Genomic DNA, 70,182 nt, shown 5'->3' on the forward strand with positions numbered 1-70,182 from the left:
AAAAAGTTAAAATGATACAATAAATACATACATATGTACATAAATAAAGATGCATAAAATATTATTTTGAGGTAATGCATACCAAAGGGGTGATGGTGATTATTTCCAGATGTTGGGGTAAGAGTGAGCTTTTTTTTTGTTAATCCTCATCCAAGGATACTTTCCCATTTATCTTTCAGACAGAGTGGAAGAGGGGAGGAGAGAGAGAAACGTTGATGTGAGAGAAACACATCCACTGGTTGCCTCCTGCACATGTCCCAACCAGGGCGCGGGCCAGGGAGGAGTTTGCAACCAAGGTACACGCTCCTGACCGGAATCGAACCCGGGACCCTTTGGTCCGCAGGCTCTATCCACTGAGCCAAACTGGCTGGGGCGGGGTAAGAGTGATTTAACTTCTTCATATATGCATTTTTTTATTCTCTGAATTTTTAACATGAGAGTGCAACACATGTATAAGATAACTTATTGGCATATGGGAGAATACAAAACAATCTTGCCCTAAAAAGAATTTAAAACCCAACTGGTAGAGAAGAAAATGATGAAATGATGTGAACAATGAAAGAAAAAGTGTAGCCGTACAGGACTGTATGCCATCTCCTAGTTCAATCCTCATCTCAGAGGTGAGGAACCCAAAGTCCAGGGCAGTCAAGACCCCAGGTCACATAATGTGTTAGTGACAGAGGCAAGACAATAATTGAAGTTTCCTTTTAATCCAGTGCTTAGTCTATTCTCCCTCTGGTCATAAACGTCCCGTCAGTGAGATTGCCACACAGGCCCATGCAGTACTGCCGTGTGGGCAGCAGGCAAGGTTGGGGAGAATGCCATATGGGATGCACTCACACACAGGATGAAGATGATTCTGGCCAAGAGACCAACTTGGCTCTGTTGGAATGAAAGGGCAAAACCTTGGGAAAAAAGCAGCCCACATATGCAATGGGAGGCTCTAGCCACAGCCTCAGATCAACCACCAAACTGCGCGGGTCCAAAACAGAGCATCACGGTGCAGAAGAGCCTGGTGATGCACGGCAGGGTCTGCGCTGTGCTCGGAAGATCACCAGAGCAACGGCTGGACGGTAACAAGTGTGAACTTAAAGGCCATACCCACTTGGGTTTGAATCCAGGTTATTGACTTCTCTGAGCCCCCGTTGCCTCACATGTAAAATGAGGAAAATATGCCCAGCCTGTGTTGCTCAGTGGTTGAGCACTGGCCCATGAATCAGGAGGTCACGGTGTGATACCTGATCAGGGCACATGCCTGAGTTGTGGGCTCAATCCCTAGTAGGGGGATGTGTAGGAGGCAGCCAATCAATGATTCTCTCTCATCACTGATGTTTCTCTCTCTCTCTCCCCCTCTCCCTTCCTCTCTGAAATCAATATAAACATTTTTTTAAAACATAATAATAAAATAGGGATAATAAGTGCTACACTGTTATGAGAGTGAAAACAAAGGTAAAGCCTTCAGGACACTCCCAGCAACATTGCCTGTTATTAGATGAAGGTGAATAAAGAAAGGACAAGTACTTATGGGTCCTATGAACATTATGTAACACTAGAGGCCAGTGCACAAATCCATGCACCAGGCCGCTAGTACGGATACCAGATCTTTGGTTAACCTCTTCCTGCCCTCCCTCCTCCCCCCTTCCCTCTGAGAGTCATCAGTCTGTTCCATGTTTCCATGCCCGTGGTTTCCTCTCCTGCATTGAGCATCTGCCCCCTGGTGGTCAATGCATGTCATAGCTACCGGACGGTCGGACGGTCGGCCAGTAGCTTAAGCTTTTATATATATACTAGAGGCCCAGTGCACAAAAATTTGTGCACTCAGGTGGGTCCCTCAGCCCGGTCTGTGCCCTCTCACAATCTGGGACCTCTTGGAGGATGTCCACCTGCTGGCTTAGGCCCGCTCCCCGGGGGGAATCGGGCCTAAGCTGGCAGTCAGACATCCCTCTGGCAGCCCAGGAGCCCTCGGGGGATGTCCACTTGCCAGCGGGGAGCAAGCTTAAGTTGCAGTCAGACATCCTTAGTGCAGCTGAGGAGGCGGGAGAGGCTTCCGCCACCACCGCTGTGCTGGCAGCCGGCAGCCTGGCTTGTGGCTGAGCAGAGCTCCCCCTGTGGGAGCACACTGACCACCAGGGGGCAGCTCCTGCATTGAGCGTCTGCCCCCTGATGGTCAGTGTGTGTCATCATGACCAGTCATTCCCAGTTGTTCTGCTGTTAGGGTCAATTTGCAAATCACCCTTTTATTATATAGAATAGAGGCCTGGTGCATGGGTGGGGGCCGGCTGGTTTGCCCTGAAGGGTGTCCCAGATCAGGGTGGGGGTCCCGCTGGGGTACCTGACCAGCCAGGGTGAGGGGCTGAGGGCCATTTTCAGGCTGCCCACACCCCCTTCAGGGTGGGGGTCCCCACTGGGGTGCCTGGCCAGCCTGGGTGAGGGGCTGATGGCCCCCCGGCAACCCAAGCTCCCAGCCTCTCCCTTCTTTCTTTTTTCTTTTTCTGAGATTTATTTATCTTCTATAATTGAAACTTTGTAGCCTTGAGCGGAGCCCAGGGCTGGCCAGTGGAGGAGGGAAGCTTGGCTTCCTCCATTGCCGGGGGCAACCCAAGCCTCCTGCTCGCTCCAGCTCCATGGCTGCCACCATCTTAGTTGGGTTAATTTGCATACTCGCTCCTGATTGGCTGGTGGGCATGGCTTGTGGGTGTAGTGGAGTGGTGGAGTGACAGACTGATGGTTAATTTGCATCTTTATTATTAGTGTAGACTAGAGGCCCGGTGCACAAAAATTTGTGCACTGGCGGGGGGTGGGGGGGGGCGTATCCCTCAGCCCCACTTGTGCCCTCTCACAGTCTGGGACCCCTCGGGAGATAACGACCTGCTTGGCTTAGGCCCGCTCCTGAGTGGCAAAGGGCAGGCCCCCATCCCTAGGTGCCTGCCCCGCAGCCCCTGGTCAGGCTCAGAGCAGGGCCAATTGGGGGTTTGGGGCGCCGCCCCCTGGCACACTCAAGGCAGGGTCGATGGGGAGGTTGCGGCGCCACCCTGTCAGGCACAGAGCAGGGCAGATCAGGGGGTTGGGGAGATCTCCCCTGCCATGCACAGAGCAGGGCAGATCAGGAAGTTGCGATGCCACCCTAAGTCACGCTCAGGGTTGGGCCAATTGGGGGGGTTGGGGCGCCACCCCGTCACACTCAAGGCAGGGCCGATGGGGAGGTTGCGGCTCCACCCTGTCACACACAGAGCAGGGCCCATGTGGGGTGTTGGGGCGCCACATCCTGTCACACACAGAACAGGGTCGATCAGGGGGTTAGGGAGCTCCCCCCATCAGGCACAGAGCAGGGCCGATCAGGGGATTGGGGAGCCTTCCCCTGTCATGAACAGAGCAGGGCCAACCGGAAAGGACTTGGGCTCCACATCCTGGGGAGACTGCATGGGGTGGAGAACTCCAGTTCCAGGGAAAACAGAAAACAAAACAACACAAACAAACAAACATCTGTCCCTGAGGCCTGAGATACCGTGACCGCACCTGAGAGCCTGCACCGCTCGGCTCCGCAGCCATGTCCCCGCTGGGTTCTTCGCCCCGCGGACGGCAGAGTCTCCAGACGGCAGATCTGCGAGAACAGGGGCGCCAGGAGGGAGAAGCCCCTTCCATTTCCACCCTCAGACTTACCAGCTCTCGGACCCCTGCACCTGAGAACGGCTCCGTGAGCCCTCGGGGAGGGGAGTCGGGAGGAGCGAGTGGCAGACCCGGAACCGAGAGCCCGGCCACCTGGTCAGGCCCCTCCGCCCCGGCTCAGCAGCAGCGAACCCCGGCGTCTGCACCCCCATTTCACAGGTCGGGACACGGAGACAGAGCAGGAGCGCTCGCCCCAATTCACACCGCCGGCGAGGGCGCCCCAGGATCCCCACCACGGCGGGCCCCGGGGACCCCCTCCAACCTCACGGCGCGCCCCGGGCGCCCCGTCCAACCTCACGGGCGCGCGCGCGACAACTTTCTCCGCCGCCAGCTTCCCCACCTGACGCCCCTCCCGTGAAGTTATCCAGGTCCAGGTGTGGCGAGCAAACGGCCTCGGGGAGGTCAACATCCCTTCGCTCCGGCGCGCGCGGGGCTGCTGTCCAGGGAGGGGGCGCCGACACCAACGCTCGGGTCGAGGCCGGACTCTGCCACCGGGCGAGGGGCCACTCCCTCCGCGCGGAAAGCTGACCGCCCGCCTGCCTCCGGGGCCGAGGACGCGAGCGGAGGAAACCTGTCCTCACGGGCCGGCGGCCGGGACCGAGGGTCGGCAGGTGGCGGGGCCCGGGGCCCGCGGGACGAAGGGCCCGACCAGCCGCGTTCCGGCGCCCGAATGCGGGGCGGCTCCCGGGGGCGGCGAGCAGAGGCGGTGCCCGGCCCGCGCCCACAAAGGCCCCGCGCGCCCCTCGGCCTGTGCGGCGCATCCTGCCGGGGCCGCCGTCCCCCCGCGCACCCCGCGGGGCCCCGGCCGCTCACCTCGCCGCGCTCCCAGGAGGGAGGCTCGGGGACCGCCCGGCCGCACCGCCGCCTCCGGCCCCGACTCCCCCAGGGCTCCGGCCGGGAAGGCGCTCACTCCCGCGGCAAAGGTCCAGCGCCCCGCGCAGGTCCGGCCGGGGCGGGCCGTCTCTCTGGGAAATGGAGCCCACGCGAGAGCCGAGGATTCTGGGAAGTGTAGTCCTCAGAGCCTGTCTGCGCTCCCGGTCAGGAAAGGGCGGTTCGGGGCGGGGTCCTCTCTGCATCTGCATACAGATGTCAGGCGGACAGACCACAGGCAGGACCCGCTAACGTCCCCTGTCATTCACGGAAAGTGCACGTGTGCCCGGCCTGTCTAGGCAGCTGGAAGTGTGTCCGTGAGAAAAACAAAGATCATTGGTTGCTCCCTGCTCTCCAGAACTCTTTGAGGAGGTGAAGCACATACATAAGCCATGAACATCCTATATAATAAAAGCCCACTATGGCAAGTGTCCGGTAGGCCAGTTGTCCATTCAACCAATCAAAGTGTAATATGCTAATGATATGCTAAGGCCACTCAACTGCTCGCTATGACATGCACTGACCACCAGAGGGCAGATGCTCTGACCAGTAGGTTAGCTTGCTGCTCGGGTCCAGCCTCTCAGGACTGAGTGAGAAGGGCCAGACACACCCTGGAGCCCTCCGAAGTCCCTCCATGGCTGGCCAACCTCCCGCCCCAGTTGTGCACTGGTGGGGTCCCTCGGCCTGGCCTGTGCCCTCTCACAATCCGGGGCCCCTCAGGGGATGTCAGAGAGCCAGTTTTGGCCCCACAGTGGAAGGACCAGTTACTGTGACATGCACTAACCACCAGGGGGCAGACGCTCGACACAGGAGCTGCCTCCTGGTGGTCAATGGACTCCCACAGGGGGAGGGCCGCTCAGCCAGAAGCGGGGCTCACACCTGGCAGCAGCAGTGACAGGAGCCTCTCCCACCTCCGTGGCAGCACTAAGGCTGTCCAACTGATGGCTTACCTAAGCCATCAGTCGGACATCCCCCAAGGGTTTCCGTACTGCAAGAGGGCACAGGCTGGACTGAGGGACACCCCACCCCAAGTAAATGAATTTCATGCACTGGGCCTCTAGTAATTATATAACTTGTGTAGACAAAAAGGGACACCTGATTAGCTCAGGGGAGGCCTGCTTGGCAGCCTTGCAAATGCAGAGACCTAAAGTAACCACAAAAGATGGTCTAAAACTAAACTAAAACTTTTAAGACTAAAGAGCAGTTTATGGTGTGTAGCCATGTCCAAGGCCGGTATCTTCCAGACAAAGGTCAGTCTTTACCTTAACTGAGCCTGACTGTTGTCTTTTTGCATCTATTGTAACATATTGTTGGAAGGTCAAAGTCATTTTCCATTTTCCAGACCCCTCAGAGCACAGGTACTGCTCTGCAGATATCCCCTCACTGTTACTGAGTTAATTGTTGACTGTTAACTGTCCTGCACCCACCTATGTAAGAAAGCACATATCTATCATTTCACTTTTCATCCAATCAATCCAAGCTTTCCCCACTTTGATTTCTCCCTAATCGATTACCAATGGATTTCATATAACCCACTTATGTCTCCTCCTTAGATTGCAATGTATCAAACAAGGTGCATTCTCTCCAGAGCATTATCTCAATCCGTTGAAATTCTGCTTCCTGGCATTTGTCGATGATTTGGCTCAAATAAACTCACAAAAATTCTTCACAGGTTTGAATGTCTCTTATGTTAGGGTTGCCGAAGGAGGAATGCACGAGGCCAAAAGGGGTAAAGAATTATGAATTTATTAGGTCATCTGGATACCAGATGGGCTGAGCCCCCAAATGGCGCCAGCACCCAAAGACGGGGAGTCAGAGGTTTTTAAAGGACTCTAGGTGGGCTTTTTCTGGGCGGAGAATGCTCTGTGCAGGTCTGGATTCTAGGAAAGTCTGGAGGAGAGAGATAATGGTCTCAGCAAGTGGAATGTCCGTTGTGAAGTGGCTTACAGGTCAGTTCCCAGGGGAGGGAGTATTGATTCAATTATTTGATCAGTTCAATAGCCATGTTTTTTGCCAGGTTTTAGCTTCTAAAAACCCTGATAACATCTTATGTTGACACTTTTTAGATTAGAATATAAGTGTTATGGGGAAAAGCGAAAGCGCAGAATCAAGAGGGTGGCCCCTGCAGTCCACAGCGTGAGAATGGAGGGAAGAGACCCGAGCAGCATGGGAGGGGAGGGGCAGTCCAGGCACTGAGAAACCAACTATAATTTTTAAAATTTTACTAATGGAACACGTGTCCCATTTGAAAGGTTGATAATTTTTTTCTTAAGTAAAAGAAAAATGCACTTGATGCCAACCACGCAGAAATAAGCAGTTAACATTTTGGTGAGCATCTTTTAACAGACCTCTGAACTACACATATTCATTATCAGTCTATCACTGCAGCTATCATTTTAACAAAACGGGATATTGCAAATTGCAATTGTAATTATGTTGGTTCTTTCTCCTCTTAAAAATATGTCTTAAACATTTATTTGAATTTGCCAATAAGTATTGCTCCTCAGTCGTGTTTTTTAATGGCTTCAGTTCATGCCATTTCACCTAATTAATTCTGTTGGTTAAATATATTTAACTAAACCGAGTTCATTTATCCTATATAATAAGAGAGAAATGTGCGAATTAGGCCAGGGCATCATGACCAGCTCAGGAGGCTGTGTCATGACCAGCTCAGAGCATGCCCCTAACCCCAGCCGACACACACAACACACCAGGGCTGGGGGCAGGCTCCAAGCGGCTGCAGCACAGCTTGGAGCCCGCCCCCAGCCCCGGTGCCACCCAGCTCCAAGGCCACTCCCGCTGGGGGTTTGTGGGCAGGCACACTGCGCAGCCTGCCCTGGGAGCCTTCCTGCCCTGGGAGCAAGGCCCCCAGTGGGAGTGCTGCACCACCCAGCTCCGAGGCCACTCCTACCAGGGGTTCGCAGGCAGGCATGCCACGCCACCTTCCCTGGGACCAAGGCCCCCAGCAAACCCGCTCAGGGGGACATGCTCCGAGCCACCGTGGCCAGACTGTGGCTTAGGCCCACTCCCCATGGGCTGTCCCTAAGCTGTCAGTAGGACATCCCCTGAGGGCTCCCAGGCTGGGCTGAGAGACACCACCCAGTGCAAAATTTTGTGCACCAAGCCTCTAGTTCAAATATATTTAACAAAACCCCTATTGTTAGTTATATTATTTCCAATTTTTTGTTCCATTAATATCCTTGTAGCTATATCTTTGGAGATTATTCTCTTACTTCAAATTTCTTGAAATTGTATTGCTAAATCAAGGACTATTAGAATTTTAAGCACATTGCCTAGTTGTTACCAGCCAAAGTTTGTGTGCCCAACACTTCCAAAGGCCAAAACTCAAAACATCAGAATTTGGAATAAGGAAAGGTTTATTGATCAAGGAGGCGCCAACTGAGAAGATGGGCATCCTAATCTCCAAATCCATTTTAAGAAAGTAACAGAATTAAGGCTTCTTTTATGTTAAGGGAAGAGAAAATGGAAAGAGGAGGGCAGTTGGAGGCCATCAGGCTGTCAGGGGAGGGCAGTTGGGGCGATAGGGCCGGAAGGGGGGGGGTAGTTAGGGGCTATTGGGCCAGCAGGGGAGGTCAGTTGGGGGCCATCAGGCCAGCAGGGGAGGGCAGTTGGGGCCATAGGGCCTGCAGGGGAGGTCAGTTGGGGGCCATCAGGCCAGCAGGGGAGGGCAGTTGGGGGCCATAGGGCCTGCAGGGGAGAGCAGTTGGGGGCTATTGGGCCAGCAGGGGAGGGCAGTTGGGGGCCATCGGGCCAGCAGAGGAGGGCAGTTGGGGGTATGCGGAGGGCAGCCTATCAATGATTCTCTCTCATTATTGATGTTTCTATCTCTCTCTCCCTCTCCCTTCCTCTCTGAAATAAATAATAAAAAAACAACAACAAACAAATAAAAAATTAAAGTGCTATACTCAAAGCACTATAATGAATCAAGATGAAATTCTAAAAAATTTTCAAGTAACCCATGGAAAGGCAAGAGAAGAAAAACAGAAGAATGAGAAGAAAATAAAACTAAATTCTAATAATAGCTTAAAAAGTATGCTAATGTTCCCTGGCCGGTTTGGCTCAGTGGTTAGAGTGTCGGCCTAAGGATCGAAGAGTCTCAGGTCTGGTCAGGGGCACATACCTCGGTTGCAGGATCCCCAGCCCTGGTAGGGGCCTGTGCGGGAGGCAGCCAATTGATGTGTCTCTCTCTCAGGTCTAAGAATCTCTCTCTCTCTCTCTCTCTCTCTCTCTCTCTCTCTCTCTCTCTCTCTCCCCCCCCTTCTTCCTCCCTTCCATTCTCTCTAGAAATCAATGGAAAAAATATCCTCAGGTAAGGATTTGAAAAAAAGTATGTGGCTCTAATAAGCCAGTCACAAAAAGACAAATACTCTATAATTTTGCTTATATGAGGTACTTAAAGGAGGCAAATTGTAGAGACAGAAGTGGTTGTCAGGAGCTGGGGCAGGGGGTGGGGGAATGGGGTATTATTATTTAATGGGTACACAGTTTCACTTTTACAAGATGAGTTTTGGCAGTGGATGGTGATGGTGGTTGTACATTGTGAGTGCACTTAATACTGAACTGTACCCTTAAAATGATTAAGATGGTAAATTTCACATTACGTATATTTTACCACAATAAAGAAAGGGAAGAATGCTGCTGTAAACATTCTATACAGGCTAGTACACCACTTCATGAGCTGTTCTAGGGTTTGCAGATGCCTGTGGATATATGAGGGCTTCCCTAGGGGTACATAGTTTTAAGGCCACAGTTTCCATTTGTACTCTCCTACATAAGGAAGGTTCTCTTCTCTCTTCTTCATCACTTTTTTTTTTAAGATATGTTTTTATTGATTTTTAGAGAGAGAGGAAGTAAGAGAGATAGACAGAAACATGAATGAGAGAGAACCATCATTGATCTGCTGCTTCCTGCATGGCCCCCACTGGGGATCAAGCCCACAACCTGGGCATGTACCTTGACTAGGAATTGAACATGACAATTTGGTTCCTAGGTCGAAGCTCAATCACTGAGCAACAGCAGCCGGGTTCCCTTTATTTTCTTTAATCCTTACCCGAGGATATGTTTATTGATGAGAGAGAGAGAGAGAGAGAGAGAGAGAGAGAGAGAGAGAGAGAGAGAGAGAGAGAGAAATAGCAATCGGTTGCTTGCCATATGCTCCCTGACTGGGAATTGAACCTGCAATTTAGGTAAGTGCCCTGATGGGGAACTGAACCCACAACTTTTTTGTATATGCGATGATGTTCCAACCAGCTGAGCCACCTCTTAAAGAGCCCTCTTCCCACTCACCAGAGAACTCTTAAAATAATGCAGTGCCCTTGGTTGTAAAACTCTGGCATACCACACCCAGGGACTACTGAAAACAGTCTTCTAGGAAGACTTCTTTCCTAGGTTAATGAAATGCCCCAAACATGGGGTCATATTTCTGTTAGCAGGGAAGTATTGCATTAGAAATGGGGTATACAGGCATTTAAGAGGCTCTGAAACCAGATATTTCAATAATTTTGGAGTTGTAACTTTTTTTTTAATTAAATCTTTATTGTTCGGATTATTACATTTGTTCCTCTTTTTTCCCCCCCATAACTCCCCTCCTCCCAGTTCCCGCCCCACCCTCCGCCCTCACTCCCCACCCACTGTCCTCATCCATAGGTGCACGACTTTTGTCCAGTCTCTTCCCGCATCTCCCACACCCCTTTCCCCCCCAAGAATAGTCAGTCCATTCCCTTTCTATGTCCCTGATTCTATTATAATCACCAGTTCATTCTGTTCATCAGATTATTTATTCACTTGATTCTTAGATTCACTTGTTGATAGATGCATATTTGTTGTTCATAATTTGTATCTTTACCTTTTTCTTCCTCTTCCTCTTCTTAAAGGATATCTTTCAGCATTTCATATAATACTGATTTGGTGGTGATGAACTCCTTTAGCTTTTCCTTGTCTGTGAAGCTCTTTATCTGACCTTCAATTCTGAATGATAGCTTTGCTGGATAAAGTAATCTTGGTTGTAGGTTCTTGGTACTCATCACTTTGAATATTTCTTGCCACTCCCTTCTGGCCTGCAAAGTTTCTGTTGAGAAATCAGCTGACAGTCGTATGGGTATTCCCTTGTAGGTAACTGAGTTTCTTTCTCTTGCTGTTTTTAAGATTCTCTCTTTATCTTTTGCTCTTGGCATTTTAATTATGATGTGTCTTGGTGTGGTCCTCTTTGGATTCCTTTTGTTTGGGGTTCTCCGCGCTTCTTGGACCTGTAAGTCCATTTCTTTCACCAGGTGGGGGAAGTTTTCTGTCATGATTTCTTCAAATAGGTTTTCAATATCTTGCTCTCTCTGTTCTTCTGGCACCCCTATAATTTGGATGTTGGTAGGCTTGAAGCTGTCCCAGAGGCTCCTTACACTATCCTCGCATTTTTGGATTCTTTTTTCATTTTGCTTTTCCGGTTGGGTGTTTTTTGCTTCCTTGCATTTCAAATCATTGACTTGATTCTTGCGCTCCTCTGGTCTGCTGTCGGGAGTCTGTATAATATTCGTTATTTCAGTCCGTGTATGCTTAATTTCGAGTTGGTTCCCCAATATAACATCGAGGGTCTCATTAGTTTTCTTGTAGATCTCATTAAGTTTATCGGCGGCTTCTAAACAGTTCTTGAGAGACCTTAAAAGTGTGGTTTTGAACTCTAGATCTTCCATTGACAATTTTGTCCTGTTTCTTTGCCTCCGCATTTTGTTATGCTTCCTTGGTGCACCCCCTAGTGGTCTTTGTGCGCAGTCTTATAGTTAAACCTTGATTGTTGTAGCTAATTCCAGGGAGGGTTTGACCTCCAGGCCAAGTGGCTATGAGAATCAGCTGTGTCAGCAGTGAGAGAACTTCTGTCCTCTAGGGAGGTGCTAATCTAGCCTTTGCCTGAGGCTATCCGGCAAATGCCTCTGTGCAGGGCTTGGGCAGGGCGGGTCGCACAGGATCAACAGGGTGGGCCAGAGAGAGCAGTTATGGCGGCTCTCAGTCCTGTCCCCAGGGGCTCTGCCTCTCTGAGTCCCAGCAACGGCTGCAAAGCTCGGAGAGAAAGCTGCACTCGCTCTGACCGAAGCCAGACAGTCCCGCTTCTCCCGTTTGAGTCTGGGTCCCTAAAGACTCGCCTGGATCTGGAGCTCAGAGTCTGCGACTCCCTCCCGATTGAAAACGCCAACCGCGCCCTCCGCCGCCAGCCCGCTCCGCGCACTCCGCACCTCAGAATTTGACTTCAGCACTGTGCCTCCTCTGAGTGTCCGTATGCGTTTCTCTTTCCTCCTAGTTGTAGGACTTCCACTCAGCCAGCGTTCCTGTGGTTCTGGGTGATGTCCGTTCCGTTTTTTAGTTTCACTTTTGAAGTATTTGTTCAAGGCAGCAAACTCCGGCGTTAACCTATGCCGCCATCTTGGTTCTCCTGGAGTTGTAACTTTTTTTAACAATCCCTTCTCATCCATTGAACAAGCATTGCCAAATTATGGACTGTTTTTGAGGGTATGTGTTGTGAACAAAGCAATGAGGGCTCTGCTAAGGAAAATATTGAGACTTCCAGTCAAGAGAGCAGTGGAAGTAAACATGGTACTCACCTCCTCCAACAACCACATCAAAATTACAACTAAACTATAGAACAACCATTATTTAGAATCGCCTGAAATAGAGCAGAATGGAAGTCCTACAACTTTGAAATTAAAGAAGAAGCCACACACACACAAAAAAGAAGCCACCTTGAGACTGGTAGGAGGGGTGGAAACTTGGAAGGGCTGATCCCACACCCAAGTGTGGCAGATAAAAATCAGAAGACATCTCAGCTGTGGAGGTGCCACCTGAGGAGTGAGGGGTCCCAGTCACATACCAGGCCCCCAGCTCAGGGTTACAGTGACAGGAAGAGAAGTCCCCATAACTTCTGGCTGTAAAAACCAGTGGAGTCTGTGGCTGAGGGAGATGGAGGCTCCTGGAGTCCCAGGCAGTTCCTCTTAAAGGGCCTGTGCACATACTTACTTGGACTCATTCCCTCTGAGATTCAGTGCTGAGGCAGCAGCTTGAAAGGCATGAGGACCTATGAGGAGGAACTGAATTCTCTGCATCCAGGTGTGAGCTGGAACGGCAGCTTTCTCTCCCAGACGGAAGTGCAGCAGAGGCCATTGTTCCTTTAATGCACTCTTCCCCCCACAGAGCCAGCAGATTGCACCATATCTGAAACTCCATCAATCTGGCTCACATTGTTTGCCCCACCCTTGTGATTCCCTGAGGCCCTGCCCGACCCAACTTTCCAGCCCACCCAAACTGTTTCCAGTGGCTTTACCATAGGAATAGCCTATGTTGGCTCATGCTTCTGATTTCCCTAAAATTTCTCAAATAAGCAACCTCTGGCCTCAGCGAGCCCCATACCTCTCACTAAGTGGCCACAGGCTCAACACTAGCAGCAGCCAGGGTTGGTTCACAACATGGCCTTGCCTGGCACCTCCAAGCCCAGCACAGGAAGCAGCCATCATCAGATTGCTTTGTAGATTATGCCTGATGGCCCCAAGCAGAACACAGGCGCTGGCTGACCTTGGCCTGCACCTCCCAGGAAGCCCCAGAGTCAACACAGCCAGTGGACACCTTCTGACCACATCGAAGTGCCACCACTCAGCCACCTCCACAAGTGACACAGTCAAGGTATGGGCTTGTTGGGTACCAGAGCCCTGCTGAAGTAAGTCTTGCTCTGTGGGGAAGGTCCCTGCTCACTGATCCTCCGCTGTGCTTGGTGGTCAGTGAACACAGCCAGTCCTTGCAGCTGATAAGCCAGAGCAAATCCCTCCTGTTGATGTGCCAACAGCATTCAAGACTCAATCACAACAGAAGGGTTTACAGCCCACATGGCGGGGCACTACTTGAGTACCCAGCTGGGGTGATCAGGAAGGCTGTACCACTGGACCGTACAGGACACCTACTACATTAAGCCACACTACCAAGCCTAGGAGACGTAAGAGCTCTACCTATACATAGAAAGAAAAAATGCAGGGAGACTAACAAAAGGAGGAGACAAGGAAACATGGCCCAAATGAAGGAACAACAAAACCCCAGAAAACAAAATAAAATGGAGACAAGCAATCTACTAGATGCTGAGTTCAAAACACTGATTAAAAGGATGCTCAAGGAACTTAGTGAGGACCCCAACAGCATAAAAAAGAACCAGGCAGAAATAAAGACTACACTCACTGAAATAAAGAATAATTTACAGGGAATCAATAGTAGAGTTGGTGAAGCCAAGAACCAAATCAGCAATTTGGAATATACGGAAGGAAAAAACACCCAATCAGAACAGCAAAAAGAAAAAGTAATTCCCAAAAATTAGGATAGAGTAAGGAGTCTCTGGGACAACTTCAAGTGTACCAACATTCACATAATGGGGGTGCTAGAAGGAGAAGAGAGAGAGCAAGAAATGAAAAACCTATTTGAAAAAATGACAGAAAACTTCCCTAATTTGGTGAAAGATATACAAGTCCAGGAAGCACAGAGAGTCCCAAACAAGATGAATCCAAAGAGGTCCACACCAAGACACATCATAATTAAAATGTGCACAGTTAAAGACAAACAGAGAATCTTAAAAGCAGCAAGAGAAAAGCACTTAGTTACCTACAAGGCGGCTCCCATAAGACCATCATCTGTTTTCTCAAAAGAAACATTGTAGCCAGGAGGGAGTGGCAAAAAATATTAAAAGTAATGAAAAGCAAGATTACTCTACCCTTCAAAGCTATCATTTAGAATCAATGAACATATAAAGAGCTTCCCAGACTAGAAAAAGTTAAAGGCATTCATCACCAAACCAGTATTATATGAAATGTTAAAGGATCTTCTTGAAGAAGTAGAAAATAAAAAACTATGAATAATAAAATGGCAACAAATGCATATCTACCAACAATAAATACATATCTATCTACAATTGAATCTACAAACAAAATGAACAAGCAGAACAGAAACAGACTCATAGAAAAAGAGAACTTTTTGTTGATTGGCAGATGGGAGGGGCATTGGGGGAATGGGTGAAAAAGCTGAAGGGATTAAGAAGTACACATTGGTTGTTACAGAATAGTCATGGGGATGTAAAGTACAGCATAGGGAATGCAGTCAATAATCCTATATAATATAAGCCTAATATGCTCAGTGTCCAGTCATCTGTTCAACCAATCAAAGCATAATATGCTAATGATATGCTAAGGCTGCTCAACCGCTTGCTATGAGGTGCATTGACCACCAGAGGGCAGATGCTCCAACTGGTAGATTAGCTTACTGCTGGGGTCCAGCCTATCAGGACTGAGTGACACAGGCTGGACATGCCCTGAAGCCCTCCCACACACCCTCCCCGGCTGGCCAACCTCCCACGTCCCTCCCTGGCCCTGATCGTGCACTGGTGGGGTCCCTCTGCCTGGCCTGCGCCCTCTCACAATCCAGGACCCCTCAGGGGATGTTGGAAAGCCAGTTTTGGCCCGATCCCGCAGGCCAGGCCGAGGGACCCCACTGGTGCATGAATTCGTACATTGGGCCTCTAGTATTCTAATAACTAGGCGTGGTGTTGGATGGGTGCAGGATTTATTGGGATGATCACTTATTAAGTTACTAGAGGCCTGGTGCACAAAATTCGTGCATGGGGGGGCTGTCCTTCAGCCTGACTTGCACCCTCTCCAATCCAGGAGCCCTCAGGGGATGTCCTACTGATGGCTTAGGCCCGCTCCCTGTGGTTCTCTGCTCTCTGTGGGTCCTGCCTGCTCCACACCAATGTGCAAGCAGGCCCTGCTGGGTGCTGCCTGTGGGCTGCGCTTGCCTGCTCCTGGGTCGCTGGGTGTTGCCTGGAAGCCGCTCTTGCCTGCTGGGCTCGTGTTGCCAGGGCGACACCACCAGGGTCCCACCCCAGCTGCTATGGTGCCGCCATCTTTGTTGTAGAGTGATGGTTAATTTGCATATTACTCTTTTTTAGATAGAATGTAATGTCTTGTCACTGGGGTGAATACCTGAAACTAACATAATAATGTATGTCAACTGCAATTGAAAATAAAAAATGATTTTTTTAAAAAAGAAAATATTGAATGCTTCAAATGGCAGAGAGTTTTTGAAAATAAGCAATAGATGACATGAAAAAATATTTCAAAATGGATGTCAGTCAGGACCTTAGTGGGCTTACTTGCTAATGTCAATTCTGTCTGCAGCTCTGTAGCTCAACATTCATCCACAGAAGGGCTCATTAACTGTCCAACTTGTATTTTTCCAACACCACCAAGCAGTTAACTCAATTGTGACACTATTTGCCTGGTTAAAAACAATCCCAGCTGAAAGCTTTCCTGAAAGAAAAGATTTATTGAGCCATATGCTAGCCAGGACCTGGGGCATACAGTCTAAAGTACCAGCAGCCAAGAAGGCATGGAGAAGGCAAACACATTTACCATCCTTGAGCTGATGGGGCTTTTATACAAGGTGTTTCGGGAAGAAAGATGCAAGTTGTTTTTGTGGATAAATAAAGGGAAGTAACTTTTCAATGGAAAGTAACTTCACAGAGTTATCTGATCATACATTCCTACCTGGGCAGGTCATGGTGGGGATATAACTTCTCTGGTAAAAGGCTCATCTTTGTCTTAGGCAAGTCCATTGTTTCGGTACATCTAGGTTAACGCACCTTTGAAATGCCTCTTTCAGGCCCTTCCTTCTAAAGCGTGACTGCCCTTTCAGACACCCTCTACAGGAGAGGACCCTCCAGGGAACACATAACTTTGCTAACCTGTGACCTGATCCCTGCCTCTCTCCCACCTTCATGTAATCTTCCTGAGGGTCTCTTCTTAATTCCAAGTTAATAACAGAAACTAGAAATTGTTATTTTCTGGAGCATTTGTCTCAGGCTGGGAGACTTGGAGAGTCTTGGGAAGACAGGGGTATTAGAGAGAAAGAATGTCATTGGAGGCAGAGTGCTCTGAGCCTCGGGATTTTTATCATGTCAGAACATTCTTGAAGTGTCCTTATAACATCACTAACTTTGAGGTTAGAGTATCCTGGGAGGTGAAACTGTTTTCAAAGAATCAGGACGTCTTGGAGGTTGGGGTGACTGGGTGATTCAGAGTCCTGGAAATTCTGGGAGTACAGAGCTGGCAGGGATTTAAGGTAGATCAGCATACCCTGTTGATATCTGAATGTGTGAAATCAGGCATTCTAAGTAGGTCAACGTTTTCTGGAGAGCTGGTGTCCCTTGAGAGTTTGAATCGATTTGAATAGACCTGTCATGGAGTAGAGTGTCAAGGTGTTCTTGTCGGGAATCAGAGCTCTTGGAGGAGCAGAGGATGCTAGGCAGGAGTGACGACAGTATCCAGGGAATCAAGATACTTGGGCAGTTCAGGGAATGTTATGGAGTAAGTCTCTTTATTTTTTTTTTCTTTAAATATATTTTATTGATTTTTTACAGAGAGGAAGGGAGAAAGATAGAGAGTTAGAAACATCGATGAGAGAGAAACATCGATCAGCTGCCTCCTGCGCACTCCCTACTGGGGATGTGCCCACAACCAAGGTACATGCCCTTGACTGGAATCGAACCTGGGACCCTTGAGTCCGCAGGCCGACGCTCTATACACTGAGCCAAACCGGTTAGGGCTGGAGTAAGTCTCTTATGGGGAATGGTTTCCTTGAGAGGCCAGAATTTTTTTGAGGGTTAGAAAAATCATATTTTTTATTCAGAAGGTGCTGGTGAGTCAAAGCTGTTCTGGGCTGTCTGTGTGCTGGGAGTAGGAGGAAGTGTCAGTGATTATGGTACCTGTTGAGAAGCCTAGGGCTGAGAGAGTCAGAGGGCTCTAAAAGGTTAAAGTGTCCTGGCCTCAGATGTCCTGATGTGCCAGGGAGCATCAGATAGGGTGCCCTGGGAGATCAGGCTATGTCTTTACCTGGCCAACAGGGTCAGGCCTGTATGATCAAAGTATCTCCTGAGTTGGATCGGGGGTTGAGTGGTTTTTTAGTGTCAGCATGCCCTTGCAAGATTAGAACCAACCAAGGATTCTGAATGGACTTAAGGGCAGGATGCCTTTGAGTGTCTAGATCAGCCGTGGGCAAACTATGGCCCGCGGGCTGGATCCGGCCCGTTTGAAATGAATAAAACTAAAAACTAAAAGACCGTACCCTTTTATGTAATGACGTTTACTTTGAATTTATATTAGTTCACACAAACACTCCATCCATGCTTTTGTTCCAGCCCTCCGGTCCAGTTTAAGAACCCATTGTGGCCCTTGAGTCAAAAAGTTTGCCCACCCCTGGTCTAGATCCTTTAGGTCAGGAAATTCCTTATAGGGTCAGAATTTCCAAAATCTCTATAGGTTTGGATGTCCTAGAGTGTCGGGGAGTCCTTGTGAGTTTAGCCCACCATGCTGATTGTAAGGTACTCAGGTCAAAACTTGCTGGAGGGCCCATTAGTCCTAGAGAGTGAACGCATTCTTTGTGCCCTAGGAATCAGGAATCTGATAGGGTCAGAATGAGTCTCTTAGAAACTCTAGTAACTATAACAATGACTGCACGAGGGGCGGGGGGGGGGGGGGGGGACGAAGGGTCCCTCAGCCCGGCCTGCACCCTCTCCAATCCAGGACCCCTCGGGCCTAACCCAACAGTCAGAAATTCCTCTTGCAATTCAAGACCGCTGGCTTCTAACCACTCACCTGCCTGCCAGCCTGATCACCCCTAACCACCTCTGCCTCGCCCCCCGCCACCGTGGCTTTGTCCGGAAGGATGTCTGGAAAGCTTCCAGTCTATTAGCATATTACCCTTTTGTTAGTATAGATTAGTATGGATAACAAGGTAGAATTTTCATCCATTCTTACTATTTCAGGCATAGTCCTAAATCCTCCTCTCTTCTGAATTCTCAATCACTACTTCAGCGAGTAGGCACAGGTGGTCCTCATTATTTGTGGATTCTGTATTTGCAAATTCACCTACTCATTAAAATGTATTTGTAACCCCCAAGTCAATACTCTTTTGCTAGTGCTCTTTGGCATGTCTGTGGTTATTTGTACCATGCGCTGCATGGAGGGGTGAAAAATTTGAGTCTCACATTCCTAGGTGAGGTCAAACAAGGCAACTGCTCTACCTTTTTGTCTCAGCTCTCATACTGTATACAAGTGTCTTTTGCAGTCTATTTAGTGCCGTTATTTTTCACATTCTTGTGCTTTGGGGGGTAATGTTGCTGCTTAAAATGCATCAAAGCTGAAGTGCCATCTGGTGTTCCTAAGTGCAGGAAGGCTGTGACATGCCTTGAGGAGAAAATACATGAGCTTAGATGAGCTTTGTTCAGCACGAGTTATAGGACTGTTGGCCAAGAGTTCAATGTTAATGAATTAACAAAATGTGTTAAGTAAGGGGTATCTTGAAACAGGAACACACATGCAACAAGGTTATGTATTGACCAGTGGACAAAAATATTGTGTCCAGAGGCTAACAGGAACCTATTTCCCATAGGAGCAGTGGTTCAGTATTCACTAATTCAGTGTTTGTAGTGACTTTATGCAACATCTCAAATAAAGAAACTGTGTTAATTACCCCAGGAGATAATGTTATGGCATGGAAATATGAAATAATGAGCTCAGAATCACATAGCTAGTACAAGGTATAGGCAGGATTTGAACCCATGGCAGACTGGCTTCAGAACCTATGCTCTCTTCCTATCACATCACTCTGTTTCTTATAAGACAAGAGGTTCCTGATCAGGATTCCTTGAAGGTCAAGGTTGGGGGGATCAGGGTGTCCTAGAAAACCAAATGCCTCCAATTACGTGTAGACAGGGTTGGATTTCGGGTCAGGTTTATGCTTAATATTGAATTGCCAGTTCTGCCTTCGGGCATCCCTTGCAAAGGGGCGAAGTCCTAAAGTAAAGTTGAGTCTTACGAGTTCACCCCAGGGACAGAGTGTTTCCTTTATTATTATTAAAATTTATTTTGACTGAGTCAAAATAAATGACTCAGACCTCCATGGTGGGTGAGTGAATCTCTGGGGTGCTCCTGCTGAAGTGGCAGGTGTGGGGGCTCCATGCCTGGGCTCCGTAGGGCAAACTCGCCCTTTCTTTGGCTTACCCAGCCTCCTGAGGGATTATGATATTCTGGGATGTCAAGTCAAAGTTATGTCTCAGTATTGTAATGGGGTGACTCGCGGAGACAACCACCAGGGACTCAGATCAAAATTTAGGAGCCTTTATTAAGCTGGCCAGCGACTACAGTTACAGCACCCAGCCGAAGCAGAGGCTGAACTTCAGCGCCGACTACAGGAGTTACATTTTATTATTAAATTCTGTGGAGGCCCAGAGAAAAATGTGTCTTTCAAATTCTGGGCCCCCAATATGGAGGAAACTCTCTTTATTTATACTTTTTCCAGTCCTTTGTCTCCCAAATTTGGAATGAGACTTCCGGGCCTTCTGAGCAAGAAGGCTTGCGTGCTGGGAAGGGGCTATGAGACCATATCTCAAGGCCTGGCCTGATGTCAGTACCTTCCTATCTATGTGTTTTAGGAACAGACAGCACAGCATGACCCGTCTAGTCAAAGCTCCAGATATGCAGCCCAACACAGTATCCTCTGAAAACAGGACTAGTGGATCAAAGTTTCTTTGTAATATCAAAATGTCCTGGGAAATTAGGCTGTCCTGGGAGGCTGGGCAGAGTTCCTGTGTAGTGTTAGGGGATCTTGAGGCGTCAGGGTACATTGGATTTCAATGCTTGCTTGTGGGTGCAAGTTGACTACATGTTACTGGGTCTCTGGAGGTCATGGCTGTCATGGAGCTCAGGTTATTCTAGGAGGTCACAGTATATCTTGGGGTAGAGGGAGAGGGGCTGGTATCTCGGGTCAGTGTTTCTCGACTTTAATGTTATTACGATCGAATGTGCCTCCTTCCAGTTCATACATTGAAGCCCTAACCCCAGTGTGAGGGTATTTGGAGATGGGGCCTTTGGGAGGTGGTGGGGGTTAGAGGACATGGTGAGGGTGGGGCTCCCACGATGGCATTAGTGCCTTTGTAAGAAGAGGAAGAGACTCCAGAGCTGGCTCGCTCCTGCACTGTGGAGACGCTGGCTGTCCGCAACCCGCAACCGAGCTCTCGCCAGGATCTGGATCAGTGGGCACCTTGATTGTGAACTTCCCTGGCCTCCAGGACTGTGAGAAACAAACGTCTAAAGTTTAAGCCACCCAACCTTTGGTTTTGTTTGTTAGTTTGTGGGTTGGGGGGGAGGTGTTTTTGTGTTTTGTGTGTGGTGGGGGGCGGGGGTTGTTTGTTGGTTTGGCAGCCTGAGTTGATGAAGACAAATGTACATTCAGTTCTCCTGGGGATCCTGTTGCAATTCAGATTCTGGTTCAGTAGGACTGTGGTGGGGCCACGATCCTGCATTTTTAACAAGCTTTAAGATGTTTCTGATGCTTTTGATTCATGGACCATATTGTAAGTCTCAAGATCCTAGAGGATTATGATGATTTTCTGTCTTAACTTGTCAGGGTGCTTTTAAAGGATGTGTGTGAAGGATTAGCATGACCTTGAATCAGACAGTTGTATGGGTGCAGTGTGTTCTAAGGGGGTTAGGATGTCCGCTTTGGGGCAGTGTGTCCTGAGAGCTCAGAGCTTCATAGTGGGGACAGGGGATCTCCTAGTGGAGGTGGAATGTTCTGGGTTTCAGTGTGTCTTAGAGTCCCCTAGATTCCTGGGATATCAGGTTGTCTTTAAAGAGTCAGGATGTCCTAGGACAGTGATGGCGAACCTATGACACACGTGTCAGAGGTGACACGTGAACTCATTTTTTTGGTTGATTTTTCTTTGTTAAATGGCATTTAAATATATAAAATAAATATCAAAAATATAAATCTTTGTTTTACTATGGTTGCAAATATCAAAAAACTTCTATACGTGACACGGCACCAGATTTAAGTTAGGGTTTTTCAAAATGCTGACACGCCGAGCTCAAAAGGTTCGCCATCACTGTCCTAGGATGTCAGAATGTACTTCCTGGGTCTGTGTAGCCTCAAGACCAGAGTATTGTGGGTGTCAGGGTGTCCTGGCTACTCTGGGATTTTGGGTGAATCCAGGTTTCCTTGAGCAATCCAAATGTTGGAATGTCATGGGAATCCCAGTCTCCTGCGAGTCCTGAGGCCCAGGGGGTTCAAGGTGCACCTGGAATTCAGATGCTGTTCAGGGTCAGAGTTTTCTGAAAGTCTAGGCAACCTTGGAAGATTGCGGGGCCCTGGATGAATGAGGCAGTGACAAGTGGAGGAGGAAGCAGAGGGCACTGAGAACTGTGGTGTCCTGGAGACTCAGCCGGCGGCTCAGGTTGTCCTCGGGGGTGTCTGGTGTATTCTGAGAATCAGGGTACCCTGGAGGGGCCAGAATGCACTTGTATCTCTTAGTTTCTTAGTTGTCTGGACACAGGCCTGTGGGTAGCACCCACGGGCTGAGATGCCAGGCAGGCCCTGCTCCTGGCCCCCGTTGCACCCTCCCCCCAGGTGGGGTTCTGAGGAAGGGTCTTAGGAGGAATGCATTTTCTCCTCCTTCCCCTCCACTCCCAGCAGGGGATTTAACAGGACAAAAGAATGTTGTCCTCTGGGAACAGGAGCTCTTGGCCCCAGTCCCTGGACCCTCCAGCAGAGCACCTTCCCTCATCCGGCTTGTGATCCTCCCCTGATGAAGGGCTCTGGTGACCAGGCCGTGATTGGATGGGCCCACAGGGCGAGGAGGAGGTCATTCCTTCAAGACTCGGGAGACAGAGGTGGTGTGGGGTTGCAAGCTGGGCAAAGAGGCAGCTGAGAGCAAAGGGAGAACGGTGTGCGGGAGCGAAGGGGCAGGGAGAGGATAACAGAGGCAGAAACAAACAGGGGGAGGGCAAGACAGAGAAAGAGGTGAAGCTCAAGCAAAGAACTGGGGGATTTAAAAAAAAGAGATATCTATCTATATCTACAGAGAGAGAGAGAGAGAGAGACGAGAGAGAGGTATAAACAGAGGGCAGAGCGAGGTAACAGGCATAGAGGGAAAACAGGAAGAGAGACTGCCCCGATTAGAGACTCTTAGAGACTCGGACACAGGCCGGGACTGTCCAGGGTGCTGCTGTTCGGCATGGAAGTGGAAGGGAGGCGTGAGCAGGGTAAGCCAAGGAAGGGGCGAGTTTGCAGCAGCCTCTGGCTGGAGAGCTGCCCAGCCGCCAGGACTCTGACCTCCACGGTGGGTGAGTGAATCTCTGGGGCGCTCCTGCTGAGGCGGCAGGTGCGGGGGCTCCATGCCTGGGCTCCGTGGGGCAATGGTTTCACACAAGGAAGGTGAAGAGAAGAAATAGAACAGAGCCCTACAATGTTAGAGCCATGGGGACCCGGGAAAGCCTGGGCCACTCCTTCCCTGGCGTTGCTGAGCTGCTGAGCGGCTCACCTCACTGGTGTGGGCACAGGGAAAGCTGGGCCTGTCTCCTGGCTCTGACCTCAGTTTACCCACTGCACCGCCTTCTCTGAAGGAGGGAGCTGGAGGGGCCAGGGTTTGGGATCTGAGGAGAGCAGGGGACCAGTGGCTCAAGGCATCCGTGTCCCCAAGGCCGAAGGTGGGCACTGGGTGGGGCCAGGCCCCTGGGTCCCACAGGCCCCTGGGATGGGGTGCCATAGCTCCAGACACCTCCTCTTCTCAGAGAGTGCCTTCCAGGTGTTTCTTTTCTCTCCCTGTTCTCTCTTCCCTGCAGGCTCTCAGACTAATTAGTGTGGGGGCTTAGGGAGCCTGTGGGAAGGACAGACAAGCCTTTCCCACGAGCTCAGGTTCCTGCAGCCGAGTGGCCCAGCCAGGGCCGGAATAAGGGAGAAGATGAAATGAAGAGGGGAGGGTGTGTCTGAGCGGAAGAGGGGGAGCGGTTTGTCTTCCCCGGGAGCGGTGCAGAGGATAGGAGCAGTGTAACGAAGGTTTCGGTGAACGTGAGCCCCAAGATAGGGACAAGTAATGGGTCTTAGAGACCTGGACAGTTGGTTGGGTGTCAGAGCAAATAGGGCAGCCACAGGGTGAGACACAGGAGGCGGCGCGGTGCAGGGGGTGGACCTGGAGAGTGGGATGGGGTGGGCATGCCCTGCAGAGGCCAGGCTGCCAGAGCTGAGTGCCCAGGAGGAGTGAGTCTGAAAAGTGGATCCCACGCGGAGAGTCAGCCTGGCTTAGGAGACTTGAGGTGAAGCAGGGCCAAGGCTGAGCTGGGTCCAGCTGGTTATGAAAGCTGCAGGGTTTCTGTCGGGGCAGAGTGTATATGGATAGCATGGAGGCTCTGAGCAGAGCGGGGACAGCACCAGTGTCGGGAATGAACGGTGGGTCCACTGGGCAGCATCTCTCCCTCCCTCCCTCCCTCCTCAGACCTGAGCGCCCAGCCCTGCAGGAGCCTCTCTGGTGTGGGAGTGGGGACACCACGGCTTTCCCCGCAAGGACAGAGAGGCCACCTGCACTCCCGGCGCCGCCACCGCACCACCTTCAGCCCCGCACAGCTGGAGCAGCTGGAGTCAGCCTTTGGGAGGAACCAGTACCCTGACATTTGGGCCCGAGAGGACCTGGCCCGGGACACCGGTCTCAGCGAGGCCAGAATCCAGGTGATGGATTCTGGGAAGAAGTGCGGTTTGGGGGCTGAGGAACTACTGGGACACACATGCTCACAGGCATCATGACCCCAACTTAAAATTCACCAAAATATAGCCCATCCAACAGTCAACAGAACCTCCTCTGCTCGGGAGTGTCCCTGAGTTAACCCTAGTGCTAACCTAATCGAACTTGCATTTCAGCACCTACCCCCACCCTTAACAGTGATGTGAATTCCAACAGAAATTCAATCTTAACTCTTCACCTACATACAGACACATAACCTTGTCCCTAACCATGGCCTCAAAACTCAACCAGCCTGAGGCTCCCTCAATTCTAATTGTGGAGTTCATCAATCTTAAGCATAAACCCGACCCTAAATCCAACCCTGTCTGCAACAATTCAACTTGTCCATTGTCTGAATGTCTAATAACCCCAGGGGAACTGTCTTATTCTCTGGGGAGGGAGAAATGCCATGGTGTCATATTTATCTCCTTCTTGTTGCAAGTTAACATTTCTTACCCAAAGTTACAGTAGGGCAAATGTAGATACAAGTTGGGGATAACAGTGTGCGTCTCACTTTGTCAGTAGGTCTGGCGCAGACATGGCTCCTGGAGAGCGTTACTTCCTGTGGTGATGTGGGAGACATTTATGCCCTGTGCCTATTCCTTCTGCCACTGGGGAGGGCGTCGCATGTAACAGTGCCACCTAATGGAGAGGAGGGCTCTGACATGGCTATTCTCCCCCCTCAGGTCTGGTTCCAGAACCGCAGAGCTAAGCAGAGGAAGCAAGAGCGGTCACTGCTCCAGCCACTGGCCCATCTGTCTCCTGCCACCTTCTCTGGTTTCTTGCCCGAGTCCCCTGCTTGTCCCTACTCCTACTCCACACCATCTCCACCGGGGACCTGCTTTCCTCACCCCTACAATTATGCTCTTCCCTCTCAGCCCTCCACAGGTGGTTCCTTTGCTAGACCCCACCAGTCCGAAGACTGGTACCCCCCCTTGCACCCAAACCCCGCTGGTCATCTTCCCTGTCCCCCACCACCACCCATGCTTCCTCTCAGCCTTGAGCCACCAAAGTCCTGGAACTGAGGTCAAACAAGGGCTAATAAGGTAATTAATTTCCCAGGAAACGGAGAAAACTAGGTGGTTCCTTTCCTTCTGAGTAAAGTAGAAGTATGGTGAGGGGCAGCTCAGAAAGTAGAATTTAAAAAATGGGAGGTCATGATCAAGGCTCACTGAGGTGATTGAGAGAATTTAGGGAGGTGAACCTACTGGAAGATGCACACAAGCCTCAATGGAGGCGACTGGGGGAAGGGTAGTTTTGATGGAAGCAATTGTTGCTGCTGACAATAGAAAGGTTTGAGGGAGATAGAGCTTGTGGGGCTTCATTCATTGAGGTCATGATTCAAGATCTCCATCCGAGCCATTGCTAGCTGATTTCAAGGTTTTTGATTGAAAGGCTACCCATACATTCCTTCCCAATCACCCACCCTACACCCCAAATTAGTCACTCACTTTTGTTCATTCTGTCCTAGAAATATCTCTTGAATTTATTCTTCTCTTCTCCATTCCAGCAGGCACTGCTTTTGCTAGCTCAATATTTTCTAATTCTCAGTGGTTCCCTTAGCTTCAGTCTTTCTGATTCCAACAGACCTTGCAAATTCAGTCATCAAAGAATGGCTCCCAAATGTCTTATAAAAAAATAAATAAGATCTGATTCACTTGGCCTGTAAGAGACTTAACATTCTTTCAACCTAACTTTTAAGTTGAATGCATATTTTATTTTCTTGTGGGGTTTTTTTTTAAAATTGGAACAAAGGAAGAAGATGTGTGTGTGTGTTTAGATACCATAAAGACTGTGCAGAAATCTATATGGTGTAAGCCAGGCAGTTCCATTTATAGAACTGTTTTTTATGTAGTTACATGATGTGATGGTAGTGTTTTAAATTAGGAAACCCCTGAGAGATTGTACCTCCTATCAGTGGTCGGCAAACTCATTAGTCAACAGAGCCAAATATCAACAGTACAGTGATTGAAATTTCTTTTGAGAGCCAAATTTTTTAAACTTAAACTATATAGGTAGGTACATTGTTATTAACTTAATTAGGGTACTCCTAAGGCTTAGGAAGAGCCACACTCCAGGAGCCAACGAGCTGCATGTGGCTCAAGAGCCACAGTTTGTCGACCATGGTCCTAGTTGAAATAAACTATAATAAATCATGCTCCAGAAAAAGGAGGGGACTTCCAGGCAAGATGGAGGTGTAAGTAAATGTGTTACTCACTTCTTCCCACAACCATCAAAATTACAACTAAACCACAGAACAACCATCGTTCAGAACCACCTGAAATCTGGCTGAATGGAAGTCAGATTTCATTCAACTAGGGAATTAAAGACACGGTCACATCCAGACTGGTAGGAGGGGCAGAGACAGGAACAAGCTGGTCCCACACCCATGTGTGGCAAATAAAAATAGGTCCCTGGCCAATGTGATTTAATGGTTACAGCATCAGCCGTGCACCAAAGAGTCTCGGGTTCAATTCTGGGTCAAGGGCACATACTGGGTGGCAGCTTCAACACCTGGCCCCGGTCAGGGGACATGCAGGAAGCAACCAATCAATGTGTCTCCCAGCGATGTTTCTCTCTCTCCACTTCGCTCCCCCCATCTCTTCCACTCCCTCCCTTCTACTCTCTCTAAAAATCAATGGAAAAAAATATCCCTGGCTGAGGATTACTACTAAATAAATAAATAAATAAATAAATAAATAAATAAATTGGGCCCAGCTGGTGGAGCTGGTGTAGTGGTTGAGCTTCGACCTATGAGCCAAGAGATCATGGTTCAATTCTGGGTGAGGCACATGCCCAGGTTGCTGGCTCCATTCCCAGTGGGGGGCGTGCAGGAGGCAGCCAATCAATGATTCTCTCGCATCACTGATGGTTCTATCTCTCTCTCCCTCTCCCTTCCTCTCTGAAATCAATAAAAATATGTATTTTTTTAAATGGGAGGGATATCTCAGCCATGGAGGTGCCACCCGAGGAGCGAGGGGGTCTCAGCCCCAAACCAGGCTCCTCAGCCCAGGGTTCTAGTGCCAGAAAGAGAAGTCCCATAACTTCTGGCTATAAAATCCAGCAGGGATTATGGCTCAGTGAGACAGAGGGCTGCTGGAGTCCTTAGCAGTTCCTCAGACTCACTTCCTCTGAGCTCCAACACTGGGGCAGCAGCTTGAAAGGCACCAGAGACACATGGGGAGGAATGGAATTATCAGGCATCAAGGCAAGACCGGGGGGGGGGGGGGGGGGGCGGGGTACCTTTCTTACAGACAGAAGTGCTGGCAGAGGCCATTGCTCCTTTGCTGAGCCTTGCGTCCACAGAGCCAGCAGGCAGGAGCATTTCTGAAACTCCATCAACTAAGCTCACACTGTTTGCCCACCCTGGTGATGCCCTGAGGCCCTGCTCCACCCAACATTTAGGCCCACACTAGCTGTTTCCAGTGACTTTACTATAGGAATAGCCTGTCTTGGCTCATGCTTCTGATTTTCCCAAAATCTCTCAACTAAGCAGCATCTGGCCTCAGCAAGCCCTGTACCTCTCCCTAAGTGGCCCCAGGCCTGGCACTAACAGCAGCCAGCCTTGGTTCACAGCGTGACCTTTCCTGGCTCCCAAATGTCTTATAAAAAAATAAATAAGATCTGATTCACTTGGCCTGTAAGAGACTTAACATTCTTTCAACCTAACTTTTAAGTTGAATGCATATTTTATTTTCTTGTGGGGTTTTTTTTTTAAATTGGAACAAAGGAAGAAGATGTGTGTGTGTGTTTAGATACCATAAAGACTGTGCAGAAATCTATATGGTGTAAGCCAGGCAGTTCCATTTATAGAACTGTTTTTTATGTAGTTACATGATGTGATGGTAGTGTTTTAAATTAGGAAACCCCTGAGAGATTGTACCTCCTATCAGTGGTCGGCAAACTCATTAGTCAACAGAGCCAAATATCAACAGTACAGTGATTGAAATTTCTTTTGAGAGCCAAATTTTTTAAACTTAAACTATATAGGTAGGTACATTGTTATTAACTTAATTAGGGTACTCCTAAGGCTTAGGAAGAGCCACACTCCAGGGGCCAACGAGCTGCATGTGGCTCGAGAGCCACAGTTTGCCGACCATGGTCCTAGTTGAAATAAACTATAATAAATCATGCTTCAGAAAAAGGAGGGGACTTCCAGGCAAGATGGAGGTGTAAGTAAATGTGTTACTCACTTCTTCCCACAACCATCAAAATTACAACTAAACCACAGAACAACCATCATTCAGAACCACCTGAAATCTGGCTGAATGGAAGTCAGATTTCATTCAACTAGGGAATTAAAGACACGGTCACATCCAGACTGGTAGGAGGGGCAGAGACAGGAACAAGCTGGTCCCACACCCATGTGTGGCAAATAAAAATAGGTCCCTGGCCAATGTGATTTAATGGTTACAGCATCAGCCGTGCACCAAAGAGTCTCGGGTTCAATTCTGGGTCAAGGGCACATACTGGGTGGCAGCTTCAACACCTGGCCCCGGTCAGGGGACATGCAGGAAGCAACCAATCAATGTGTCTCCCAGCGATGTTTCTCTCTCTCCACTTCCCTCCCCCCATCTCTTCCACTCCCTCCCTTCTACTCTCTCTAAAAATCAATGGAAAAAAATATCCCTGGCTGAGGATTACTACTAAATAAATAAATAAATAAATAAATAAATAAATAAATAAATTGGGCCCAGCTGGTGGAGCTGGTGTAGTGGTTGAGCTTCGACCTATGAGCCAAGAGATCATGGTTCAATTCTGGGTGAGGCACATGCCCAGGTTGCTGGCTCCATTCCCAGTGGGGGGCGTGCAGGAGGCAGCCAATCAATGATTCTCTCGCATCACTGATGGTTCTATCTCTCTCTCCCTCTCCCTTCCTCTCTGAAATCAATAAAAATATGTATTTTTTTAAATGGGAGGGATATCTCAGCCATGGAGGTGCCACCCGAGGAGCGAGGGGGTCTCAGCCCCAAACCAGGCTCCTCAGCCCAGGGTTCTAGTGCCAGAAAGAGAAGTCCCATAACTTCTGGCTATAAAATCCAGCAGGGATTATGGCTCAGTGAGACAGAGGGCTGCTGGAGTCCTTAGCAGTTCCTCAGACTCACTTCCTCTGAGCTCCAACACTGGGGCAGCAGCTTGAAAGGCACCAGAGACACATGGGGAGGAATGGAATTATCAGGCATCAAGGCAAGACCGGGGGGGGGTGGGGGGGGGCGGGGTACCTTTCTTACAGACAGAAGTGCTGGCAGAGGCCATTGCTCCTTTGCTGAGCCTTGCGTCCACAGAGCCAGCAGGCAGGAGCATTTCTGAAACTCCATCAACTAAGCTCACACTGTTTGCCCACCCTGGTGATGCCCTGAGGCCCTGCTCCACCCAACATTTAGGCCCACACTAGCTGTTTCCAGTGACTTTACTATAGGAATAGCCTGTCTTGGCTCATGCTTCTGATTTTCCCAAAATCTCTCAACTAAGCAGCATCTGGCCTCAGCAAGCCCTGTACCTCTCCCTAAGTGGCCCCAGGCCTGGCACTAACAGCAGCCAGCCTTGGTTCACAGCGTGACCTTTCCTGGGCACCTCCAAGCCCAGCACAAGTAGCAGCCATCTGCAGATCGCTTTGTAGCTCATACTGGGTGGCCCCAGGCAGAACACAGGCAATGGCTGACCTTGGCCTGTACTTCCTGGGAGGCCCCAGAGCCAGTGCACCCAGTAGACAGCTTCAGATCACATTGAAGTGCCACCATGCAACCACCTCCACAAGCGATACACTCAAGGGGCAGACTCAGTGGGCACCAGAGCCTTGCTGAAGTGAGTACTGTTCTATGGGCTGGGCCACTGCACAGCTGCTGCTCCACTGTGCTCAGAAATTGGTGTCGGTGGTCACAGCCAGTTCTTCCAGCTGACTGGGCAGGTGGTAAATCTCTTCCATTGCCATGCCAACAGCAAACAAAGCTCAACTACAAGAGGAGGGTGTACACAGCCCACATGGGGCGCACACCTCAAATGAACAGCTTGGGTGATTGGGGAGGCTGAGCCACTGGACTCTACAGGTCACTTATTACACTAGGCGACTCTACCAAGGTGGGGAGATAAAGCAGCTCTACCTAATATCTAGAAACAAACACAGGGAAACAGCCAAAATGAGGAGACGAAGAAACATGTCCCGAGTGAAAGAACCGAATAAAACTCCAGAAAAATAACTAAACAAAGTGAGATAAGCAATCTACCAGATGCAGAGTTCAAAAGACTGCTTGTAAGGATGTTCCATGAACTTAGAGGAAAAGTAGAAGAACTTATGAGAACTTCAACAAAGAGCTAGGAAATGTAAAAATGGACCTAGAAACCAGAAAAAAAAAGAACCAGTCAGAAATAAAGACTACATTAACTGAAATGAAAAATACATTACAGGAATCCACAGTGGAGTAGATGAAGCAGAAGATCAAATCAGAGATCTGGAAGATAAGACAGCAGAGAACATCCAAGCAAAACAGCAAAAAATAAATGGGGATAATAGAAGGAGCCTCTGAGACAGCTTCAAGCATACCAACATTCACATCGTGGGGGTGCCAGAAGCAGAGAGAGAGCAAGGATTGAAAAGCTTATATGAAAAAATAATAATAGGAAACTTTCCTAACCTGGTGATGAATATAGACATACAAGCCCAGGAAGTGCAGAGAGTCCCAAACAAGATGAACCCAAAGAGGCCCACACCAAGACACATCGTAATTAAAATGCAAAAGGTTGAAGACAAAGAGAGAATCTTAAAAGCAGCGAGAGGAAAGCACTTAGTTACCTACAAGAGACCTCCTATAAGACTGCCAGCTGATTTCTCAACAGAAACTTTGCAGACCAAAGCCTCCGGGCCGCCTGGAAGGCGGGGAGCGGGCGGTGGTGGAGGAGGGGGTGGCGGCAGCGGCTGCAGCATCCAGTGCTGGCCCAGCGGTCGGCGCGCCCTGCGCACAAAGGCGCCCAGCCCTGGGGGAGGGCGAAGAGCGCACCACAGCCGGCGTCCGGGGCCGGCTCCAGTCACCGCTGCCTGCGCTCAGGGCGCAGGGGAAGCCGCAGGGCGTGCCAGGGGCCGGCGGCCGAGGCTCGTCCGTGAGCCCTGAGCTCCGGACCTGCTGCCCTCCGGGTCGGGCGCAGAGCTTTGCAGCGGCTACTGCGAGGGCCTCGGCGCGCCCCGGGATCTGCGCGGGAGGGCGCTTGCCCGCTCCTACCCGACCTCTCGCACCTTCCCGTGGCGTCCGAGCGCCAACTGCCCCAAGAACGCTCCAACTCCAGGCCACCTGCCGGGCAGAGGGGGCGCTGCTGCTGGGCACCAGCCGTGGCCCCAGGAAGCGAGGCGGCGCCTTCAGGGGAGCTCGGGGCCCCGGAGTGGGTGTCGGCCACAGCCGCCTCCCTGGGGAGTCCAGGACCTTCAGGCGTCCGCCCTCTCTTTCATGCCGAGCCCCTGCCGCTGCTGGACCTGTCCGGAGAGCCATCGGCCTGGCCCTGGGCCGCCAGCGCCTGCAGGACATCAGCTCCCTACCCCTGCCTCAGTCTCTCCAAAACTATCTGCAGTCCCAGTGACCGGGCTGTGCGCGCTGAGGGGCAGCAGTGGGCAGGCCGCTTGCCCAGCCTTTCCTCTCACGGGCACACAGAACATTCAGGAAGGGGTCTTTCTCACCCCGATCCCCCAGAACTTGCAGTTCTTTGGAAGGCCAGTATGTGTTCCCAACTTTACAAATGAATGTCTGTTGCCAACAGTATTTGCTGCCTGAGAAGCAGCTCCCCCAAGTCCCGACACCTGCTTGGAAGCCACGAAGCCCCCGGGGCCTCTGCCCCGGGGAGGGCCTGCCTGCCCACTGGACTCAGCAGCCACCAGATCCGTATTGATCCGGGAGCCTGTTTCCATATTCAAGAGAATGAATAGCCCTAACCGGTTTGGCTCAGTGGATAGAGCGTCTGCCTGTGGACTAAAGGGCCCCAGGTTGGATTCCAGTCAAGGGCGTGTGCCTTGGTTGCAGGCACATCCCCAGTGGGAAGTGTACAGGAGGCGGTTGATCGATGTTTCTCTCTCATCGATGTTTCTGCTTCTCTATCCCTCTCCTTCCTCTCTGTAAGAAAATCAATAAAATATATTTTTTAAAAAGAGAGAGAATGAATAAAACACTGGGGCAGGAGACTGTTGTGTGCCCAGAGCAGACAGGGCCAGCTGGGGGAGAAACTGCCTCTGGATCAAGAATGATGACAGCAGCCACTGGGTCCCCTCGGGGCCCTCACCTCTTGTCAGGGCAGCCAGACACTTGAGGACTTCGCCCCTTTGCAAGGGATGCCCGCAGGCAGAACTGGCAAGTGGCCCGAGCAGTGTTGAGCTGCCTCCGGCTTACCTCTTTGAAAGTCGTTTACTTACCCGTGTCACTGCCTTCCTGCCCCACACCCACTCACTGTCCCCCAATTGCCCCGGCACCTCTTATTCAGGGAAGCGGAGTCTCAGGAATTCACCCCAGGGACAGAGTGTTTCCTTTATTATTATTTTAAGCAGCAGGTGCATTTTAAGAGAGGAGTACTAGGCGAGGGCAGTACTTAGTCCAAAGGTGCTAATGGGGAGGTTGGGGGCATTGCAACCCCCTGGTGGATGATATGCCCCGGGAGCCTTAGAGCATGCCGGGGGTCTCTAGGCAACCATCCACTCAGGATGCAGCCTGGTTGCCACAAAGCTTTATTTGAGCAAACTATTTTTTCACTTTAGGAGGCTTGTACGAGCTTGTTTGTTTCAAATGCGTGTGTGACGTGCTGTTTATTTATCAGCGTGGGGCCCGTGGGGGCAGCCCTGTAACTGGAAGGGTGGCCGTGGGAGGCACCTTCTTCACCTGCTCCAAACCTGGCCCTCTCCCGGAAGGATGCTGCTGCTAAGACTGCCTCCTCTGGGTAGCCCTCCAGTGTTTCCGCTCTCTGCCCAGACTCATTTTTAACTGGAAATTGTCCCAGCAGTGGCATCTCGGAGCCCCAGATGGCACTGCCACCCCCACTTTAATGTGAATTTGACTGATGAATGAGGAACGTTTCTAATAACGTGTGTCACTCAGAAAATAAAAAAAAAAGAAAGAAAGAAAGAAACTTTGCAGACCAGAAGGGAGCAGCAAGAAATATTCAAAGTGATAAAAAGCAGGGACCTACAATCAAGATTACTTTACCCAGCAAAGCTATCCTATCTAATAAAAGAGAAACAAGGTAATTAGTGTACGACCGCTACCCTTCCCATTGACTAATCAGGACGATATGCAAATTAACTGCCAGCCAAGATGGCAGCCAGCAGCCAGGCAGCTTGAAAATAACTTGAGGCTTGCTTGCTTCAGTGACGGAGGACTCCAACGTTCCCCGCCTGCCTTGCCGGCCTCTGAGCTGCAACTCTAAGCAACTATGTTGCAAATATAGAAGCTAAACAAAACCCCAGAAACCTGCTTTAGTCACCGGGCTTCAGCCAGCAGGATCGCAACATTGTTTCAAATACAGAAGGTAAACAAAGGCCAGAAACCTGCTTTCAGCAGCGGAGGCCTAAGAGCTGGAGCCTCAGAGCTAAAGCTGGCCCAGAATAAAAAAAAAAAGAAAAGAAAAAAAAGGAGCGGTTGGGAGCTTTCGTCACCCACCAGCCTGAAAATAGCCCTCGGCCCCTCACCCAGACTGGCCAGGCACCCCAGTGGGGACCCCCACCCTGAAGGGTGTGTGACCAGCTGCAAACAGCCATCATCCCCTCATCCAGGCTGGCCAGGCACCCCAGTGGGGACCCCCACCCTGATCCAGGACACTCTTCAGGGAAAACCAGCTGGCCCCCACCCATGCACCAGGCCTCTATCCTATATAGTAAAAGGGTAATATGCCTCCCAGCACCGAGATCAGCGGAGCCGTGAGGCCTCCTGGCACCGGATCAGTGTGACAGGGGGCAGCGCCCAAACCCCCTGATCAGCCCTGCTCTGTGCCTGATAGGGGGGAGCTCCCCAACCCCCTGATTGCCCTGCGGTTCTGTGTGTGACAGGGGGCAGCGCCCCATCCCCCTGATTGGACCTGCTCTGTGCGTGGCAGGGTGCAGCGCCCCAACTCCCCTGATGGGCCCTGCTCTGTGTGTGACAGGGGGCAGCGCCCCAACCCCCTGATTGGCCCTGCTCTGTGCGTGACATAATTCGGATGTTGGTACGCTTGAAGTTGCCCAGAGGCTCCTTACCCTATCTTCATATTTTTGGATTCTTTTTTCTTTTTGTTTTTTCCGGTTGGGTGTTTTTTGCTTCTTCGTATTTCAAATCTTTGACTTGATTCTTGCGATCCTCTAGTCTGCTGTTGGAACTCTGTATAATATCATTTATTTCAGTGTATGCTTAATTTCTAGTTGGTCCTTTTTCATAACCTCGAGGGTCTCACTAGATTTCTTGAGGGCCTCACTACATTTATCGGCGGTTTCTGTAGCTGGACATGTAGAATGAGAAGTTAACTAGAAGAGGACGTTCTGCCAAGAAAGGACGGGAGCCTGCAAGCAGGCCATGTCAGAACAAAGTCTTGCAAGCAAGACTTATTGTTCAGAGGCAGAACTTTCCTTGAGGTGATAAATAGTCCATGAGGGCATGGAAAATTCAATGGAGGGTGCACTGCTGCAGGTGGAAAGAGTCTTTGTATAACATAGGAAATTAATAGTTAAATGTATAACTTAGCTCAGATGATCTCACAGGCATGCCTGTTAATCATTGTCACTTGCGGTAATCCATTGTTATTTGCTGTACTCACTGAATTAAAGCCTTGAGGGCTATGGGGGCTTTTGCTACTTGCCTGACTAGCAATAGCCCTCTGCTTCTCTAAACTTCATCCTGCATGCCAAGCTTATCTCAGCGTCACCGCTCACAAAGAATATCAACAGTTTCTAGAAAATTCTTGAAAAACCTTAGAAGTGTGGTTTTGAACTCTATATCCAATAGTTTGCTTTCCTCCATTTCTGTCATTTGTGACCTGTTTGTTTGTCTCTGCATTTTTTATGCTTCCCTGTGTTGATAAAGTGCCTTTCTGTGCTAGGTGTCCTATAGGGCCCAGTGGCTCAGCCTCCCCAATTACCTGAGGTGGACACTCTTGGTGCACCCCTTTGTGGGCTTTGTGCACAGTCTTCTTGTAGTTAAGCCTTAATTGTTGTAGGTATCACTGGGAGGAATTGACCTCCAGGCCAATTGGCTGTGAGAATCAGCTGTGTCTGCAGTGGGAGAACTTCTGTGCTGGAGACACCCTTCTGGGGAAAGACTTGCTTCAGTGGGGCTTTGGTGCTCAGTGAGTCTGCCCCCTGATTGTGTCCCTTATGGATCTGAGGAGTTGTAATCTGGATGGTCCCACTCTGACCACTGGGTACACTGGCTCTTGGATCTCTAAGGATGTGCTAATTTAGCCTCTGCCTGAGGCTACCCAGCAGGAGCTATGGAGAGATCTGCAGATTCCTCTTCTTTGTTTGGGGTTTGGAGGTGCCCAGATGAGGCCCAGCTGTGAAGCAATGCAAGCTGCTGTGGGGCCTTGGGCCTTCTTTTGGAAGTTCTGGGTCTCTCTGACCCAGCTGCAGTTTGTTAGATAATTTTAGATTGCAAAGGGCCAGGTCTTTCATATGCAAAAGCCTCTGCGCACAGCTTGGGTGAGGATGCCAAAACTGGTTTGGCTCAGTGGATAGAGCGTCGGCTTGCGGACTGAAGGGTCCCAGGTTTGATTCCGGTCAAGGGCATGTACCTGGGTTGCGGGCACATCCCCAGTGGGAGATGTGCAGGAGGCAGCTGATCGATGTTTCTCTCTCATCGACGTTTCTAACTCTCTATCTCCCTTCCTCTCTGTAAAAAATCAATAAAATATATTTTAAAAAAAAGTTCTCTATCCCTCGCTCACTTTCTTTTCCCTCTGATACCCCTGTGATGTGGATGTTGTTCCATTTCATGTTGTCCCAATGTTCCCTTATATTCTCCTCATGCGGGGGGGGGGGGGGGGGGAGAGAGAGAGAGAGAGAGAGAGAGAGAGAGAGAGAGAGAGAGGAACATCAATGATGAGAGAAAATCTTGATTGGCTGCCTCCTGAAAGCCCCCTACTGGAGACCGAGCCCACAACCTAGACATGTGCCCTGCCTGGGAATCAAACCATGACCTCCTGGTTCATAGGTCCGCACTCAACCACTGAGCCACACTGGTCAGGCTCCAGTGTATTGTTGATGTCACCTATAATATTCTTCATTTCCAACTGGTTGTTATTTATGGTTTCTATGTACTTTATCATGCTGGTGTAATTCTCACTAAGTTCCTTGTGGTTGTATTTATGTTCCTTGAGCATCCTTAGAACCATTACTCTGAACTCTATGTCTGTTAAATTGTTTACTTCCATACCATTTATTTCTTTTTTCTAGATATTCCTTCTTTTCTTTCATTTGGGTGTTGTTTCTTTGTCTCCCCATTTTAGTTGACTTCTTGCATTTCTTGCTATGTATTAGCTATAACTGCTATGACTCCCAGTCTTCATGGTAGTAAATTTCCTTTGGGCCCCAGTGGTATGGTCTCCTTGAAATCCTGAGGTGGCTGCTCTAGAACTGTCCCTTTGTGGGTTATTTGGGCTCTGCTGTTGTAATTGGGTCTTGATTGTTGTCCCATTCATGCATGGTATCTCCTCTCAAGCATCCTAACTGTTAGGCTCACCCTGACCACAATGTGCAAGCTGTTGCACAGGTGCTGACAAAACAAAGCAAAACAGGAAATAAATGAAAACATACAAAAGAACTCAAGAGCAACAGCAAAAACTGCCACAAAAGAAAAAAGAATTAGGAAAGAGAACAAGAATAATAAGAAAAAGTAAAGAATAATAATAGTAAATAAAAAGAGTACTAGAAGAACCCTAGCCGGTTTGGCTCAGTGGGTAGAGCATCAGCCTGTGGACTGAAGGGTCCCAGGTTTGATTCCAGTCAAGGGCACATGCCCAGGTTGTGGGCTCAATCCCCAGTGTGGGCCTTGCAGGAGGTAGCCATTCAATGATTCTCTCTCATCATTGATGTTTCTATCTCTCTTCTCCCTCTCCCTTCCTCTCTGAACCAATAAAAATATATTTTACAAAAAAAGAATGGGAAAAATTATGAAAAGGTAAAAAGAAGAGAAAGAAAGATAAAGCAAAAGAAAAAAAGGAAAGGGACATATATGAGATATGAAAGAATCACAAGAGAAAAGAGGAAAAATAACAATAGTAATAATCCCAAAGCAATAGAAAAGAAAAAAATAAAGAAAATATTGGGAGTGAGGGAGTGAAGTTCATCTCATCAGGTTTAGGATTACCCTTTGGATCTTGCTCTTATGTTGTCTGAGACTGTTTTGTATGCCACTTTCAGGCCTCTCAGGAAGTACTTTTGTGCTAGCCAATGTCAGAAGCTGTCCACGTTTGGCTAGCTTGAAGCGATCCACAGCTTGTGGCTTCCTCCATTGGGCTTGGCTGCCCACAGGAGGGGCCAAGCTGAGCTCTTAGGCTGGCTTTTTAGCAGCATGGGTGTAGCTGGACAAGCGGAATGAAGTTAACTAGAAGAGGACGTTCTGCCAGGAAAAGGCAGGAGCCTGCAAGCAGGCAGCGTCAGAACAAAGTCTTGCAAGCAAGACTTTATTGTTCAGAGGCAGGACTTTCCTTGAGGTGATAAATAGTCCATAAGGGCATGGAAAGTTCAAGGGAGGGTGCACTGGTGCAGGTGTAATGTATAACTTAGCTTTGATGCATGTTTGTTAATCATTGTCACTTGCTGTACACCATTTTGTTTGCTGTACTCACTGCAATAAAAGCCAGAAGGCATCAGGGGGTCTTTGCTACTTGCCTGAGCGAGCGGTAGCCCTCTGCTTCTCCGTATCCTGTCGTCTGACTCATCTCCACGTCTCCATTCACAAAGAACATCAATAACGGGGCCCTAAACTGGGTCAGCAAACATTCAGATTTCAAGGGAAGATGTGGGAGGGGTCACAGAATATTTCCCTATCCTTGGCAGGGCAGAGCCCCTCTTAGGCAGGCCGGTGGAGTCTGCCAGGAGCCAGGAGTTTCTATCAGTTCTTCCATGGGAGAGAAGTGCCAACCAGGTCCCAGGAATGTTGTGGGAATGGCCCCTCCCCAAAACCAGTCCCTGAGACTGCTGCCTCCTCAGCAGGGGTTGAGATGCAGGGTGGGACATGCTGGATCCATAGGGTGGGGTGAGCAGGATTCCTTAGGATGGGATGAGCTGTATATGGGTGAATGGATGGGGGGGAGCGAGGGGGGGGGGGCGGGATTTGTCTTTCTGCTGTTGGAAAGGGCTTGTGACCCTCAGGAAAAATGGCTTCAGCGATATCAGGGATGGGGGAAATGACTCAGCACAGGGATCCTGGCAGCCACTCCCCAACCCGTGACTCTCTTCAACCCCTGTCTTTCCTCAGGTGACTCCAGTCCACACTTCCCTACATCCACTAAAACCTAGGGTGAGTGGCTAAGAACAAAAATTCTGTGTGCCAGCCCTTAAAAATAAAAAGTGGTTTTGTCTCTGGGAGGCTCAGCTTCTTGGCAGATAGAAGCCCCTCTGCTGGTTGCTGTGTGGGTGGCTGTTCCCAGCTCTGGCTGTCTGTGCTGGGGAGCCCTGCCTGGGTCCCAAGCCCCTCTCCTCTCAGGGGTAACCCTCCTCACCCTTGGCCCACTGCTTCTGGGAGCTGGGCCAGCGCCTCTCATGACCCCACCCTTCCTACCAAACTCAAGGTGGTTTCTGCCCTTCCTTGTTTAAAAGTCTCCTCTTGAAAGATACAAATTACGAACAACAAATACACATCTATCAACAAGTTAATCTAAAAATCAAGTGAATAAATAATCTGATGAACAGAATAAACTGATTAGGAACAAGGTGGATATGAGACAGGATTATCTACTGATGGGTTACCCACTCCCTTGCTCCATAAAAGGGGAAGCAGAGGGGAAAGCCACTGCAGTTTTGAGCAAGCCACAGGCTGTGTGCATGTCAGGAGTGGGCCAGCAACACAGCTCATTAGCCATGGGGGAGCCTGGGTCAGTCATGGAGACAAACCAGCCTTCTCTGGGAAGGCTCCAGAGAAACATGATGCCCCAGACTTTAGCGAAGAAGAGACAACTGGTTTCAGCCATGAGCAAGCGGAGACGTCGGGAACGGACTGAACATCCAATGAGGCTGACCAGCTGCATGTTTAAAAGTGCAGTCACCAAGGCGACTGACTGCCCATCCTGACAACGTGGTCAGGTGCAGGCGGCAGGAGGAGACAGTGGAGAAGCCCCAGCAGATGAGCGCCTACAGGAGACTGCAGGGGCCCCGGCCTGCAGCAGTGAAGGGGGATTTGTAAATACTTTGGAGGTGACAGATGTGATGAGAACAACTGCACCAGGAAGAGGGCGTGAACCTCTGGGCCGTGCTGGTCCTGGGTCTTTACACACCAGCCCCCAGCCCAGCGCAGCACAACTGTTACATGGGGTAGAGAGGATCCCAGGAACAGGTCTCTGGGACCCACAGCTTCTGTGCAGGCAACTGGTCACCCGTGGAGACATCCAGAGACAGAATCTCAGAGTGAGGAAAGCAAGAGAGAGACTGGCTGCGGCTTTGAGGGAAGACAGGCTGGCCAGGGAGGCAGAGAGCCAGGAGTCAAGAAGAACATTTTGATTTCATACAAATCTGATTTCATTGAACCTGCTATTATATCTCATTCTAACATAAAATATATTTATGTTCTAATTTATTATTTTAAAATAAATAAATAAATAAAAATCTCCTCTTCAGCCAGTCTTCAGCTGGTAACTCAGGGTGAATATTCCCCAATTTAGTTTTAATTCCAGTTAGATTCTGGGAGGAGGTACAAGAAAGATCCACCCACTCAGCTGCCATCTTCTGGGTTACCCGGACATCTAATGACCTGGCTCAGCACGCAGAGCGTGTGGAAGCTGCACAGGGTGGGTGTCTCCCGTGGGAGGCAGCACATTCCAGCAGGGCTGCTGTGGAGGGGTCCCCTTGAGAGGAGCCAGGACACACCTGCAGGTTGAACACTTGGAGCTGAACGGATCCTCACCCTGATCCAGGGTGAGGAGCTAATGGGTTGGATTCAACTTTGTCATAGCAGGAGCTTCTTGGGGCCCAAGGTGTGGTCAGAGTGGACCCCCTTCCAGGCCTGGTTAGATAAGTCTCCATGAGGCTGAGTCTCCCAATCTCCAGAAGGACTGCAGGTTGACCCAGAGCCTGGCTACATGCCAAGCCCTCTGCCTGATTCTACCCTCTGGCTATAAAGACTTGGTTCTGGGGATGGGATCGCTGGCCTGGTCCTCCTGCCCTTAGAGGAGTCTCGTTCTCCTCTCCTCCTTGTCCTCCTGTTCTCTCTCCCCCTGGCCTCCTGTCTTCCTCTCCCGCTGTGCTGTTTGCATCTTGCTGTCTTCCTCATCCTCTTGTCCTTCTCATCCTTTTGTCCTGTCCTCATCTGCCTATTGCACGGGGAGGGATTTTGAAATGTATGAGCAGGTGGGCCTTGCTGAAAGAGGGGCGGGGCCGTCCCACAGTCAGCGGGTCCTCTCCACACAGTGATCATCCTCCAGCAAGAGCTGGAAAGAGATCCTCCCTCATTATCCTCTCCTCTCATCTCCCAGCTGCCCATCCTGCGCCCACCACTGTGGGAAGTCGGTGTGGGCTGCATCACAAGGGCAGCCAGGCAGAGTCATTGTTTGGGGCCACAGGAGAATTTTCCTGGCTTGGGGACGGCTGAGGAGGGCTTCCCACAGATTCTGAGTGTCTCCGGCTGCCTTCTCTGCAGACACGAGTGTGGAGGGGCAGCACTGAGGGTGGAGATGGGGAGAAGACAACCTTTCTCCAGCCAGGCAGCACTAACCTCAGACTTGCCCTTCAACATGGAGCTGGCTCTCCTAAGAGGCTTGAAAGCTTTGAAAGGCTGTCTGTCCCACCAGGGTTGCCAGTCCCAGCCATGTTCCTTGCTGGGACTGGCTTTCTCCAATCCTCTGTGGCCAGGAGCCCATGTCCAGTTACACACCTCTCTCTTCTTCTTCCACCCACTCTGAGCGTCCCTCCTGCCTGTGGACCTGGACCATCTTCAGGACCAGGTGGGCTAAGCTGACCCTGGGCGGTGAAGGTTCGGAAAGAGAGCAAGGGCTCTAGCCCAGAGCACTGTGACTTCCTGCTGCTCATGGGCAATTGCAGCCAGCACTCCCACACAGGAGGACACCGTGCTGCCTGGAGCCAGCTGACATCACTCAGAACAAACGTGTCCTGTTTGCCACCTTCCATACTTCCCCCTCCTTGCAAAGGCCTCAGGCCAGAGCAGTGAAGACCTTAGCCAGGGAGCCTGTTATTGGCAGGTGACCCCTGAGATGGAGATTGTGAAAGATGAGAATTAAATGCCCCCATAAGACCTAAGGTCTCAGGTGAACCTATAGAAGGATTTAGCCTTCAGCTCCCCTTGGGGAGCACTGAGGGAGAATCCCAGTGGATGTCTGGGCTGGAGATCGGGGGGAATGGAGCTAGGGGTGGGGGAGAGTTTGGCCAATGTCCCTGGAACACCATCAAGCACTTGGGACAGGACCTCCCCGTGAATTTTCAAGTAAAAGAAATTGCCCAGCTGAAAACTATTGTCTTGAACATGGAGTTCCCTGGTCAGAATTCAGCGGGACTGTGAGCCTGGATGGGAAAATAACCTTGAGTTTTACTAAGCGCTGGCTGTAATGTCACCATTCCCCCGACATGAATGGAGGTAGCAAAGCGCAGTAAACTGAGCAGGACCCGGGCCTCGTCCCCAACAGAAACCACAGGTGTTTTCGAACCACATGACAGTTGTGGCAGACACCTGCCCTACTTCCCAAATGACAGTAACGTCGTTGGCTCCACCGCTGGATACCGTGTCATGAGGTGGGGAAGAAGCATATACGCTATCTCTGTATACATAGAAGCCTGATATGCAAATTGTCCCCTCGGAGTTTGACAGGAGTTCAATGGCTCACTATGACATGCGCTGACGGAAGGCCCTGATTGGCCCTGATCGCCCGCCAGGCCTAGGGACCCTACCCATGCCCGAATTTCATGCACCAGGCCTCTAGTATTTTTATAATTACCAACATGATTGGTTTTCTTTCATATTTTTCTTGGTTTTCTCTTTCAGAGGACCAGCAGAGGGGACCAGCAGAGCATCCACTGGAGCCAGGCCGGAGCGGGGGCGGGGGCGGGGCCGGGAGGGGCGGGGCCGGGAGGGGCGGGGCCGGGCCGGAGCGGGGGCGGGGGCGGGGCCTGGCGGGGGCGGGGCCGGACGGGGTGGGTGGTAGCACCTAAGCGCCCCCGGAAGAAGCTGAGCGTTTTGCATCCGGAGACCCCGCCAGGGAGGCGTCCGGTCCGAAGGCTCCGAGCGCTGACGCAGGGCCAGCGGCCCCGCAGCCGAAGGCGGTCGGCAGGGCCGGCCCTGGAGCAGCGCGCGAGGCTGGCGGCCCGGGGGCCCCGGAGCCCGGCGCGCGCGCCGCCGCTGCTGCTGCTGCTGCTGTGGGAGCTGGTGCGGGAGAGCGCGGCCGGTGAGCGGGGTCCCAGTCACCCCCACCCGGGTGCAGTGGGCGTGGAGGAGGCGACGGGACCCTGGCTGGGGCTGCGGAGGCCGCCTCCAGGTTGGAGAGCTGGCCCGGAATCTGCGGGGGACAGGGGGTCCGGAACGTCCGGGCGAGCCGGTGGCCAGGCGCCCCGTGGGCGGACGGGTTTGGGGGTTGCTTTACAGCCAAGGGCACTGGGCTAGGCAGGTCTTCGGTTTTGCCGCCTCCCACTGTGGCCCCCGGGTCGGGGTGAGCGGCCAGCGGGCGGGGACCGCGGGGGACTGGCGGGGCACGAGACATTGGCGGTGACCCCCGCCCCCCCCCCCGCCCGTCCGGGACCCCGCCGAGGCCACAGCTTCCTGAGGGTCCCCGCTGGCGCTGGCGCTCGGCTCCCCGGGCAGGTCCCCCCTAGGCAAGCTCCGTGCGGGCAGGGACCCGAGCCGACAGGTACTCCCCGCTGGCTCGGTCCATCGCGGGCGGGAGGGGGTCTCCCTGGGGGGGTGTCTCCCGGGAGGGGTCTCCCTGGCCCCTTGGCGAGGCTCAATCGGGTGGCCCCGGCGGGAGTGGAGGGTGAGGAGGAAGGAGCCAGCAACCTGGCTCGGGATTTCCACTCTTGCTCAGTTTCGTTGGGTGCGCAGAGCTGGCCGGCCGCGCCCACCCCGAATTCCCGCCGCAGGCCACGGGCGCCGCCCAGCGTCCATTCGCAGGCGGGACGTGTGGGCCAGTGGCCGTCATGCCAGCTGCGGTCCTGTGTGCCGGCCTCTGTTCCAAGAGCTTCACTTACAAGAACATCGATTTACAATCTACAGACTTAAAATAAGGCCCAGGGGGGCCGCTAGGTGGCAGCACTGGGACCTGGGGCGGTGGAACCGTTTCTGCGCCTTAGGATCTAAGGCTTAGATGAGCCTCAGAATGTTCTCAACACATAAAAGGAAACACGGGATTACCAGGGAACGCTCCCGCACACCGTGGCCGCCGACCACCATGAGAGGGAAGGCTGTCAGCTAGAAGTCTGTGAAAACAAGCAGGCTATATCTTCCCTCCAAACCGAGGCTCTGGGACTCACGTTTTCAGGTGCACACAGGATCTGTGGACCCAGCGTAAGAGCCTCTTCCTGCCCCTCCCTGGTGTGATAAGGGGCCCACGGCTGGTCCCAGTTGTGCAGGGCAGCGATGGTCATGGTGTGTGCATACAGGCCCTGTAGCCTTGTGGGGGGAGGGTCGGGGCTGGCCCAGGGGGATAGGACCCCAAGCAAGGAGGCGAGAAGTGGAGGGATAAACCCAGGTGTGTGCCAAACTGTAGGAGAGAGCTGGCACATGGAGGGGACAAAGCCAGAGGTTCCAGCAGCCCCCCTCACAGTGTTCTGGCTGCCCGCCCGGCCCTCCCTGGAGGAGGTGAGGAGTGGGAGGTGGCTCTCAGGACAGAGGTGAGTGTGCAGCAGGGAGCCGAGCCTCCAGCACACTGCAGATTCAGGTATATCCATCTCCAGGGCAAACAGGAAAACAGGCTCTGCGAGATGAACTGGTTCCGCGAGGTTGGCAGTCAATTGGCTGGCTAGGACTTGGACCCAGAAGGCTGGCTCCGGAGTTCGCGCTGCCTCAGGCAGGAGGGCGTGCTGGCCAGGTGAGAAAGGCTAGAAGGCAGAATGAAATCAGTGGCCTGTGGGACAAGACGACTAGGGACAGAATCACTAAGACAGATTGTTTCAAAGCTGGTTACTAAGGCAAAACTGGAGTTAGTGCTGGGAGGTGGGAGCAGGATGAGGGGGTGCTCTGGGGTGTCTGCCTGAGCACCCAGCTGGGCGTGCTGCTGGCGCTGAGCTGGGAACAGTGCGAGGGGCCGGCCAGCGCAGGGGCCTCAGAGGCCGGCGTGGGCAGTGAGGCATGCTCCCGGGGGACGTCACAGGCCCCCTGAGACTTCTCTGGTCTCCGGCTGCCCTGCCCCCTGCCCCTCAGGTGGTTCTGCAGGCCCTTCTCACTCTGCCTCCCCAGCCTTTCCCTCCATGGAAGGCTCAGCTCAGCCCCGGGATCCAGGGGCCCCTCCATGCCAACCTCGGCCACGTCCTTTCTCTGGCCCAGGCCCTGCCCCTGGATTCCAGCCTTAGGCTCTGCACCAACTGGCCTTTCCCGTGGGCCGATCTGACAAACGCTTTGAACAGCACCCCCTCACACCGGGCACTGTTCTAGGCACTTGGCAATATTAACTTAGTGTACCCTCACACTGTCCTATTATCCCCCGCTTTCTAAAGGAGAAACTGAGGCATGGAGAGGCAGTCTAGCCCTTTCTCTCCTCCCCAGACTCATCTCTCTCTCTTTTTTTTTTTTATTGATTTCAGAGAGAGAGAAAGGGGGAGAGAGAGAGAGAAACATCAATGATGAGAATCTTCAATCAGCTGCCTCCTGCACGCCCCCTACTGGGGATGGAGCCTGCAACCCGAGTATGTGCCCTGACTGGGAATCGAACCGTGACCTCCTGGCTCATAGGTCAATGCCAAACCACTGAGCCACAGCAGACAGGCTCCCAGACTCATCTCTTAAATTTGCAGTCTGCCCTTGGCCTGGGTTTTCCTGGATACACCATTCTTCCTCCGGGCATTCATACTCTGCTAGTTCTTTTTGCCAAGAGCAGTGGTTTTCAAACTTCAGAATCACCTGAGAATCACCCAGAGGGATTGTGAACTACAGAAAGCTGGGCCCCACCCCCAGTTTCTAATTCAGTCGGGCAGGGGCCTAAGAACGTGCATTTCTAACAAGTTCCCAGGTGACACTGGTGCAGCTGGGCCAGGGATAACACCTGAAGACTCCCTAGCCTAGAATGTTCTTCCCTGCTCACCTACCCCACTGCCTGGAAACTCACGGCTGGTGAGGTGTCCCCTGAGCTCAGTCTACAAAACTCCTGACCCAGCAGCCTCCTGGCCCCAGAGTTACCAGCACCTGGTCCCTCCTGCACCCCACACTCCTCAGCTCCCACTAGCCTGACTGAACCTGCTTTAAGTGCTCAGTTGTCTCCCTTCCTGCTAGACCTGATCTCCCTTGGGGCCATGTCTGCCTCAGGTCATCTCTGTCCCCACCCGCACCCCCCCCCGGGACCCCCCCCACACACACACACACACACACACACACACACACACCTGACTCAGTGCCAGGCTTGTGGTAGGTGCTCAGCAGATGCTTGTCCAGTGCAAGGAGGTCAGGGCTGGCAGAGCTGAGCATGCCGGCCAGGAGGTGTGGGCTGGCCACCTGGCAGTTTGGGGGTCACCTGGGAGCTTGCACACCTGCAGTGTCCAGTTCCCCCTGCCCCAGAACAACTAAATCCACGTCAATGGCAGGATTATCAGAGCTGCTGGGCGGTGCTGGGCAGATGTGGGGGCAGCCCAGCCCTGGCCTCCCTCCTAAGTGGGAGCAGTCAGGGCCTACCTTACAGGAAATGCCTGTGAAAACACCATGGATCGATACTTACAGAACCCAGGAAGCACTCCTGGCACTGAGACCTGGGACTCGCCTTGCTGGCTTTGCACGCGCGCTGCAGAAGTTTCTGGTGACTCCGAGGCCAGGCCCCCACGCCCCTCTCCCCTGCCAACGGGCCTCTCATTGCCATTCCACACCCTCTCTCCCAGCCGACACGAGCATGTGTGGGGTGTTTATGCCTGGAGAGTCATGCTTCCCTTTTCATTCCCCCCTTCAGAGAGTCCCTGGGCGCTGCCGGTGGTGGCCGATGGCCCGGCTCCCTTCGCGAAGGCCGTGATGGCAGAACTGGCCGGCCTGGAGTTAGAAAACAAGCCGTGGCCTGGAGGTAAGGCCCTGCCCGCCTGCTGGAGGGACCGGGTGGCGGAGGCCAGGAGCCCCCAGCCTGCAGGAGGGTACCTCCGCAGTCTGAGAGTCTGGGGGTCTGGCTCAGGGAGGGGGGACTCTGCCAGAGGCGGGGGGGGGGGGCTGGGGGGCCACAGAGGCCAGAGCCTCCCCAGGGTGCCTGGGGGCAGGGACTGGCCTCAGAGGACTGGCCTTTCAGGAAGCTTCCCCACCCAGCTCTTTCCCTCCCAGGCCACCTCTCCCCTGCAAGCAGTCTGGGGCCTTCCTCCGGCCACTGCCGTGCCCTTCACTGCCTCAGGGGGCGCCCAGTGGGGAGGTTCTCGCTGACAGAGGAGAGCTGGCTGGCCGGGCGGTGACATGACTCCCTCATGCCACACCGCTAGAGTGCCAGGGCCGGTGGAGAGGTGGGCAGAGGCCAAGTCTCCGCGGGGGACAGGGACGGGGCCAGGCATCTCGCTCCCCACAGTCAGAGGAAGAGACTGCCTACGGGGTGCGGGACTGCCCATTGAGCCGCTGGCCACACAGCCAGCCCAGTGACCAGGAAGGGACCATGGGGGCTGTTGACACAGGCCCTGAGGCAGCAATGGGCAGCGGCCACTTCCTTTATGCCATGTCACAGCAGAAGCAGGTTCCCCTAAACAGCTGTCATGGGGCCCTCGCTTCCTCCTGCTGTGGCCCCACAGCACCTGGCACTGACCCCAGCCGGCAGGGGTGGCACCTGGTACCTCCAGAGCCAGGGAGTGGCCTGGTGATTGCTCCCTCAGCTTATTTTGCCACACTCTGCACTGGAGTGATGATCCCTCCTGGGTCTGGTGAGCAAGTGGGGATCTAGTCAAGCTCAGACCGTCTCCCTGGGCAAAAGAGGGGTGTAGTCAGTGTGTGAAGCCCCAGAGAGCAGGCTGGGCCCCCAGGGCCAAACGGCAGGTAGAGCAGACAGTGGTGGGGTTTTCAGGGCATGAGGGATGCCAGGCTCCTCCCTCACTGGGTACGTGCAAGGCGGAACCTGGGAGGCAGCTATGATAATGAGCTTGTGGCCCTTACTCTGGGATTGGGCATCCAATGCCAGGAGTAAGCTGTGGGTGAAGCAATCCAGGGTGGAGCAGAAGCCAAGGCCAGGAGCCAGCACTCCCATGGAGCGGGGGGCTAGGTGAGCTGGATCCGGGCCATTCCAGACCCCTGGCCACACCGGAGCAGTCAGCACTCAGCCCTTCTCCATCCCTCCTCCGCCCCGAGTCACCCGTTTCCTTTCCCTGTTATTACACAGTCCTCGAACACCCTCTTGCCTCAGGACCTTTGCACTGGCTTTCCCTCCTCCGGAATGCTCTCTCCCAGGTTTCTTCATGGCTGGCTCCATCGAGTCTTCACTCAAATATTCCCCTTGGGAAGGCCACTCCTGACCGTTCTGCCCCAAACTTAAACCCCTCCCTTACCATTTCACACGCCCTGACTCTTTTCCCTGTAGCACTTATGCTGTCCAGCCTGTCGTGCGCTGTATTCATTTATCTTACGTATCCTGCATTCATGTAATGTCCGGCCTCCCCGTGCTCCTTTCCGACGATTACCAGCTAGCTAGTTACAACGGTAACATGGGGGCTGGCTGCCAAACTGATCTCATCTCCAGCACCAAGGTGAATGGATCACTTGGTGCTTCAGGAGACATGGTAGGGAGCAAGCTGAGGCAGCATTTGGACTTAAAGAGATCAACTAGCAATGTCTGCTGGGGGGGGGGGGGGGGAGCGGGGTCCAGGTGCCACCAGCTCCGCAGCCCAGGTCTAAGGCAAGAAGGATGGTCAACCTTTATCGGCTTCTCTGGGGAATGAACAATTCCACATAAGTTAAGCAAGTTAAGCTTCTAAACAAACAACTTTCTAAAAACCACCATCTTTTTAACTGTGAGATTGGAAACCGGATACGCACACTTACTGGAGATGATGTAAGGTATGAGCAAGAGCCCGAGAGAGGAGCTGAAAACGGTGTGGAGGAAAGTCACAAGCCTCAGGCATAGCCCTGCCTCGGTGTTTGATTGTTTAAACCATTCAGACGCCCTGTTTTTGTAGCTGAAATGGCCAGTTCTTGCTCTTGCCCAAGATAGCGAATTCTCTGGGTAGGTTCTGACCCGACCCCTGGTCCGCCTGGCACTGTGTGAGCCTGAGACAGTCTGTGTTTCCACAGGGACGCACTCCCTCCGCTACCACTACCTGGCCCTGTCGCAGCCAGGCCCCGGCCTCCCCCAGTTTCTGGCTGTGGGCTACGTGAACGACCAGCCCTTCATACGGTATGACAGTCGTGTGGGCAGGGCCGAGCCCCAGGCCCCATGGATAGCGCCCGTGGACGCCCACTACTGGGAGATGGAGACCCAGAAGCAGAAGGCCTGGGCAGAGGTGCAGCAGGTGGAGATGTGGACGGTGATGGGCTTCTACAACCAGAGTGGCGGTGCGTCAGGCCCCCTGCCCCAGCCACCCTCCTTCCACTAGGGGACAGGGTGCGGGCAGGCCCCTGAGGCATGGCTCTTCCCCGTCTCCTGCCCCCACAGCCAAGCAGGGGCACAAGGGCCTTCAGAATCAGCTGTGATGTCAGCAGCTGGCCCCCAGGCCAGTGCAGGAAGCACCCACAGGAGCTGGGAGCCTCCCCCTCAGCTAGCTAGGGTTCCAGACCTCAGCAGGCTGGGCGGCCTTTCCCGGCCTCACCCATCCCAAATGCTTCAAATCGTACCCACCCCCAGGCACCATAGGGAGGGAAGGGAGGCCAGATGACCTTGAACTGGGCAGACAGCGCAGGGCAGGAGACCCCGAGGAGGACCCCTGATCCGCCCAAAGTCAGCAAAGGACGGGAGCATTTCTCCCACCTTCGGCCTCCTCACTCCGCAGCAGTGAGCTCACACCCACGGCCAGGGCTGTGGGATGTGCCCGTCTGGGTGGGCTCCTTCCTACTGCGCCCTCCCGCCTGGGCCGGGACTCCCACAGGATACGAAGGCCCCAAGGGCAGGTGTAAAGGACCGAGGCTGGGAGGGTGAGCTCCGCCCAGGGCCCCCAGAAGCAAGGCCAGCCCTCCGGGGGACAGTGACCAGCCAGGGGCACAGCTTTCACATTTCCCCCCTCTAAAGGCAGGGGCATCTGACACCCATCAGGAGCCAAATCTTTCCTGCTTTCCTGCTCGCGAGCACAGAAAACATCCATGTGTTGAGTGTTCGTCCCACATGAAAGGCCCATCAGTGTTCTCAGCCCGAGCTGCTCATCCAAATCGCCCGGGGCCTGCCCTGCCCCCAGCACGCAGGAGGCCCCTTAGCATTAAGGAAGATGACCTGGAGGGGAGTGGGTGACGGGACAATGACTCCGCCCCAGCCCACTACCCCGCACTAACCGTGGCCTCCTGCCCGCATGCCAGGCACGCACAGCGCTCAGCGCATGTTCGGCTGTGAAATCCAGGAGGACGGCCGCTCCAGCAGCTTCTGGCAGTTTGGCTTTGATGGGCGGGACCACCTGTCGCTGGACCTGGAGACGCTGAGCTGGGTGTCAGCCAAGCCCATGGCCGTGCAGACCAAGCGCTGGTGGGAGTCAGAGCGCTGCTACGCCGAGTATGACAAGGCCTACCTGGAAGGCCTCTGCCTCGTCTCTCTGCGCAGGTATCTGGAGCTGGGAGGCCCCAGCCTCACCCGCAGAGGTAAGGCCCAGCCTGAGGCGGTGCAGGGGCCCCCCACACTCCCATTCTTCAGCACTATCCCACTTGACAAAGCAGCCTGGGGGGTGGGGGTAGGGGGGACATCCGCTGGGGCCCAGGAAGATGGCCAATCGCCAGAGCAGAGAGGACCCGGCTCAGGCCCTCACCCCAGGGGAGGTGGACGGGGAGGAGTTCCGGAACCCCTGTCCAAGGGTGTTCGTGGGGAATAACGCCCCTAACTCAGCCTCGTTTTCTTCATCTGAAGAGAGAATGGATGACACTTGGTGGCTCATAAAGTCCTTTCGGGGTTTAACATCCTGTGGTTCTGCTCCTTGGGAAACAACCCCAGGCCCCGGGGACAGCGTCCGTCACCACTCCCAGGACCAGCAGGACTGCTGGGGACGCTTCGCCCCTCCTTGCTAAGCATGCTCCCCAGACCTGGTGCCTCCCAGACCCCTGACCCTGGCCTCAGGGCTGAGATAGAGGGCTGGGGTGGACACTAAGGAAGTGGGGTGCTTGGGGTGCGAGGGTAGAGGCCGCAGGCTGCTGGGGCTGGGGCTGGTCGAGTGCTCAGCACACCAGGGATGTCTGCTCACTGAGTGGTGGGACGCGAATAGGCTGAGGTAACGGAGAAGACAGTCCCCAAAGGAAGGTTAGAATAAGTGAGGTCGGCAGAAGACTGGCTGTGAGAGAGAGCGCGTGGTTTAGAGCTCAGGTACTGAGCCCAGCCTCCAGACCCGCAGCGGCTCCAGGACGTGCCAGTTTCCTCATCAGTGTAATAGGGTCCCTGCGGCACCACAGTGCTGTTAAATGAGTGGTGCTGAACCCCTTCAGCACCAGATTCTACCTCCCTCTCCTGGGAGATGAGGCGAGTTACCCACAGAAACGGAAGCAGCAGGTTTGTAGCTATAAAGAGAAAGAGGTGTAACATAAGGAACTGACTCATGTGGTCATGGAGGCTTAGCAGTTTCAAGATCTGCAGTCCACAAGCTGGAGAACTGGGGCAGCCGATGGCACAGTCCTGGCCAAATGTGGACAGGCTCGACCCACGGGGAGTGACGACAGGAAAGACCAGTGCCCCGCCGCAAGCAGCCAGACAGGGGTCCCCTCGCGGCAGCCTCTGTCCTGTGCAGATCTTCAGGGCATCGGATGAGGCCACCACATTGGGGAGGGCCGTCTGCTTTACTGAGTCCTCAGAGTCAAGTGTGACTCTCACTCAGAAGCACCCTCAGCGCCCCAGAAAACTGCCTGAGCAAATGCCCATGGCCAGTCATACTGACACACAAAATGAACCGTGCACCTAGATTATGTCGTTCGGAACAACTCTGGGAGGAAGAAACGATGGGTCTCCATGAGGGCCTGCGGGGCAGAGGGCTGTGGACAGGACCCAGGCTGCCCCGCTCCAGAGCCCATGCTCACACCATGCTTGTTCTAAGGCGAGGGAAGGGGCGGCATTCAACAACCTTATTCGGCACCTGCTGTGTGCAGGAGGTCACGGGGAAGCATTTAAACTCTCTAAGAAATCCCTAGGGTCTCTGTGGCATGAAGCGGGTGGTGTCAATATAGGCCCCAGTAGCCCTGCCAATGCGGCTCAGTGGTTGAGCACCGACCTGTGATCTAGGAGGTCTGGGTCAGGGCACATGCCTGGGTTGCAGGCTCGATCCCCAGCAGGGGGCGTGCAGGAGGCAGCCGACCAATGATTCTCTCTCATCATGGATGTTTCTATCTCCCTCTCCTTTCCTCTGAAATCAATAAAGATCTGTTTTAAAATATGTATAAAGGACCCGATGGCCCCACCCAGGACTCCCTTGGAGGTGAGGGCAGGAAGTCACAGCCCCGCCATGGGAAGTCCCAGGACAGGGCCCCTCTGGAATGGTTAACAAAAGGTTGTCCCTGCCTCCAACATGGGTAGAGTGACCCCTGGAGAGAGCCCTGTGCTCATCTCCTCCCTGCCCTCCACCATGGAAGATGCTGGAGGGCCTGGGACCAAGCAGAGGGGACAGGCAGAGTGGCCACGCACCAGCCTTCCTCCCTCCCCCTCTCTCTGCAGAGCCACCCACGGTGCAGGTGACAAGGCACACGATCCAAGGCAGGGGCACCGCGCTGAGGTGCTGGGCCCGGGGCTTCTACCCACAGGAGATCTCACTGAGCTGGTGGCTGGGGGAGGAGGAGCTCAGCCTGGAGACTGAGCACATGGAGACGCGCCCCAGCGGGGACGGCGCCTACCAGACATGGGCTGCCGTGTGGGTGCAGGCCGGGGAGGAGGCTGGCTACACCTGCCGCGTGCAGCACTCCGGTCTGAACCACACGCTCACTGTGGCTTGGGGTGAGGAGCTGGGCTTGGCTGGTGGGGGCCATGAGGGCAGGGAGGGTCCCAGGGCCCTCAGGGATAGACCCATGGTCCTGGGGGTGCCTCCTTTTCTCCACCTACCTCAGAACCGCCCCCTCGTCAAGAAGTCATTGCCATGGTTACCTACGCTATCCCTATCCTGGTGCTGGTGCTGGTGCTGGTGGTTGGAACTGTGATCTTCACCAGGACTCGCCCTCGAGGTAGGTGGGGTAGAATCAAGGTGGGAGGCCCTCGGGCTGGCCCAGTCTCACAGGGGGATACACTGCTCCATCCCTTCAGCTGCAACTTTTCCCTTGTGGTGAGCCTGCCCCTGCCCACAGCCGCACACCGTCCTAGGGCCGGAGGACCCCAGCAGCCAGGGGAGACTGCTGAGCTGGGAAGGGCCTAGAGGGGGGAGGGAGAAGGAAGGAAGACCCGGGCCCCCACTCACCTCACCTCTTGCTTTGTGTCTTTTCCCACAGCCAGGAGCACAGAATCCTACCAACAAGCCCCAGGTGACTGCGGGATGGGCGGGCTCTGGAGAGGAAGCCCCAGGTGCTCCCAGCATGACGGTGGTGCCTTAGAACCAAAGATGGGGTCTGGGCATTAGGACCGGGATTTCTCCTGCAGCCTGGCCTCAGCCCGCTCCCTCGCTCCCTCGGCTCCCCTCCTAGTTCTGAAGCCAGGCAGAGAGGGCGGGGTAAGGGCACTCCTGGGAGTCACCACCTGGTTTGGTGGGATCCAGGAGCAGGTTGGGGTCACCTTCCTCCTTCCTCCCTGCAGGTGGAGAGGGACCCCCATAATTCCCAGAGCCCAGTGGGAACAGGCTTGCTCAGCTCCTCTACTGACAGAAGTTCGCAGACCAAGAAGCTGTTCTATGGGGTGATGGGGGCCTGGAAGCGCCTTGCACTGACTGGCAGATGTGATCTGATGTAGACCACCCAAACCTGTAGAGAATTTTTATGAGTTTATTTGAATCAAATTGCTGACATGCCAGGAAGAAAGATCGCAAATGCTCTGGAGACAGTTACTGGGTTTCTTTTGTGCATTAGCATTAAGGAAGGAGCTAAGGAAGATGGCGTGGAGGGGAGTGGATTACAGGATAACTAACAAGAGTATGTGCTTTCCTGAGGGCGGTGTTCTGGCATCTCAGATGTGTGCTAACCTAGATGCACAAGAACAATGGACAGGGCTGGCTTAAGGTAAAGACAGACCGTTTACTACAGAAGGTATAGGCCTGGGCGTGCCCACCCGCCATGAGCACCCAGTTAGGGACTTAGGATCAGATCACCCCGTGAGGTTACTTTCCACAGAACTCCTTGTTCATCCAGAGGGGACCCTGCTACACTGGCCCCTGGCTTGCGGGGAGTCTTCCTCCACTTTCCTTCGTCTCTTGCAGGAGCAGCCCCCACCCCTAACTTCACACACTAGACCAGCCGTGGGCAAACTACGGCCCGCGGGCCGGATCCGGTCCCTTTGAAATGAATAAAACTATTGAAAAAAAAAGACCGTACCCTTTTATGTAATGATGTTTACTTTGAATTTATATTAGTTCACACAAACACTCCATCCACGCTTTTGTTCCGGCCTTCCTGTCCAGTTTAAGAACCCATTGTGGCCCTCCAGTCAAAAAGTTTGCCCACCCCTGCACTAGACAGAACCTAGCAGGCTCCCTGCTAACAGGAGCAAGGTCATCCTGACCTCCAGGGGTGTCTGCTCTGGAAATGGATGACGAGGTCCTTGGCAAGTAGGCATCACTTCAACTTTTTAAAATCATATTTCTCTGACAGGGTCTTGCCAATCCTATATAATAAAAGGCTAATATGCAAATCGACCAAACAGCAGAATGACAGGTCGCTATGATATGCACTGACCACCAGGGGGCAGACGCTCAATGCAGGAGCTGCCTCCTGGTGGCCAGTGCGCTCCCATAAGAAGAGCGCCACTCAGCCAGAAGCCACCGCCGCTGCGCTAAGAATGTCCGCAGGGAGCGGGCCTAAGCCATCAGTCGGACATCCCCCAAAGGCTCCCAGACTGTCAGAGGGCACAAGCCGGGGTCAGGGACCCCCTCCAAGTGCACAAATTTCATGCACTGGGCCTCTAGTAGAGCCATAAGATGGAACTAAAAGGATCCTGTACTAGCCCCTGATCAGTGGACACACTCACTCCCCACACGCTCCGTCATGCTGCCTCCCTCCACTGAGGTCGTGTGAGCCCTTCCTGCCCAGGCTGCGAGCTCCTCCGAGCACCTGGTACCTCCCGCCGCACCCTGGCACACACTGAGCTCAGTCTGGTGCGCCTGCAAAACAGGCCATGGACCATGACTCAACCAGCACCCTACCGCTGGGTAGGAAGTAAACCCAGGGCCCCGAGTCCCATTCCACAGAGGGATGCACAGGCCCAGAAAGCATGGTGGTCCCACCTGACCAGGCATCACAATCACTTTCATTTTTGTTGACCTGAATAGCAATGGCTGGTCCGTGTTCCCTAACAAAGATGAGGGCTCTGAGCCCAGCTGGACACTTAGTCACCCCTCGGTCACCCCTCGGTCACCCCGGCCAGGAGAGAACCTTGTGAAGGGAAAGGGCAAACAGAGGCGGCTCATCTTAGCCCTGAGTGTTCCCCTGGGTGATGCCAACAGGCAGGAGGGCAAAGGAGGAAGACCCTGGCCCCCTTGGAGCAGAAAAGGGGCCTGCAAACCTGGCAGGAGCAGAACAGCAGCTGAGCAGGGCTCTTCCCTGAAATCGCAGGCCCCAGGGAAAGCAGCCCCCACCCAGGGGGGAAACTGGCTTTGTGTCCTGGGCCCTGACCAGCTTCCCTCGGCTCAGAACCACGGGCTCTCCCCCTGATGACCGGCCCCTCAGCTCAGAACCACGGGCTCTCCCCCTGATGACCGGCCCCTGCTCCCACAGGGCAGGGCATCTACCCCTGAATGAATTGCCGAGTCAGACTTCTAGTCCTCTGTCCACCCTGATCACCTATCCCTCAAACCACACCACTGGCACAGATCTGACCCGCGCGCCACCCTGGAGTCTGGTTCCAATCCTGGACTTGGTTCAGGCTCCCACAGTCAGAGCAGACGTCTCTGGCTGCTCATGTGGCCCCGCTGGAGTCATGCTTTGGGATTATTGCTGAATTGATGAATTCATTCGTGAATAATCATGAATTGTGGGTATTCAATGAAGAGTATTAGAATTCCTACCCAGCAAATGGCAAGGCTTTCCCACAAGCCACCTTCAGTGCACCCGCACTCCCCCCATTCACCCTCACTGTCCGGCCAAGCCTGCCCGCCTGAGGTCACCCTCCAGAATCCAAGTCGCCCCGGGGAAGCCCCTCTGAACATCTCTGCTCTGAGGTCTCCAAGCGCCCACGCAGGTCTGCAGGGCGCCCCGGTGACTAACGCAGGGCCCGCCCAGGTGGCCAGGGGCTGCCCTCGGGGTCAGCGACGACGCTGGCAGGAAGGCCCCTTCCCTGTGCTCATCTTTTTTCACTTCTAACTTCTGGGAGAAGCTCACAGACCAGGGTGGAAGCAGAACAGGGGGCACAGGCTGTCTCACGGGTATCTTTTAGCCTCTCCTTGCCCCTGAACTGCCCCATAATGGAACAGTAGATCAGAATGGAGACACACAGCCTCACCTCAAGGCCAACAGCGGGAGGAGGGAGCCAGCCTGCCAGGGCTCACGACAAAGGTGACCCTCACTCACTCAGGCCCCTCCAGGCTTCCTTGCAGTGACCAGGGAGCCAGAGCTGTCTCCTTACCGCTGGGCTGAGTTAAGGGAGTGAGGCTGTGCTGAAATCCCTTTTCCCCTAGCAGTGGCTGGGGGTGGGGACGGAGGGGTGACCTGCAGGCGCCAAGGTGGGTAGCTTGGCCCCTGCCTGACCCCGAGTCCGATGGGACTGAGGAGGGGAGGCCCTGAGCTGGCTTCTAGGGGCTCTCCAGTGGTTCTTCAGCACGCGGCCTCCCTGCTCTTCCCTGCTCTGCACCAGGGGAGAGGAGGCAGGAGGAACTGTCCTGGCTTCCTGGAGCTCCATCCAGCCCCCATCCCGATCCAGAGATGAGCATCTTCAACAGCTAGGCAGGTGACTGAAGAGAAAGCCCATTGAGATCAATGAGTCAGGCACAGGCAGAGCTGAGGTCTCCCTAAAGTCCATGATGGTCAGACTACACCCCTTCTGAGCTCCCCAAGTTTATGCGCTACTGAGATTGGCGGTATGTGTCAGGCTGGCCTGCTCTGGGGAGGTATCTGGCAAGGAGAGACCTGGGGGTGTACTCCAGCATTTCTTTTTTTCTTTTAATATATTTTTATTGATTTCAGAAAGGAAGAGGGAGGGAGAGATGGAAACATCAATGACCAATGATGGGTTGCCTCCTGCACGCCCCCTACTGGGGATTGAGCCCGAAACCTGGGCATGTACCCTGGTGGGGAATGGAACCATGATCTCCTGGTACATAGGTTGATGCTCAACCACTGAGCCACACAGACTGGGCCCAGCATTTCTGCTATAGTCTCCAGCTCTTAGCCTCCTGGTCTAGCCCAACCTGCCCCAATAAGATGATCAAAGTGTAGGGGACTTTAAACCCAAGTTTTAAACAATAATAAGTAAGATGTACTAACAACTAAACATATGTATCCTTCTGACCCAGCAAGTCCACTCCCTAACCTTATGCCCAGGAGAAGGAATTGCACACTTATATTCACCACACGACAGAAGCACCGTCCATAATAAGCCCCAAACTGCAAACAGCACCAATGCCCACCAACAGAAGGACAGACAAACATGTGTGCTCTATGTACACACGGAGTATTTATACCAAAGGGTGATGAACAATTACTGCATACAAAGGCACGGGCAAATCTGCACATGAAGTGAGATGAGAAAAGCTCAGCATGAACGCGTGCACCGTGCGGCAGCAAGCTCTGTACGGCATGATTTCATTTCTCTGAAGTCCACCAACAGACAACACTAACCCTCGCCAACGAGGCCGGGATAGTGGGACACTCAGAATGGCAGTGGAGAAGGCTGAAGCTACACTCACCTCCTCCCAGGACCAAACTGGAATTACAACTAAATGAAACGGCAATCATCCTGAACAACCAACTGAAGAGTAGCTGAAGAGAAGTCTTCTCACCAAGCGTTTACAGAAGAGACCGCTGAGGCTGGCACAAAGGGCAGAGAGGAGAAAACGCTGGCCCCCCTCCCACGGCCAGTGGCTGAGATTCCGGAGGGGTATCTCAGCTGTGGGGGTCCCCCTGAGAAGCATCCGGTCTAAACCCCAGGCCCGCTCCCCAGTGCAGAGCACCAGAGCCGGGAAGAGGCACCCACATAACATCCAGCTGTGACAAGCAGGGGAGTGTCTGTCTGCCAGGGAGAGACAGAAACAGACTCATAGGCGGAGAACAGACTGTGGTTGTCACACGGGCGGGGTTTGGGAAACTGGGTAAAAGGAGTGAAAAGATGAAGAAGTTCAGATTGGCAGTCACAAAACAGTCACAAGGACGTGAAGTACAGCCCAGGGAACATAGACAATAATATTGTAATAACTATGGATTGTGCTAGGTGGGTGCTGGACTTACCAGAGGGATCACTTCGTAAGTTATATAAATGTCTGACCACTATGTTGTACACCTGACACTAATGCAGAATAATACTGAATGTAAAATGTACTTTACAAATAAACAAATGTTACTATTGAAAAAATAAAAGCTGCTTGTCTACAAAAAATCAACCAATAAATGCATAAATAAGTGAAACAATTATCATTTTTTTCTCTCTCTTTCCACCCCCTTCCTTTCTCTCTCTCTCTAAAAATCAATGAATAAAATTTTTTTTAAAGAGACTTAGAATAGCCAGCTGGCGTGGCTCAGTGGTTTCAGTATTGACCGTTGAACCAGGAGGTCACGGTTTGATTGCCAGTCAGGGCACATGTCCGGGTTGCGGGTTCTATCTGCGGTGTGGGATGTACAGGAGGCAGCCGATCTCGCTCATCATTGATGCATATATTCTTTCAAATTAGTGTTTTGGGTTTCTTTGGATATATTCCCAGAAGTAGAATTGCTGGGTCATAAGGCAGTTCCATTTTTAATTTTTTGAGGAAACTCCATACTGCTTTTCACAGTGGCTGCACCGATTTGGATTCGCATGAAGAGTGTTTGAGGATTCCATTTTTCTCCACATCCTTGACAACACTTGTTTGTTGATTTATTGGTAGTAGCCATTCTGAAAAGTGTGAGGTTATATCTTATTGTGGTTAAAATTTGCATTTCTCTGATGACTGGTGACATTGAGCATCTTTTCATATGTCTGTATTGGATAAATATATGCAATATACTTTTTACTGAGGGTCAGGTAAACATAGTAAAAAAAAAAACCGCTTAGAGAACCTTCGATGGACGGTAACCACACGCCTATAACTCTGTACTCCTCGAGGGGACTGATTGTCTTACCCGTTTTTTGTTACTGCTGTTCCTGTAACGTGGATAGATTGGAGTGGATGGGTAAATGAGTGGATTATGCATAAATGACTGGAGGGAAGAATGAAAATGCATGGATGGGCGAGCGGGTGGTGAATGGAGGGGGAAGAATGGAAGGGGGAAGGGTATACAGAAGTTGGTGCGGGCACGCGGAGGCCGCGGGGCGGTGGAGATGATCGTAGAAGTGAAGGTCGCGGGAGAAGTCAGGGCTGGAAGCCGAGGCTCTGCGGGCAGCAAGGAAGGGCGCACCGGTTTGAAAAGGTAAGTTGGAGGCACACAAATCCCAGACAGATACGTGGACCTCGAGGCCACTCCACGCTACCGCCAGCTCAGCCCCACGTGGCTCCTCCGTCCCGAGCGCGGCCGCTGCGAAGCCGAGTCCTCCCGGCACCAGGGCCTCGGGCTGGCAGTGCCCAGGCGCCCCGCCCTCCAGATCGGCCTCGGGGCGGCTCTCCGAGCGGCTGCGGGGCCGTGTCTGCGGGTGGGAGCGCATCTCACGCCGCTCCATAGCTCCGCTCACTCCTCCGCCTCCACGCCTTCCCCGCCCGCGGCGCCCTGTCCCGCGGCTCGGCCCCGCGCACCATAGAGACGAGGTCCGCCGCCGGCCCAGACCGCCCCGTGCGGGTTAGAGCGCCCTCTCCCGGCATCTTTGGTCGCCGGGAGCCGTTAGAGAGCCGGCGTCCGCGGACGCTGATTGGGCAAACGCTGAGGGAGGGAAACGCGTGCTGGACCCGCGTTCGCTCGCTGAGCCTCGACGGCGAGTGGGCCGCGGCCGGGAACCTGGGCCTCGAGCTCGGAAGAGCCTGAGAGGGAGCAAGGCTTCCCTGCGCCTGAGGAGGAGGAGGAGGAAGAGAGGAGGAGGGGGAGGAAGAGAGGAGGAGGAGGAGGAGGAAGAGGAGGAGGAGGAGGAGGAGGGGGGGGGGGTGGGAGTCCGGAGTGGGTCACAGTGTCCCGCTCCTCGACACCAGCACCTGCCGGGGGCGCATCGAGATGGCCGGCCACCGCCCTGCTCGCAACCTCGTGCAGAGCCTGCAGGAGGAGGCGGTGTGCGCCATCTGCCTCGACTACCTCACGGACCCCGTGTCCATCGGCTGCGGGCACAACTTCTGCCGCGGGTGTGTGACCCAGCTGTGGGGCAAGGACGACGAGGACCAGGCGGTGGGGGCCGCGGGCGGATGGGACCACGCCATTCGGGAGGTTTTGTACCAGAGCGCGGGCGAGTTGTTCCAGGGCCCGGAGGAGGGACCCTGGGTCGCAGGCGGTGGCATCAGGAATTGGGACGTCGCGTGGGTCCCGGAAGATGGGGGCTATTACCGAATTGCCATCTACGAGGAAGAGGCGGTGCTGGACGACTGGTATGAGGAAGAATGGTATGAGGAAGACTGGTACTTTGTCGCGGTCCCGCCGCCGCCCCCGGCCCCGCCCGCGGCCCCCCGCCGGCGGTTCACCTGCCCCCAGTGCCGCCGGAGCTTCAGGAGCCGCAGCCTCCGCCCCAACCTGCAGCTGGCCAACATGGTCCAGGTCATCCGCCACCTGCGCCCCGACCTGGTCTCGGGGAGCCTGGCGGGCGAGCACGGCGTCTGCTCCGAGCACCAGCAGGCCCTGAAGCTCTTCTGCGAGGTGGACGAGGAGGCCATCTGCGTGGTGTGCCGGGAGTCCAGGAGCCACAAGCAGCACAGCGTGGTGCCGCTGGAGGAGCTGGAGCAGTACAAGGTGAGCGGCCTACAGGAAGGGGACATGGGCGTTTGGACAGGAGTTGGCAGGGATGGTACTTGTTTAGTCTTTTTTTGTTAGAGATTTGGGGGCGGGGGGGGGGGCGTGACAGGAGAAAGATGAACACACAAGGACAAAGGCTGAGGCTGTCCTCCCAGAGGAAGCTGAGCAGACAGGAGCTGACCACCGTCAGTCAGCCTAGGCAGAGGGACAGAGGTAACAGATCCCTGGCATTAATTTCCATCTGACCGGAGTTCTGAGTTTATCCCTAACCAAGACTCCAGAACTCTGAACACATAGAAATGGAAAGCTGAGGTACTTGAAGATAACAGACTTCTCAGCACAAATCAGAATCAGAACGTAACTGGGCTACTGCGGGCAGCTGGCCACGCCCCACACCAACTGGCCATGGCCTGGTCACTTTGCTTCCCTGGTGTGATGTAGAGTGAAGGACTTAGGATCAGGTGACCGGTCTCATCTTAGGCAGGTTTCAACCTGTTAGCGTTATTTTTTCCCTAGGCTTGTTACAATTAAAATAGATCATGTGTGCCCTGGCCAGTGTGGTTCAGTTGGTCGTGTTGTCCTGTGCACCGAAAGGTCACCAGTTCATTTACCGGTCAGGGCATATGCCGAGGTTATGGGCTCAATCCCCAGTCAGGGTGCGTGCAGGAGGCAGGCAATTGATGTTTCTCTCTCTCCCTGTCCCCTTCCTCTAATATTTATATGAGAGAGAGAGAGAGAGAGAGAGAGAATATCATGCGCGTTAAAATATTTTATAAACCATAAGGCACTAATCAGATGTTTACTTTTATATTTTACTTTCCTTTTTGTCTTCCCTTCTTTGGATTTTGACCTGGTTAATGCCTTGCTTTCTAGTTCTCATTCTGAGTATTAGAAAGTTGACTCAATGACAAAAGTCAGTGTGAATACTAACTTCCTTACCAGAACCTAGGTGATGTGGCCTCTTGCAGTACCCAAGGAAGAAGAAGTTGTCTTCAGGCCCAAAAAGTCTTAACCTGGTGGATATTTAGTAGCAGCTACTCACATCTCAGTAGTGCTTTACAATTTATAAAATGTATTTCCTCATGTTCTCCTACAGCAGTGATTTTCAAACTGTGGGTTTTCACCATTTAGTGGTTCTTAAAATAAATGAGTCATGCCCAGCATTATTTTAAAACTAAATAGAAAATATCACTGTGCATGGAGCATAGGAAGATATCCTATATAATAAAGAGGTAATATGCAAATTGACCATCATTCCAGCACACAAGATGGCCGCCCCATGTGGCCACAAGATGGCTGCCACAAGATGGCCGCCCCATGTGGCCACAAGATGGCTGCCACAAGATGGCCACCCCATGTGGCCACAAGATGGCTGCCCCATGTGGCCACAAGATGGCCGCCCCATGTGGCCACAAGATGGCTGCCACAAGATGGCTGCCCCATGTGGCCACAAGATGGCCCCCCCATGTGGTCAAAGATGGCCGCCACAAGATGGCCAGCAGGGAAGGGCAGTTGGGAGGGACCAGGCCTGAAAGGGAGGGCAGTTGGGAGGGACAAGGCCTGCAAGGGAGGGCAGTTAGGGGGACCAGGCCTGCAGAGGAGGGAAGTTAGGGGGAACCAGGCCTGCAGAGGAGGGAAGTTAGGGGGAACCAGGCCTGCAGGATAGGGCAGTTGGGGGGGGGACCAGGCGTGCAGGGGAGGGCAGTTAGGGGCAACCAGGACTGCAGGGAAGGGCAGTTAGGGGCAACCAGGGCAGCAGGGGAGGGCAGTTGGGGGGAGACAGACCAGGCCTGCAGGGGAGGGCAGTTAGGGGCAATCAGGTTGGCAGGGGAGGGCAGTTAGGGGCAACTAGGGTGGCAGGGGAGGGCAATTAGGGGTGACCAGGCGTGCAGGGGAGTGCAGTTAGGGGTAATGAGGTTAGCAGGGGAGGGCAGTTAGGGGCAACCAGGGCGGCAGGGGAGGGCAGTTAGGGGCAACCAGGCCTACAAGGGAAGGCAGTTGGGGGGGAACAAGGCCTGCAGGGGAGGACAGTTGGGAGGGACAAGGCCTGCAGAGGAGGGCAGTTAGGGGTGACCAGGCCAGCAGGGGAGGGTAGTTAGGGGCAATCAGGCCGGGAGGAGAGGGCAGTTGGGGGGTGGGGGGGGAGACTGACCAGGCCTGCAGGGGAGGGCAGTTAGGGGTGACCAGGCCGGCAATGGAGAGAAGTTAGGGGCAATTGGGCCAGCAGGGGAGCAGGTAGGCGTCGATCAGACTGGCAGGGGAATGGCTAGGGCAGCCGTGGGCAAACTACGGCCCGCGGGCTGAATCCGGCCCGTTTGAAATGAATAAAACTAAAAAAAAAGGACTGTACCCTTTTATGTAGATGTTTACTTTGAATTTATATTAGTTCACACAAACACTTCATCCATGCTTTTGTTCCGGCCCTCCGGTCCAGTTTAAGAGCCCATTGTGGCCCTCGAGTCAAAAAGTTTGCCCACCCCTTGGCTAGGGGTTGATCAGGCTGCAGGCAGAGGAGGTTAGGGGCAATCAGGTAGGCAGGCAGGCGAGCAGTTGGGAGCCAGCAGTCCTGGATTATGAGAGGGATATCTGACTGCCTGTTTAGGCCCAATCCCACTGGGGTCCCAATTGGAGAGGGTGCAGGTTGGGCTGAGGGACTACCACCCCCCCCCAGTGCACAAATTTCATGCACCGGGCCTCTAATATATATATATATATATATATATATATATATATATATATATATATCCATTATGACCAGCCGCCATGTTGTGCACTGACCACCAGGGAGCAGACACTCAACACAAGAGCTGCACCCTGGTGGTCAGTGCGCTCCCACAGCCAACCTCCCACAGTCCCTACACCCGTTCCCCACCTCCGACTGGCCAGCCTGGGACTGGGTGAGATGGCCCTGATCGGCCCCAACCCCCAGCCAGGCCAAGGGACCCCACCCATGCATGAATTCATGCATTGGGCCTCTAGGTGTTTTATAAACGTTGTAAATTATATATACACATGTGTATACTTGGTCCAGAGTAAAAGGTATTGCTTACTCTGGGTTGCAGTCAAAACACAAGCAGAACATCATATATTAGACATCACACACACCCTCACTTTACAGTAACTATTGGTAAGTGCAGTTAAGATAAACCTTTACAAATCACTGCTAATTCCATATTAACCTGACTTTAAGGACAAACCCAAGCACCCACTTTCCACCAGGGTAATAACTAAATTTGCCTACAGAAGGAACTATGTTCTATACACTGAAGCTGAGGAAAGGAGGTAACCTTACATTCCTCTGCTAGAATTTTTCTGGGAAGGATTTGAAACTGAAATTTTAATTAAAAGCCAGTTTAAGCAAGAGAAAAGAGGTGGTCTCTTCAACTGGGAAGGTCAGATAACATTCATTTGAAGCCTGAAAATTATTTATAAACAACAAATCCAGTTAAAGAAATTGGGGATAACCCCTTTTGAAATATAGAATATTTTAAAATAAAACTTTTTATTTTTTAATAAAAAGTTTTTATTGATTTTTAGAGATAGAGGAAGGACGAGGGATAGATAGAAACATCATTGATGAGAGAAAAATCATCAATCAGCTGCCTCCTGCACACCCACTACTGGGGATCAAGCCCAGAACCCAGGTATATGCCCTGATTAGGAATTGAAACAGCAACCTCTTGGTTCTGGGGTTGATGATCAACTGCTGAGCCACACTGGCCGGGCTTACTTTCAAATACACACCAGAACTTAGGTAGATAGCACTGCCAAACATAGGAATTACAATAAAAAGGTAAAAATCTTTTGTTTTATGTAAGTTATGTGTAAATTGATAGTAACTGACATATTCTTTCATTCTTTATACAGTTCATAAGTTTTGTAACTTGCTTTCAAAGGTGAATGCACATTCCAGTAGCATGATTTAGAATTTTACTGAACAAAAGTCTTATAATAGTTAACATTGTATAAGGAACTATTTTTGTACAGTGGTTTAGTTAACATTGTACATTATCCATCTCACAGTTCTGGTTATATGAATTCTCTCATCAGCTATTAATTCAACACATATTTTTTTATCTACTTTGGAGTGGTCAGGCTTTTTAGTTTTAGGTGTTAGGAATAGATTTGTTACTTATCAATGATTTTCAGGAATAGGAGAGAAAGGCACTCTCCCCCCTCCCTCCACAACTTCTATCAGCATTTCAGGGTATGGGTTATACTGGGTACAGCAAGCAGCCTTCAGATTAGGTCTATACTACTTAATGAGGTATTTAATAGGCTGGGTAGCCATAGATGTTCATTTATACTATTGCATATCCAGGATAGTTATATTGTTTTGAGGTCAATCTTCTTTTGTTGAAAGTATTACAGATACATATCCCCTACCCCTGCCCCTCGTGATCCCCCTCCTCCCCTGCACCTGCCCTCTCACTTTCACCCCACTATTATCTATGTCCATGGGTTATGCATATATGCATGTAAGTTCTTTGGTTAATCTCTTCCCACCCCCACCCCCCAAAGTTCTTTTAAATGGTCTTTTAAAGTTTGAAGTTTAATTTTGTATAAAAAGAGGCTTTTTAACTCTGAAAACTTATTTACATCTTCCTTTTTGTCCATTCCATGAGTTAGAGTTCGTCTTGACTCTTCAAGCTAGAATCAGAGGATTGTGAAAGTAAGACCACTTAGACTTGACTAAGGGCACCATTAAATGGTGTCAGGTTTTAGGTGGCAGGTGGATGTATAAAAAGAAAATGAACAAAGAATTTCACCTATGGAGGCTCAGGCATAGCTGGATTGCCCTGCCACCCAGCTGCCGCCTATAAAGTCATTCATCGCTCTGCAAGAGGGACCAGATGCTTCCATCATCAGTATTCCTTGTTTATGTTTTTTCCTTTGACATAGCTAAAGATGGCAGCCAATTTTTTTTGAGGTCTTTATCAAGCATATATTCACGTTATGATGTAGAAGAGAGGGTCAGCTTCTCCAGTTGAGTTATTTGAGTGTTGGGCAGTGACACCATGCCAAACACTGTTAAATTTGTGCCATTAAAAACAGTGTTCTACAGAGCACAAGCCTCTGCAGCTTTAAGATTGGACTGTATTGGAATATTAACAGGAATCTTCAAAGGCCATGAAAGCTTAATGTTAAATAGCACTTTTAATTGCAAAGGAGAAAAAAATGGAGAAACTTGTGAAACCTTACATTCCAAGTGCTGTCACATCTTTACGAGGAAATGGAGGAATCCCAGAATTTCTTCACTTACTTCTGCAGTTTTAACAAGGAATTGATGACTGAGCATATCACTCTTCAGGTTTTAAAAAACATCAACTCATCTTTCTTTGCTATTAGTTGAGATGAATCTACTGACAAAGGAAATTGTGCTATGCTTATTTTCACAATTAGGCTTTAAAAACCATGGATGTGCTGTTTTCATAAGCCTTGTACTTGACCACTAAAGACAGTATTTTTTTTTGAAACTGTTATCACATAAACTGAGTTTGGTGAAAAATTATAGTATTCATTGATGGTGCTACAGCAATGGCATGTTTTGGATCGGTTTTGTTTTGGGGGGGCAAAAAATGAAGAAAATTGGCATTCAAGATGTCCTGCAATAGTCAATACCAACCATAAACTTCCATCGATCTGCCCACAATCTACTGGAAATCTTCAGCCTGCTGTCAGCATCATTATTTGAAAAACATTACATCTGATCCCAGTTTGCCTTGGGTTTTGAAGATCTAAATGCTGTTCAGAGTGTTTTCTGTTATATACTGAGGTTCCTTGGTTGTTAAAGAACTGAATTTAGCTGAATTTATGGTCAGAACAACAGAATTTGGAACACCAATAACAGAACAATCCTGATTTCAAAACACCAACAAAAAAGAACCTATACTTTAAAAATTAAAACTTTCAGAATGTAACACATTGAAGTTAAAATACATTGACCCTGAAATGTCCAGGAGCAAACACCAGCACTGCTCATTATTAAATACTTGAAGCAAAACTTGCCAAAAATCCAGCTACAGATAGCAAACTCATGCTAACAATGTCTAATTTTCTTGGTCAGTCTTTTGAGGACCAGATTCATGAATGTTATTTCAAGAAAAAAAGTGAAATATACAGAACTATTTTGGGGTGATGTATTCTTTGGTAGCTTTTGGGAAGAATGTGTTTCACACTGATGTTTAGTTTTCACTGGAAGAACTTCAGAAAGATTTTATGGAACTCAAAAGTTCGACTGTTTTTACTAGCAACTTCCAGATACTCTAGAGAAATTTAGATGTCAAACGACTGAACAGAATACTTCATTCCATTTTTTCCTTACATCGTAAAAGCTTTTTTTCTTTTTTTGCTATATCTACCTGTGGGGAGAAAACAGTGAAAGAATGTTGTTAAAGAGCTTGCATTTTGTTGCATCTTCTACACTGCCCAGGAAAAAAAGTTAAGGTATAACTGTGACATGGTTATCATATCATCTGAATAAAGTTTTGCATTCCAAGATTACCATTTTTTAAATTAATTTTAGTTGTGATACTTAATTTTGAAAATGTAAGTATCACTGGAAGGAAAATGTAAGATTTTTAGATGTATGAGTAGAGGTGTGGGTTACAAAAATGTTGTTGAGAAAAACTGGTCTCTCCATATCCAGCAGCTCATCTGTTTATTGCAGGTCTTCCCTACAGGTTTAGCTATTGACCACTGTATCAAAGTCAGACTGTTTAAACTTGCTCCTCTCTGCCCCTGTGGCTGTACCCGGGCCCTCATTTTCAATAGACTTGCTACATACCTGAAATCCTCAACTCCAATCGCACTATGACCTTAGCTCTTAGCTTTCTGGTGCAGTTAAAAACACTCGTTATACCAGCTACCGTTCGATCAACTTCTAATTGTTTTCCTTCCCAATTTATCAGATACTTGCTAGCCTTACTTACTATCCTACTGAGCCTGGACCTTGTGATTGGTCTTGGCGTGAAGAACTGGTTCATGTTATGGTCTAGACCAGGGCTTCTCAACCTCAGCCCTGTTGACACATTTTGAGTGAGCTAATTTTTTGGTGGTGGGGAGAAGGTTGTGCATTGTAGGCTACTTAAGAGTCTCTAGATTCTACCTACTAGATGTAAGTAGCACCACTCCACCAGCTGTGACAACAGATTTCTCCAGACATTGCAGGATGAGATGTCAGGGGAGGGGAGTGCACGATCGTCCCTAGTTGAGAACTACTGTTCTAGATGCAGGGAAACTGGTCATATCCATAGACTAGCCTCACTTAGGCCCTAGAGCCAGTGCCTGGCATAGTTGTTCAAGTGTTCACTGGAAGAACAGCCTCACCTAGCTGGACCCTTACTAAATGTAGTCTCAACATCAGTAGGTTAATTGATAGGACCCAGACTTCTCCCAGCTCTTGGTGTGAAGATGGCAGGGTCAGCAAGCCTTTTATAAACATTAGCGCTGCTTATGTCACTGACACTTGGGAGAACAGGACAGTGACAAAGCAGTATATGAAATCAAGATCTAGAAACGATTAGTAAAAAGCAATTACTTTAGCTACTCAGTTTCAGCAAGGCCACAGGGCAGTCTTTTGTTTTTTAAGTATTATGCAGACCTAATACAGGAGACCGGAGCCTGTCTACTCTTGTCAGAGTGTGGGTGGCCCTGTGTTGGTACATATGAATATCAGTCCCTAAAGTACTTCCTTAAAAGCTAAGACTCCCCTGCCATTGGTCATCAACCTCTGGCCACTATGCCATGCCTCCTGAAACTTTCATAGGACCTATAATTTCCTTGCTATTTTCCACCCCAATCCTTGACCCCCTCTGAAAGTTATCCTATAACAGTGAAGTTATTACAAATATGTATGGACTAATAAAATAAGATTACAAAGAGGGCGAGGCAGGCTTACTAGTCCTCTATACTAGATCTAAAAGGACTTTCTGCACTGATGGATGTGTTCTAAATCTATGCTGTCCAATACAGCAGGTACCACTAGCTATATATGACTTTTGAGCTCTTGAAATGTGGCTAGTGCAACTCAGGAACTAAATTTTCAATTGTGTTTAATTTTAATTGATTTTAAATAGTTATACTTGGCTGATGGCTAAAGTAGGTTGAATTCTGCTCCTTCCTAGGGTCCTAAAGAGTAATAGCAAGTCCAAAGAAAAGATGAAAATAAGCCAATAAAACGAGTACAATTTATTTACCCAATCAGGAGAGAAAGGCTGTAAGATGATATTTTTAAGCATATAAGGAGAACATATTTAAGAGAAGGCTTTCTTGTATTTTCAAAAAAATCTAACCAAAATGGCCATGAGCCAGTTTCACTAATAGGGGATATGACAGGGTTTTAGTAGAAATTAGCTTAAAAAAAAAATTGTATTAACCCCTTCACCAAAAAAGCTGGGAGGCTGGGTCGTCAAAAAAGGAAAAGTATAAATGAGGTTTTATTTGGTGCCTGATGTAGGGCAAAACCTAGTATTAAGCAGGTAAGTGAGTTCTTCCCTTTCTCATTTCACAGCAACTCCTGACAGAGGATGGTAAGGAAGTCTTGGAGTCCTAGAAGGGAAAGCAGTTGGTGCTGACAGTATTAATGAGAAAAGCGAGAGGTGTGGGAAGAACAGGGCTATGGAGACCATGAGAGATGATGGTGGTGATATATTACACTTTTTTAAAAAAATATTTCTATTGATTTTAGAGAGGAAGGGAGAGAGGTAGATAGAAACATCAATAATGAGAGAGAACCATTGATTGGCTGCCTCCTGCACGCCCCTGACTGGAGATCGAGCCTGCAACCCAGGCATGTGCCCCCAGCCAGAATCAAACCCAGGACCCCTCAGTCCAAAGGTCGACGCTCTATCCACTGAACAAAACTGGCTGGGGCCATATATTACAATTTTAATGACAGTTCTGGCCCACAAACCAGAGAGTCCTCAGAGGTACGGTATAAGAACTCTGTGCTTGGGGAAATGGCTCATTTCTGCATGTGAGAAACACAGGAGGAGAAGTAACAGGCTCCTGTTATCAGGAGACCTGCAAAGAGGAAGGAAATGGCCTGTAAGTTAGTACTTTTCTCCCCCTCCCAAAGGGGGAAAATGGACATCTCAGGGATTTGTATTAAAGAACAGGAAGGCTTGCCCAGCCTGCATGGCTCAGTGGCTGAGCATCCACCTATGAACCAGGAGGTCACAGTTCAATTCCCAGTCAGGGCACATGGCCAGGTTGAGGGCTCAATCCCAAGTTGGGTGCATGCAGGAGGCAGCCAATCAATGATTTTCTCTCATCACTTATGTTTCTTCCTCTCGCCCTCTCCCTTCCTCTCTGAAATTAATAAAAGTATATTAAACACACACAGGAACTCTCATTCCTCCACAGCTATCTGAGGTTCAAACTTAGGCCTTCCTGACTTTTTCCTCATCCTAATGTACTTGGATCCAGAGTTGGTCTGAGGCTTCTGGCTGACAATTCCACTTGGCACCA

At 51.6% G+C, this 70,182-nt stretch overlaps 3 protein-coding genes across 7 annotated transcripts in view; 2 read left to right on the plus strand and 1 right to left on the minus strand.

Moving 5' to 3' along the window:
- ZNF354A (zinc finger protein 354A) overlaps window positions 1-4,633 on the minus strand; it is a 16,630-nt gene extending 11,997 nt beyond the window's left edge. The window contains exon 1 of one of the 2 annotated variants that reach the window (XM_081092304.1): window positions 4,480-4,633. Coding sequence is in view for 1 of the 2 variants with exons in the window: in XM_081092303.1 (XP_080948429.1) it covers window positions 3,517-3,642 (126 nt within the window). In the remaining variant the exon portion in view is untranslated. Of the gene's footprint in view, window positions 1-3,516; window positions 4,246-4,479 lie in introns of those variants that run through there. The other variant, XM_081092303.1, reaches the window with a different exon arrangement.
- An 18,003-nt stretch (window positions 4,634-22,636) lies between these two features.
- Window positions 22,637-25,200, plus strand: PROP1 (PROP paired-like homeobox 1; the record flags this gene model as incomplete). The annotated part of the gene is made up of 3 exons (XM_081092663.1): window positions 22,637-22,745; window positions 23,894-24,123; window positions 24,862-25,200. The coding sequence occupies 3 exons, from the start codon at window positions 22,637-22,639 to the stop codon at window positions 25,198-25,200; spliced, it is 678 nt and encodes a 225-aa protein (XP_080948789.1).
- A 17,257-nt stretch (window positions 25,201-42,457) lies between these two features.
- LOC308520429 (BOLA class I histocompatibility antigen, alpha chain BL3-7-like) lies at window positions 42,458-54,045 on the plus strand. Of its 4 annotated transcripts, none has more exons than XM_081092974.1 (8): window positions 42,458-42,715; window positions 46,412-46,519; window positions 48,709-48,969; window positions 49,921-50,196; window positions 52,244-52,519; window positions 52,630-52,743; window positions 53,005-53,037; window positions 53,306-54,045. In XM_081092974.1, exons 2-8 carry the CDS (start codon window positions 46,471-46,473, stop codon window positions 53,323-53,325), a joined length of 1,029 nt encoding a protein of 342 aa, XP_080949100.1. In that variant the 5' UTR covers window positions 42,458-42,715; window positions 46,412-46,470; the 3' UTR covers window positions 53,326-54,045. The 4 variants fall into 4 exon arrangements, with proteins under 4 accessions (XP_080949100.1, XP_080949099.1, XP_080949098.1 ...); XM_081092973.1 differs by having other exon boundaries at window positions 53,005-53,094; window positions 53,306-54,019; XM_081092975.1 differs by lacking the exon at window positions 42,458-42,715 and adding an exon at window positions 44,028-44,350.
- Window positions 54,046-70,182: the final 16,137 nt, after the last annotated feature.

The sequence above is a fragment of the Myotis nattereri genome (genome assembly GCF_964212035.1).
Source record: "Myotis nattereri genome assembly, chromosome: 5".
NCBI classification, from domain to species: Eukaryota; Metazoa; Chordata; class Mammalia; order Chiroptera; family Vespertilionidae; genus Myotis; species Myotis nattereri.

Coding starts and splice junctions, on each gene's coding strand:
- LOC308520429 (XM_081092972.1), top strand. CDS start 46,471: ATGGCAGAACTGGCCGGCCTGGAGTTAGAAAACAAGCCGTGGCCTGGA. Junction 48,970..49,920: donor CTTCTACAACCAGAGTGGCG/GTGCGTCAGGCC, acceptor CCCGCATGCCAG/GCACGCACAGCGCTCAGCGC. Junction 52,744..53,004: donor CACCAGGACTCGCCCTCGAG/GTAGGTGGGGTA, acceptor CTTTTCCCACAG/CCAGGAGCACAGAATCCTAC.